A 72089-nucleotide genomic window follows, 5' to 3' on the forward strand; every position below is an offset into this window, starting at 1 on the left:
CCGCCTTTCTTTTTTAACACTAGTACTCCTAGTACGTAGTACTACGTACTTATCCTGTTTGGGCCTAGGCCTTGCATTGCCATACTTCGCCACACATTTTTGCCAAGCTTGCCTAAAGTTTTCAAAATGAAAAGGAGGTACACTTGCGCACGGCTGTCGCGGTCGCACCGCACCCTCACACGGTCGCTCCTGCACGCCGCGGTCGCACCGCACCCTCACATGCACAGTCGCTCCTACACGCCGTAAACCCAACCAAGGGAACGCACCCTCACTGACACGTGCTATCGCATGTGAACAAACCAAACTCAGCCATCCTACCGCTGACACATAATTTTCATTCATAGAGTATGTTTATCCAATCGCATGTTGGGGAGTATCCGTACGGCCCGTGCAGTGGTCTGTTGGGGAAGAAGAAGAGGTGAGGAAGAAGGGTTAGGAGACGTAGGATATTCATCCAACCGCCTGAAATGGTAGACTGACCCAAGTCAGGCGACTTGCATAACAATATATGTTTTTACACAACAAAAGATCCATAAAAACTACAACATAAAGAAAAACTATCACTGCTCGCGGAACGAGACGGCCTCGTCGTCTTTGGCTGCCGGCGCGAACCAGCCGTAGCTACCGACGTGTGTCTCCGCACCATGGTTGTCCTCGGCCTCTAGCTACTCGTTCATGCGGAGCGTGCAGGCGCTCTGCACGGACGAGAGCACCGCCCGGTTCAAGTCGAGGACATCCGGTTCCCCCTGCAGGAGGGCCTCGATGGCAGCGGCATCCGCGCGCTCCGTGTCGAGTCGAGCCTCCACCGCCCAATTCAAGTCCAGGACGTCCGGTTCCGCCTGCAGGAGGGCGTCGACGAGAGCGGCATCCACGCGCTTCACGTCGAGTTGAGCCTCTGCCGCCCAATTCAAGTGCAGAACGTCCGGTTCCACCTGCAGGAGGCCCTCGATGGCAGCGGCTTCCGCGCGCTCTGCCTCAAGTTGAGCCTCCGCTGCCCGGTTCACATCCACGACATCCGGTTCCGCCTGCAGGACAGCCTCGATGGCAGCGGCATGCGCGCGCTCCGTGTCGAGTTGAGCCTCTGCCTCCCGGTCCTCCTTTAGTATTGCCAGGTTGAACCGCTGGTCCGCCTGTACCAGGGCGGACTCGGACGCCGGCACGGAGTCGACGTCCATCGTCTCATACCCATCGGGGGCCTTCTGCGCCGCGACCTCCGCCATGAACATTGGATAGGCTTCCTCCTCGTAGCTTGGCTCCAGAGAACTCGGGGATTGGCCCGCCGCAAAGCGAGCTTGGGAACGGAGGTCTCTGGCGCCGACCGCCGCCGCAATTTCTGCGCGGCGCTCCGGCGTTAGCATCTTGTAGTACGTGATCTTGCGGCGCATCGTGGCTTTCCGGCGAACTAGGGGACGCTTGATGCGGGCTAGGGGATCGAAAAGGTGGGGGAAGGGGCTGGAGATTAGGTGTGGTTTTAGGGCAGTGGCTGGCATAGGCCGAGCAGCGAAGGTTCTGGTGTGAATAGTGGTTCCGGTGATGACCGGTCAATTGGTTTTGACCGTACATCGCTCTTGTCGCCTTCGCGTTGCAGCCCGGCACGCTGGACCCTCCACGTCGCTCACCGAATGGAACGCGCTTCGTCTTGCGTTTTCGCTCGCTTGTGGGACCGCAGTTGAGAGCAAACCAACGTCCTTCCCCCTCCCCCACCCGCGTCATTTTATGCGGAGTAAATAAAAATAGAGGGAGTATACTACGGATGAGGATCCCCTGACGTGGCCGAACCCATTGAGTAACTGACATGCGGGGCCTAGCAAGCATGGGGTCCGCCAGTAAGTGACCGAAAGGGAGGGAAGGCAGGGATACGTATGTGAAAGGAGCTTCCAATGATATAATTTTCACATTATACATCCCATGTACTATTAATCTTGGCAATAGTCAAATGCGGTTTTGAAAAACGCATTAGAGCATGGTTAATAATATAGCCAGTCGATGGCTATAAGGAACTGCCATGTCAATAGCCATCATCTATTATATGCACTCATACAGTAGTGTGGGCTATAAGGTTGGCTATTTCCCGCAAAAAAATTTATAAGGTTGGCTATTGTATTAGTACTTTTTTCCATCTCTTTCTTCATATTTATTGTACGTATTTAACTAGGAATGCGTATATAGCTAGGATCTTGCATGAGAGCTCACTCCCCTTACTTTTTCACATCTCTCTCCTCCACATAGGCCCTATATAAATGGAAGGAGGGGGTACAACTATGAGCACTGCATACTCTAGTACAGATGTTGTCAGTACTCCACTAGTACTATTGGACAGGGAGCTTAAAAAAAGTTACTATTGGACTGGCTATACGTGGCGAAAGCCTAGTAGGAAGAGCATGCGCGAGAACAAGCACATTCACGTGGTTGAAAACAAATTGGAAACCATCTCGAGTACAAATCTAGGAGTACGTACGAATCTAACAATATTGATTGGGCGTTGTTGAATGTTGATACTTTTTTTTATCAAAGTAGAGATACTTTGACTACACATAAAACTTATATCTAAACTAGAAAGGATAGGAGGGAGTATATTGTACGTTCAAAAACGAAATGAACATTGAATACCCTTTATATATGATTTGCGGATGCTATGATGACCGGTTCAAAATTTTGAATCCGCCTTAGGTATCACACATGCCCTCACTCGTTCTCTCTCGATTTCATCTCGGGGTCCGAAGATCGATTGAATGAGGACTAGGGTCGGTACAATACGTTCGTTTCGCTTATGAACGTACAATATACTCCCGCTGATCCACACAGACCCCCCCCCCCCCCCCCCCGCGGGTCATTTCTATCATAGAAACAGACCAAACCTTTATCTCCGTGCACGACACGCAATTGATCTCTAAACATCAATCGATCTCGTCAACATGTGTCGGGGCATGCATGAACCGAATGGGATGCCAAAACTAAGACGCGAAGCGACACGTAGTGGAGGCAAAGTGAAACTTCAAACGAACTATTTGTTTGTATGCATGTGGGACAAATTACAAATAAACATTGGAAATACAAGCATTGTCTAGGCCCACATGTGAATGATACTCAGCAGAATGTTCATATGAGGCATGCGGGAGGATGGACTCGACCGGAGGGCGACATGATCGATGGAGAAGAGGGAGGGAGATGAATGAGAAATAAGCAAATACCACATGATTATACTTGACCGGCTCAAATAAACAATAAGTTGTCTCGCTTGGCCTACATAGTGAAAGGCCTAATGCACAATGCGGAGCACTGACGCTCGAATATGGCCGGGAAAATAGGGAAACCGACATGTGGGGCACACCTGTCGGGACGACGTAGCGCAAACTAGTCCAATGGAGGAGCTGGCCCACGACCTCCTTGCCACCGGCAACCGTTCATCTGGGTCGTGGGGGCCAACAACGTGGCGTAGCTCCAGCACCGCCTCTGGACACGGCGACCGCGGTGAGCGACACGCTCATCGTCGCTAGACACGGTCGGTTTCAGTGTGCCAAGGGTGGCATTAGTGCTGTGGCACGACCAACAGCTAGTATGTTTGGTTTGTGCCCAAGGTTGCCCCATCAAAGCATTGGGTAGCCAAAATTTTGGTTGAGGTTTTGGTTGCCCATGATTTGGCCGGCATTGGCAAGAAAATTGAACTAGAGTTGGCTAGAGTTCATTGGCATGCCAAAAAAATGGCAACCATCCATTTTTGGGTCATGACAAAAACCTCAAAAAAAATGGCAACCATCCAAACAAAGACCAATCTTTGGGTCATGACCAAAATTTTCGTAAGGTGCACTTTGGCCACAATCCAAACACACCCCAACACCCGGCTCGTCGAGGATGCACGGGGCGTCGGGACGCGTCCACGGAGTGGTGTAGCGTGGCCAACTGCATCCTCAGGACCTGAGACCATGCCGGGTCGTCTTGCTTTTTCAATGACATGCGTCGATCGCATGTGAGCAAAAGGCATCTCCAACGTTGCCACGACCGCAGCTGACTACCCTGGCACACCAAAAAACCTCATCCCTCGAGCCGTCGCGCGGTGCGTTCCCAGCCGGCGCCAGCTGCCCGCATTCATGTCGTCTGTCCGTATGCCGTCGTTAGGAGGCTCGGTGCCCGAGGAACCAACTCCGGCGACTTAATGACGCACCAGGACGCTTGGCCTCACCAGAATGCGCTACTTAAAGCGGCAACGCCCAGCTAACCTCCACACCATAGCACATCGTCCTCCTACCTGGCACCACATCTGCTATGACCGCAAGCGCGAACGCTCTGCGGGAGAGCTTGTCTTCGGGGATGGAGCTCGAGGTCGCCGCCCTCGCTCAAGTCGCCGCACAAGCGGTGACCATGCTGTCGGCCGATGACGGGAGCACCATTAGCCACGCGTCCTAGTTGCCGCCATCCAACGTCCAGCAACGCCGAGGTCGGGGACTCCTCCGAGGATGAGTAGGGCATGGGAGGCAGCAGGGCATGGTGTGCCATTTGGCCGGTCCATCTCCCGTGTTCTACTTTTCCTCGCCGGAGACTGCACCTTCACTTCACGGGTCTTGAACCCCGCCCCCGTACATTGAGATCGTAGATGGAGGACGTGGGTTGCCGCCGTAGAATAGGTTTAGGGTCGGGTTTCTTTTATTTTTCTGTCCTATAAAAGTTCGAAATGTAATGAAAATCTGCCGTGTTTGCATTAATCTCGGCCGGTGTATATGAACTTTCACAATAATATAGTATATTGTCGGAGTACTAGCAAGATGCCCGTGCGTTGCACACAAGATCAAGATCTTGTGTTAGAAAAGGATGAACGAGGGAAGGTCTTATCTGCAAATGCACATTCACGCATTTCACATTTTTCTACATCTACGGGAACCTACGAAAGGGTTAACGTAAATTGCCTCTCTCTCTCCTCCCCTGATTTTCATGGTGGTGGGCCCCTCCCTCCCCAATCTACAATCAACAGCTCACACGTTTCACATTATGTTAATTACGTAACTGGGACTACGTAGGTGTAGCATTACTCGTCCTAAAAAACCCAACTAAGCCAACCTCATAGTATATCGTGCGGGAAAAGACCCGGCCGCGCCGTTTTAGTCGGGATTACCGGATTACTAGTAGTAGTATCGCGCATGAAGCAACAAGTTTTTTTTGGGGGGCGAAGCACCTAGTTTAAAAGGAAAAAAGGCGGTACACTCACAGCACCCTTGTCGCGGTCGCATTGCACCCCACACTCGTTCGGTCCTGCACACGGCTCACGCAAACGGAGCGCGCTTCGGCTTGCCTCTTCACTGACACGTGGGACTGCACTTGGAGAAACCGAACACGCGCCAAACTCCCGCGCCCACCGCGTGAAAATCCTCTCCCACCCAAAAATTCCCCCCAAATCCTAGATTCAACCGCCCTTCGGAGCCAACAATATTCCCCAAACCCCCCTCCCCCCATCCCCCTCCACTCCATTCGCTCCGCCAAAGCCGCCCTCCCCGCCACGCCGATACGTCGGCGTCGCGGTTCGTCGAGGGGATGCATGACGGTCCTCTCGCTCCCATAGTATGCTCTCATAGACCGCCGTCCTCTAGTCGCGCCGCCACCGCTGGTGACGTTCTTGTGGAGGCGCACGGCGGTCCGCGCCGCCACCGCTGGCGACGTTCGTGTGGAGAACGCACGGCGGTCAGCTTCTCCCACGGTACGCGTATTCTAGACTGAGGCCCCGTGCATGTCGGTGTAGCGCTGAATGTTAGCTGATAGAAACTATTAATCTCACTGTTTGCCGAAGTAGTTTACAGTCAATATGCTCTGCTTAAGAAGCTTCCTTGCCCTGTTCTGCTCTCAATCTGCTTAGCTGAGATGGCATGCCAAGGCCGATTAGTTGCTAAAATATCCTGCCATATATTTATTGTGACGTAGATTGCCAAGGTCTAGTAGCCAATCTGTTAGGTGAAATAGCTCTACACCATTTTATACTCGATCTTTGTTGCTACGATGGCCTTCGATAGTTTGATGGCTGTGTGCTCGGCCTCATTGACTGCTGAAACAGCCTGCCATAATTTAGCACTCAAATCTGTTTGCTGAATTAGCTTTACATATATCTCGTTACTTAGATCTGCTCGTCCAAATATCTTGCCATAGCTTTAGACATGACCTAGGTATTTTCTTCTGGACTTCATAAAAAAACATATATGTTTTTCCTGTAATATCTAGTAGAAGAACTAATTTGTATGTATAACAAATGGACAGGACGTGGATAACTTCTTCTCGAAGATTGTCCGCTGCATATGTCGAGGGGGTTGAAAACTACATGAACTTTATCAGAGCTGAGTACGGTGGTCCGAAATCAGATGTGCTCTGCCCGTGTAGCAGTTGTATGAATTCGGTTACAAGACCCCAGTCAACTGTGCAAAATCATCTACACTTGTATGGGATGTCGGTCACATATACTAGGTGGGTTCATCATGGTGAAGCTGTGAACGTCAATGTTATTGACTACGTGGAAGCAGCAGATCACCATCTTGATCTGCCTGATGCTCAGGTGGAAGAAGAGGAGGAGGAGGTGGTGGCGGCAGAGCCAGTGAGTTTGACCAACATTGAAACAATGCTGCGAAATGCTCGTGCATTCCGTGAACTTTCACCTGCAGAAGAAAAATGGTGGGCCCGCATGTTGGAACAATGCAACGTGGCTGTCACCCCAGGAAATAAGCTGTCAGTATTCTCAGCTATGGTCACCTTTCTTCAGGTTAAGACATCTGAGCGGATGACCAACAAATCATTCGATGCGATGTTGGCTGCTTTCCGCAAAGCTTTCCCAGATGCGTCTGAGCTGCCACACACCTACAGTAAAATGAAGAATTTCCTTCGTGCAGTTGGAATTGGATATGATATGATCCATGTTTGTAAGAATAATTGTGTTCTGTTCCGGAAGGATTATGCCAACTTAAGTGAATGCCCAAAATGCAAATCATCAAGCTGGAAAGATGGCGTTGCTGTGAAGAGGATTCCTCATAATGTTCTGAGACATTTTCCAATTACACCAAGATTGCAGAAGTTGTTTCATGATGCTGAAACAAGAGAGGATGTACTGTGGCATTCTAGGAACCAGGATTTCAGAGATCAAAATGTAATGAGCCATCCATCTCATGGTAGTGAGTGGAAAAGCTTCAATCAGAAGCACGAAACGTTTGCTGCCGACCCGAGAAACATTAGACTTGGCTTAGCTTCAGATGGATTTAACCCATTTGGCCACCAGAGAGCCACATATAGCATGTGGCCAGTGCTTGTTATCCCTTACAACATGCCTCCAAATGACTGGACCAAAGAATCAAACTACATGATGGCCTTGCTCATCCCAGGTCCAAAAAGTCCTGGAAAGGATTTTGATTTGTTCATGGAGCCTCTTGTGGAGGAACTTCAACAGCTATGGAGGGGTGTTCTCACTCGAGACCTATATAGCAGCCCACCAGCTGATTTCTTTCTGCGTGTTGTTATAATTTGGTGCATCCATGATTATCCGGCTTTGGGCACTATGTCAGGGAGAACGACACATGGTTACAATTGCATGTGTTCGCTGTGACAGGAATCCGCTGTCATACGCAATACTTAGCAAGATCTGTTACATTGGACACCGCCGTTTCCTTGCCAAGGACAAGCCACATCCTAGAAAATACCGAAGACATGTGTTCAATGCAAAGCATGAAAACCGTGATGCGCCAAAGAGGCTCACCGCCAATGAGTTACAAGTGGAATTAGAGAAGGTCAGGCATATTACACCAGGAAACCATCCTGATAATGGTAGCAGGAAAAGGAAGCGTGGCAGGGTAGAAGAGAGATTATTGTTTACCCGCAGGTCCACTTTGTGGGACTTGGAGTATTGGAAAGATTTGGATATGTGGCATAATCTTGATGTGATGCACGTCGAGAAAAATATATGTGACAGCATTATCGGCACACTTCTTAATATTGAAGGCAAGACAAAAGATACCTTAAAATCTAGGATTGATTTGACACACCTGGGTATCAGAAAGGATTTACAGGTGCAAGATGAAGGTAAACCACGGGATATGGCACCAGCTGTGTACGTCTTGGACAAGGTAAAAAGAAAAGAATTCTGCAAGGTCCTGTCACATGTGAGATTCCCACATGGATTTGCTTCCAACCCTGAAAGGAGAGTCAGTGCAGATGGAGACAAGGTACAAGGGTTGAAAACTCATGACTGCCACGTCCTACTTCAAAGGGTTTTAATTGTTATCCTTAGAGGATTGGGCCGCCCTGACTTATACAGAGCAGTTGCAGAGTTGGGACAATTCTTCAGGGAACTCTGCAGTAGAAATATCAGGATAGATGCTTTGGAGCATCTTAGAGACAAGATACCAACTATCCTATGTGACCTTGAGAAGATATATCCTCCAGCCTTCTTTGATGTGATGGTGCATTTGGTTGTTCATCTACCTGATGAGGCACTACTTAGAGGTCCAGTACAGTATGGCTGGATGTACCCTATTGAAATGCGGCTAGGCACTTCCAAGGGCTATGTTAGGAACAGAGCTAGACCCGAGGGTTCCATTGCAGAGGCCTACATTGCTACAGAAGCATTGACATTCTGCTCAAAATACATTGAAACAGCTGATCAGCTTAGCAAAGACGTGGATGAAGACAATCCCGGGCTCAATGTTTTCGATTATTCTGTTCAAGTTACAGGGAAGAGTCGACAAGAGGACAAACCTAAAGATTTGGACAAAATGGTTTGGTATGTGTTGAATAACTGTCCTGAGATACTACCTTATATCAAGTAAGTGCTAAGTACTGCAGCTTATACATCGTAATCTACTAAACTTGCAGCACATTCTTATATATTTAGATGTTTGACGTGATCACTATGTTGTGCAGCATCTACAAAAAGGAGTTACTCCCGCAAAATCCAAGAAACATTGACAAACTGGTTGTGGCAGGATTTGCGAAATGGTTCAAGAGCCATGTAAGCTTTTGAATTGCACTGTCAGTTTTTTTAATATACTGAGTACATAAGATGATCAGCTTGTCTATTTTCTAACCATAGGTTAAGAAGATGTGGGAGGATGGGCAGGCAGTTGATGATGCCCTTTACTCACTAGCAATGGGTCCTGATACTCGGGTAAGACATTATGAATCTTGCGTTGTTGGAGATGTGCGCTACAACACCCTTGCACGAGACGAAGGCAGGAAGACACAAAACAGTGCCATCATGAGCACGGATACGTATGACAAAGAGACAACTGAAATGTATGCTAACATAACAGACATTGTTCAGTTGCAGTATATCTCCAGTTTCGAGGATCATCGGTGTGTGGTTCTGTTGTGCTGTCCTTGGTATAACCTGTTTTCCAGGATCGCAAAACCCAGAGCTGATGATTATTTTAAATCCATCAATGTCAAGGCGGCGTACCAGACCAACGAGCCTTTTATTTTGGCAAATCAAGCAACACAGATATTTTTGTTGGAAGACACATTTGCATGTAGCGATGACTGGAGAGTAGTGCAAAGGTTTGAGCAGAGGAATTCGTTTAATGAAGTTGCACAACAAGATGATGCTTACACTGCTCCTGATGTACAAGATAACACAGATGTTCCTAATATCTTTGAGAACCATCCCGTCAATGACGCCGGCAAAAAGATTGCCTGTCGGGCTGTGGACATACAAGAGTTGATCAAGAAGAAGCCAACGTTCGAGGACGTTGAGGACGAAGAAGAAGATGACACAATGGGAATTACGATTTAGAATGTTAACGCTGCTGCTGCGGATGATGATTACATTGCTTTTGTCGTATTTGCTTGTCAAAAGACGTTTTTTATCTACTATGTGAAATCGTGTTTGCTATGACAACTGAAACCTGATGAACATGTTCTTTAGTATTTTCCTGTGAGAACATCACTTGTTATGTATGATGATTTGTGTTTGGTGATTGTATGACGAATAAAACTTGATGACATTGTTGTTTAGTTGTACTCATATTTGGGTGTGAAACTTGAATTTGATGACATAGTTTGCTGTTGGACTGCAATTTCCTCGACGTCTTCGAATGAGAACAAAGCTGGCCCGACAGGTCCTCTGCTAATTTATTTATTTATTACCAAAAGGGCCTCTGCTATTTATTTTTTTATGAGCAAAAGGGGATACCCCCTGATTTTCCGTTAATAGAAATCATTAGATGTTCTCAACACTACGCCCAGCCTGCTACACAGGTTTCATTCATTACTAGTTTTAGCAAAGTGCTCATGTCATAGCCACTGAATACATCACGAGTGCTATGTACACTGCAATTAAAGAGACAATCATCCTACAGAGCACATCGATTTTGCCCATTATCTTCACAAGCTCTTTCATCTCCTCATTGCTGTCAAGGCCGTTCAGCAGCTGTTGCTTGGCCATGATCAGAGGAACTGCATCTTTAACCTTCTGCTCTGCATCTTCCTCTTCTGCCATTCCTTTAGTTACTTGTCCAACACCCCAACCTGCTGGTATTGGGATTCCTCGGCTAACCAAATAATCAGCGTAGTTGCATTCCCCCACATCAGCAACTTCCCAGAAATACAAATCACACGAATCTTCCCTTTTCTGCATGAATCAAATTGGAAGATCATCAACCAAACTATTAAAAAATCAGCAACTGAAAGCAGCAGAACAACACTTACACATATTATTACCCCATGATTCGGGCATTTGTAGAAGACTCGGCCAGGGTTGAGGATTGTGGTTGAGACGCGACGGATGACTCTGCGTGATTTGCAGCAGTGGCACCACACCAACGGCAGTAGGTTGCGATGAGCAACCGGCTGCGGTGAGCGTGCCGGAGGGGGTGTGATGAGACCCACAGGCGATGGTACGGGTGGCGACTTGGCGCATATTTGATTGTTGCCTGCTGAAGAGCAGGTGGACGAGCAGCCAGCGGACATGGTTGCTGCGGCCAGAGCTTCTGATGCTAGGTAGAGTAAGTAGAGAAGAGGAGAAGCGAACGTTGGATATGTCAGTTTCATTACTTGCAGAGTAGCATAGCACCATATATAGTCATAGTCTAGGTTTGGATTCGAACCAGCTACAGGAGCACGTCTCTCTTTTTTCTAAAACTCAGCAACGTCTCTTTACTGGTACACTAGCTTGTTCTGTACGCCTTCTCAAGTCTTTGATTCCTCCACCTAACATATGGGACCCACCGGAAGGGTCTCTGTATTTCGCGAAAAAAATGTGCCCCCCGCTGACAGGTCGGACCCACCAGCTATCTTCGCACGCAAGGAAGTGCCTCCTTATTACGCACACAAAAATGAATACTCCCCCTGCCAGCTGGAACCCAGCATCGTGGGAGGCTGACTTGTGGGCCTACCAAGTTGACGGGGACGGAGGGCTTTGTCAACTTAGTAAATATGAACGATTCTAGCTCCACTTACCGTACGATGTTCATCCAACAGCAGTAGTGCTTCTTCAACCTCTGGTCTTCTTGCTCCAGCCGCCCAAACCAGCGTCGGTCGTGGCGCGTGCTCCTGCCTCCCGTGGCCAGCTGTGATGCCGCGGAGGCCTCACCGCTCCCTAATACTCCCACCGCTCGCCAGGCCATCCCTCTACTCACCCACAGCCCCTGTTATTCTGCGGCGATGGCAGACTCACACCACAGCCGAACTAGTGAACCCTCGTACTCCTCTCCGCCTGGGTATCCACTGCCGTGTCTTCCCCGGCTCCACGTCGTCCCCTTCCTAGGCCTCGCCGTCGTCCACCGCCTTGGTGCTCTCGGCGCGGCGTGGTCAATGTGGTCAACGATCGACTTCTATCGGAAGAGTACTGTACGTGGAGAGGCTGACAGCTGGGTCCACGGCCACAGCCCAGTCTTTTTGTGATTTGCCAAGTAAGTCGCTTTGTCAGGCCTGTTGGGCTGCAAATCATTCAAGACGAGGAGAGCTTCATTCGGCTGGCCGAGAAAATGGCCTATCAGTAATGAGAAATGGGTTGTACATTTTTAAAACACATCAAATCAGCAATTAGTTTCAAATTTCTTTTTTTTTTCATTTCAAGATTTTAAATTGCATTAATTTTTATGCGTGGACAATTTGTTGGATTTTATATTGATATACATTTATTTTTAAAATCAGTTTGAATGTGACTCGAAATTTCGGGATTAAAAACAGTTCGGACCGCACCGAAATATGCAAAATTTCGTATAATTTTTTAACCGTGGCCACAATATGGGCTGTAATGCTAACAAAAAGAATATGGGCTCCAAAAAAAACCTTAAGAATTAGCAAATGGGCTGTAAATTATTAGAAATAATGGCAGATGGGCTGTATGTTGTTTCCACAGATTTGAGGCTTTCCTAAAAAAAGGTTGATGCACAAGCAGTGACTGTTGGATGTCCATCCAACGGCCGTAGTGCTTCTTCAATCTCTGCTCTTCCTGCTCCAGCCGCACAAACAAGCGCCGGTGGGACTGCCTGCTCCCTCCTCCCTGCGGCCGGTTGTGCTGCCGCGTAGGCCTCACCGCCCCACTGTACTCCCATCACTGGCCTAGCCATCCCTCTACTCACCCACACCTGCTGTTATTCTCCGGCGACGGCAGACGAACCAGTAAACCCTCGTACAGTCGTACTCCCCTACGCGTGGGAAACAATTGCCGAGTCTTCCCTGCCTCCGTGTCGTTCCCTTCCTAGGCCTCACCGTCGTCCACCGCCCTGGTGCTCTCGGCGCGGCCTGGTCAACGTGGTCAACGACCGACATGCATCTGAAGTGGACTATACGTGGAGAGGCTGACAGCTGGGTCCACGGCCGCACGCAAGGAAATGCCTCCTTATTACACGCAAAATAATGATTCCTCCACCTCACATCTGGGACCCACCGAAAGGGCCTCTGTATTTCGCGAAAAAAAACATTACCGCCGCTGACAGCTCGGACCCACCAGCTATATCTTCGCACGCAAGGAAGTGTGTCCTTATTACGCACAAAAAAATTAATACTCCCCCTGCTAGCTGGGACCCAGTATAGTGGCAGGCTGACTTGTGGGCCTACTAAGTTGACGGGGACGGAGCGCTTTGTCAACTTAGTCAATATGCACGATTCTAGCTCAAGTGACTGTACGATGTCCATCCAACGGCCATAGTGCTTCTTGAACCTCTGGTCTTGTTGCTCCAGCCGCCCAAAGCGGCGCCGGTCGTGCCGCATGCTCCTGCCTCCCGTGGCCGGCTGTGCTGCCGCGGAGGCCTCACCGCCCCCTACTATTCCCACCGCTGGCCAGGCCCTGTGGCGACGGCAGCCTCACACCGCGGCCGAACCAGTGAACCCTCGTACGCCTCTCTGCGCGGGCTTCCACTACCGCGTCTTCCCCGGCTCCGCGTCGTCCCCTTCCTAGGCCTCACCGTCGTCCATCGCCCTGGTGCTCTCGACGCGGCGTGGTCAACGTGGTCAAGGAACGGCTTCCATCGGACGTGGACTGTACGTGGAGAGGCTGACAGCTGGGTCCACGACCGCAGCAAGGAAGTGCCTCCTTATTACACGCAAAATAGTTATTCCTCCACCTGACAGCGGGGACCCACCGGACGGGCCACCATATTTTGCGAAAAAAACGTTTCCCCCTGGCTGCTGGGACCCACCAGCTACATCTTCGCACGCAAGGAAGTGCCTGATAGTCGGGACCCACCTGGTCGAAGCATATGTAGCGTTGTCATTCTGGTCGCGAACATGTACGTACATACTGGTCGATGTAGAGGCGCGCACGTGTCGTAGTAGAGGCGCGCACGTAGCATGTACACGTACGTACAGCGGCTAGGGTGCAAGAAAGTAAATACGGCCACGTAGGTACATACGGGCGGGGTCTCAAACGCCTACTCGCGCGTACGTATGGCCAGGGCTCGTGTAGATGGCTAGGTCAGAACGGAGAAACAACGTCGTCGTCGTCGTGTTCATGGGGAGGCAACGGAATGCATCGTATTCATCGGGAGGAAACGGAACGCGTGGGAGCCAACCGGCTTGGACGGAACAGCCGATGGAAATGAGGCCTGGCAAATCACAGAACGGAGGCAACGGCCTTGTGTTCGATCGGCCATGTTCGAAATGGGACCCTGTTCATCAGGAGGGGTCTGGCGTACCGCAAAACGGAGGAAACGGACCTCCTACGGTCGAAACGGGGGTCCTGTTGATCAGGAGGGGTGTGGCGTACCGCAAAACGGAGGAAACGGACTTGTGTTGGAGCGCTACGGTCGAAACGGGGGTCTTGTTCATCGGGCGGGGTGTGGCGTACCGCAAAACAGGACTCCACGGGATACTGTTCATCTCCATCGTCGACCCCCTCCAGCCTCCATGGGCTACTGTTCATCCACCGTCGACCTCCTCCAGCCTCCACCTGCGAGTGTTCATCCACGGGCTCCTGTTCATCCAGCCTCCACCGCGCGCTACTCCACCGACTACTGTTCAACCAGCCCTCACCACGGGCTCCTGTTCAACTACCCCTCCACGTGCTACTGTTCATCCTGCCCTTCACCATCTACTGTTCATCCTGCCCTCCACGGGGTGGTCCTGTTCATCCTGCCCTCCACGATGTCCTGTTCATCCAGCCCCAATCGGCTCGAACGATCGGGGTCCTATTCATCCACCCCCACCAGGAACTGTTCATCCAAACCCCACAGCAATGCTCACTGTTCATCCAGAGGCAACGCCACGGGGTCCTGTTCATCCACCCCCACCGGGAATTGTTCATCCAAACCCCCCAGAAACGCTCACTGTTCATCCAGAGGCAGCATCGATCGGCTTCAGTTAGCAGCAGTAGCGAAGGAATCGCTCGATTGGGTTCAGTTAACAGCCATCGATCGATCGCTCGGGTTCAGTAACGCATAGCCTGCAGTGCAATCGCTCGGGTTCAGTTAGAGCCCAACGCCTCGCTCGGGTTCAGTTAGAGCCCAACGCCTCTCACACATGCGCGTACGTGGAGAGAAACGTGCATCGCTCGGCCCCCGACCACCCATCGTAACCGGGGACTCCCCGATATTTTTCGCGCCCTCGCTTCTACCACGGTTTTTTCCGTCATGGATGGCCCAAAGAATTTCATGCAGCTGCGTCTCCGGCCTGCCCAGGACGACCCCACCACATCTATGATGATACCGGGTTTTGTCACAATTATCGTCATAGAAGTGTCATAAGTATGACAGAAAAGATTTTCGTTCGGCCCAAAATGTCACGGATGTGTCTTTTTTTTGTAGTGAACACACCACCAATTACATCAAACTGATCTTGATCATGTGAGGCAGCTCATGGGAACTTGGTATTTAAGAATGAGAGAGAGAGAGAGAGTCATATAGCTACTGCTATGGACCCAAAGGTCCTAAGGGAACTACTCACACATGGTCATGGAGGCAACAAGGTAATGTAGAAGCCTTCCGTGGTGGATTCCGCCTCCCGCAGAGTGTCATAATAGGCCTCCGATTTGATCTCCTAGGAATAGAAAATTGTGGTGGTGGAAAAACCAGAGAAAAATCTTATGAAGGGTTTCATGAAATATGGAATTTATAGGTGGAATAATGGGCAAAAGGCGGTGCACACGGGTGCGCGCAAGGCCCTGGCCACGCCTCATGCCTATGTGGAGGCCATGTGGGTCCTCTCGTCTACCTCCAGTGCTTTTTGGAACCTTCGTGCCCAAAAAACATATTAAATCCTTAGGCTTTTTTGACCTCTGTAGATATTGATTTTCTGTAAGTAAAAACATGTGGTAAACTACAACTGACACTGGGTACTAGATTAATAGGTTAGTCCAGAAAATTAATATAAAATGCTATAAAAACCATACAACATTGATATTATAATAGCATGTGATAATCAAAAAGTATAGATACATTTGAGACATATCACATGGTCTTTTTATGATCAATATCAAAACAAGGTAGACAAGTCTAACTGAAATATGTCGTTGACTCGATCCTGATTTGTGCATCATTTAAACTAAAAATATACATCTATATCTCCCACATTCCTTCTCTCTACAAAGATTCAAATCTAGCAAGAACTAGACTTCGAAGGAAAACACACCCATTATAGATTTCCATTTTAGGAATTATCCTCTACTTATTGGCGGCTTGGAGCCATTAATAAGTTTCTAAATCTACATGCCTTTCTTTGCTTCGTCGTAGTCTACATAATCAGTTGCCGAGGAGAGGAAGAGGGGAGTGTTTGAGAAAAAAGCCACGAGATCCCTCTCTAACTCCATTATCAAGGTTAGTTTATACTCTTTGCATACACATTATTTGTTCCTTATTTGCTTGGAAAGATACGATCTTGCTTGTTTACATGGTTATTAAGTAGTTTTATCTTTATATTTTTATGCCTGCTAACATCCATTCTGTTTAACGAGATACTTCAGATATAGTGATCTTGTTCAATTTAGCACATTTTTATAGATATAATAAAAACGTGCTCAATAGGTTTATCTCATAAAAACCATGCTCATCATAACAAGGTAGACATATTGACCTTTTTATGAGATATATAAAAACATGCTCAATTGGACGAGATCACTATATCTGAAGTGTCTCCTCAGTTAAAAAAACATATCTCAAGCATCTCGTTAAAAAAAGGATGTTGATGGGCATAAAAAATATAAAGATAAAAACTACTTCATAACCATGTAAACAAATAAGATCATTTCTCTCCAAGCAAGGAAGGAACAACTAACGTGTAAGCAGAGACTGTAAATTGGCCTTGTTAATGGAGGTAGAAACGGATCCCGTGGATTTTTTGTTCAAACACTCCGCTATTCCTCTATTCGGAAATGAAATATGTAGACTACAACGAAATAGAAAGGCATGTGGAATTAGAAAATTATTAATGGCTCCTAGCTGCCACTAGAAGAGGCTAATTTCTAAAAAGAAATTTATTATGGGTGCATTTTTTCTTCAAAGTTTGGTTCTTGGTAGATCTCAATCTTTCTGGAAACAAGGAATTTGGGAGACATAGAGGTATCTTTTTGTTTTAAATGTTGTGCAAACCAGTACCGAGTCAACAACATATTTGAATTAGACTTGTCTATCTTTTTTTGACTAGTACGCAACACACGCGTTAACCTTTGATCAAGTAGTTCATGGTTTGTAAAGTTTAAAATATTTCTTGGAAAAGAACAAATGAAATTAATATATAATAGCATGTCATTCAAATTGTATTTTCAGAAGTGAGACACCATTGTGATCCAGGAACTAAGTAAAGAATCAAGTGTCTAGCCACGATCCGCTTTTTGAACAAACTAATTTCGGAGATGAATTGACACATGATCAATAGAATTTACACATGATAAACAAATCAGTTCTGAGCACATGCAAGAGTCGATGATATATTTACGTAAATTTTCATTATTTATTAGGTCTTGAAATGACGTCTATAACAAATTGACACAAAGAATAAATTTTCGGGGACATAAATAAATACATAAGTGGTGCTAAGGGGCTTTATAATTTACATTCATGTGCCTACACGAATCTTCCCTTACCATGTTATCAGTTTGTGAGAAAATCAGACCCAAACAACAATGGAGACATTAATTTAGACAGGCAAAGGTTTTGATATCATCAGGGAATACCTATTTCACAATTGACTAAAACCTAATTAACAATCATTCAATTATTTCAGCCAGGAGAAGATTGAAAGCCATAAGTCATGAATGATCCAGTAGTAAACTGTGCCATCAAAAAGTGCTAACCTATCTAATGATATCCACAACCCCATGATTATGTCCTACAGTTTCCTCTCTTTCTATCTGAAACGTTGTGGTTCAGGAATAAGAAAGTAGCACATAAAGGACAAGTAAATTCAAAAAAGATACAGGTGTGAAGGTCTGCCCAAAAAATGACACTAGTCCATGTTGAGATTTCAACATGAAACACAACGCTAATTCAAACAAAACAATTATTATCTTAACATAAATACACCTTCTTTTTGAAGGTAATAGAAATACACCCTTCTATTCCCGTATGTCGCTCTCCATAATTGACCTGGTTGTAATCTGCAAATTTAATAACTATGTTATAAACAGACTGATCTCGATAGAGCCGAATCAACTAACCTTCACGCAGGGAAAAAGTGATATCCCGTACAAAATGAAAAGTGTAGGCAAAACTACAAATCCAATTCATTCAGGAAATGCAAAAGTGCCCTTAAATATTTAATGAAAAATTGGCACTAGGCGAATCGAAAATAATAAAACGAAGGGTAAGGTAATAGCATCAAGCGGATGGACACTGCATCGAGGGCGACCATACCAAAGGTAGGACTGGACAGCCGAGAGAGGGACGACGTCCACGAGGAGCGGGGCAGGGCACACCACGTCAAGGGGCAGTGGCAAAGGCACCGTGGAAACCGCGTTGACGAATATGCGGGACTAGTGTTTGGTGGGGGACGAAGGTGCGGGGCGTCTCTCTTTTTTGATCTTAGGTGTGTGGCTTGTGTGCTTGAGGGATATCGTGGTTACTCTCTCCAGATGGGAATATATAGGATCGGAAGGCCTGAAAAGTGAGCGTTAATGGTGTCAATTTTGATCCTTGGAATTATTCAACTTGAGTGTGTAATTCTCTCTCCCTGGCGTAAATACCATCATTATGACTCCCGCATGCACTCCCAAGTCCAACCATCAGATCATATCCTGATCCTGCATCGATGTAGGTAGTTAATGCCTTCTTGGTAGAATTGCTAATGCTGGTTGTAATGGGGAGTATCATATACTAGTATCATGCATAAGATACTACTATATAACGATACCTCCATAATGCATAGTATCATATATTAGTACCATGTAGTACTTTATTTGTTGCCATGCATGACATATAGTAGCATAGCATTTATTATGATACGGTATCATGATATGATACTCGACTCTCTTTCTTCATTCAATTCTATGACACCTCATCGGAATTGCCTAGTTGGCATGCATGATAATAGCTATGATCTCCCATTACGACCAGCCTAAAATTGAGGTTACCCGGAATATTTGGTGGGATAGCATGGTGGGGAGAGATCAATTAGGTTGAATGGCTTCCTATTTTAGGTTGATAATAATAATTATTACTGACAAATATATGTTAATAATTGCTGGAGGTTTGGTGGGAATATTTTCGTCTGCCATAGAGTCGCCCGCCTATGTAATTGCTAATTGTACCCGTGGTATCTCATTAGACTAATCTGATGTATTAGATTTCATGGATTTAGATAATCGGGCGGTGAGAATTAATCAGTGTAAACTTAATGGGGTGTCTGCAAGAGAGAACAAGTTTGCTCTTTTGTTACCCCCTCCATATATCGGGTGTAGTTACACCCATTTCTTATATACTACCATGTGGTAGTATATACTCTACTGTATTATTTTTAGTATGTTTATACACTATATATATCTAAGATACTCCAAAGTGAATTATATGAAAAAATTGCAAGTGAGCCCATAGTTTTATTGTATTTGTGAAATACGTACATATTTGTACGTGAAATGAAGTATGCACAAAATATGTACATACTACCAAAAAAGTAGTATGTATACTACCTAAACATTCTTATATACTACATACTACGTGTACATACTTTTCGATGTGATAGATACTACCTAGAACGTATGAAACAAAAATGGGAGTAACTACACCCGGTAGTAGGAAAAATTTGTCATATATACGAGATGTATATAGGGCCTAATGCATTTTCCGATATAGGGCCTAATGCATTTTCCGAGACTGCCTTTGACTATTGATAAGATTCATAGTATATGAGATGTATAATGTGAAAATTGAATATGGATAAAGGGAGTAGTAATAATATATAGAGCCTTGCTATACAGACGACAAATTTACGGCCGACGTCTGCATGATCGTACGTGGAGGGCCAATAGCCAACCTGCGCCTTCGTTTTCCTTTTTTAAGCTTATGTTACTGCTGTTGGGGACCAAGTATCTTTTGCAGATCGTGCCTGAAGTTGAAGCAATTTCTTAATATATATATATACAAGTAGAGATAGAGATATTGACCATAATAAAAGACCATGATATCCAAAAAGATCCTTTGACAAACTCAGATTTACACAAGCTTGATAAAATTGGAAAATATATAAAAAAAATGTTAGTTGCCTATTCAACGCCTCCCTCTAGTCAATCATACCGATCTCTTCACATAGCTACTCAAATAGTTTCGAATAGTTCTGGTGGCGTAGTATAGCACTTCCAGGAGGTGGCTGGCGTGATCACTCAGGGCTCGGTGCAGCTCCGCACGCTGGGTTGTCCATCTACGCAGGGGCGACCATGGCGGTCTTGTTCCATGAGCAGTTACCCACTATGGAGGTTGTGGCCATCTCCAACCGCCTCCTCTAGAACATGGCCGACCACGTGGCCCTCACTGTCGGTGTCAAAACCGACGGATCTCGGGTAGGGGGTCCCGAACTATGCATCTAAGGTCGATGGTTGCAGGAGACGGGGGACACGATGTTTACCCAGGTTCGGGCCCTCACTATGGAGGTAATACCCTACTTCCTTCTTGATTGATCTTGATGAATATGAGTATTACAAGAGTTGATCTACCACGAGATCGTAATGGCTAAACCCTAGAAGTCTAGCATGTATGACTATGGTAATGAGTATATCCTTTCCGGACTACACCCTCCGGTTTATATAGACACCGGGGGGGTCTAGGTTTACATAGAGTCGGTTACATAAGAAGGAATATTCATAGTTGGTCGCCAAGCTTGCCTTCCATGACAAGGAGAATCCTATCCGAACACAAGTGCAGTCTTTGGCCTTCATGTCTTCACAGCCCACCAGTCCGGCCCATGGATAATAGGTTGGACGCCTGAGGACCCCTTAGTCCAGGACTCCCTCAGTAGCCCCTGAACCTGGCTTCAATGACGAGGAGTTCAGCGCGCAGATTGTCTTCAGCATTGCAAGGCGGGTTCCCTTCTATCCGAACTCCAAGATAGTCTTCGGACATGATGAAAGTATCCGGACCTGTCACACACACACCATACACAACCACAGAGAGAATATAATTTTGCACGAGTCCAATGCGCCGACAAATTTCGGTAGCATGACATCATGTCCGACCGGTCATAATTCCGGACCGTTTTGTGTTAACTGTTCCATGTTTCGAGACGTGGTTGCCATTGGCACGTCTTGTCAAAGCAGAGATCATGTCCCTTTATTGCGGGATTCTCATCAAGACGGACCCAACCGTGCCGTTTACACAGCCCTTGGGAATAGGCGAGTGGGGAGGCGTTCAATATTCACTGCCTTTATAAGGGGATAAGGATTCCCTTATTCCCCCACGCCTTCTTTCTTTCTCCGCCCTTCCAATCTTGAGCTCCAACGCCCAAGTTCTCATCTCCTTTCCACTCGAGCTAGCACTCGACCATTTTCCGGATCCGGAGGTCAGGGCAAGTGGATGGTCTCCTCCATCAAGGAGGAGGACATTACGGAGCTTCGGGCGGCCGGATATTCGGCGAAGGAAATCGCCCACCATCTGCCGGCCGAGGGACAAGTCGTCCCCGCGCCGAAGCCCAACGAGAGGGTGGTATTCATCCCTCATTTCTTCCGCGGGCTAGGGTTTCCACTTCACCCCTTCGTCTGCGGGCTGATGTATTATTACGGGATAGATTTCCATGATCTGTCCCCAAACTCCTTCCTCAACATCTCGGCATTTATCGTCGTGTGTGAGGCCTTCCTCCGTATCCAACCCTACTTCGGACTGTGGCTCAAAGTTTTCAACGTGAAGCCGAAGGTGGTGGATGGCCAGCACACGGAGTGTGGAGGAGCCACGGTGAGTAAATAGTCCAATGTCTCTTGGCCGAAAGGCACCTTTGTGGATACAGTAAAGGAGTGGCAGAAACAGTGGTTATACATCACAAAACCCTGCGGCACCACCTGGGCCGCAGCTGCCGAATTCCGCTCTGGCGCTCCCATGCGACCCACCTCCTGGGTCGATAAGAGTCCGAACTGGTGTTCGTCCGACGAACTGATAGCGCTGCAGACGCGTGTTCAAAGCATGATAGCCAAGAACGTCAAACTTGTTGATGTAATCCAGGTGATGCTAGTTCGCCGGATTCTCCCGTGCCAGCGCTGAAGTCGCCCTCTATGGGAGTTTAACCCGAAGAAGCACCAAACCCTGGTGAGGCTCTTAGAAACCACTCACGATGGTGCCTGGAAGTTGCTCTTTAAGGGCAACGAGAAACCACCGGCCATGGATTCAGACCGTGGGCATGACATTAAACACCTCGCCAGCGAGGTATGGTATTTTTAACGTATCCCCTACTTGTTTGTTCCGGGGATGATGTCTGAGCCTTTATCATTGCTTTCTCGGGACTGGATGGAGAGGGCGAAGCGTATCCAGTGTCCGGCTCCGCAGCCTGAAGAACCGATCATCCCGCATCTAGCGAAGATGTTGGTGCCGGCACCCTATAAGGCTCTGGAGAAGAAGGCCAAGAAGAAGGCCAAGGGGGCCAAAAGTGGCCCCCGAAGCAAGGGTGCTTTGGACGTAACGTCCGAAGACGAAGAAGCCCATTCCTCCGTCCCTGAGGACGACGACGAGGAAGGGGAGGAGGAGGAGGAGAACAACCCTCCTCCTGAGGAGGGGAAGAAAAAGAGGGCGGCTTCCACGAATCTGGAGGCGGGAACACCCAAGAAGGCGAAGGGCGCCCTTGCGGTCAACACCGCGTGGGACGTCGACAGCAGTCCGGAGCGACGCCCCCGCACTAAACCCCAGGCCGCATCGTAAGTACTACGACTCACATCTACCCGTATATCCGGCCTCTCCTCTTTATCATCTTGATATGGTTACTTGTTCTATTGCAGTCCGGCCCGCGACAGCGTCCAGCGAACCTCATCTGGAGGTTCCTTGGATCCGGCGGAAATGGCCAGCGCGTCACCGCCAACCGCTCACTCCCCTGAGGCCCAGGATGACACCGAAGTGTTGTCCCGAAGGACCACTCCGAGCCGGGGAGGAGCCCAGGACGCTGTCCGGGAGGCGCCACAAGGCGAAACCTCCGCTGCCGGACACATGAGGGAGCAAATCCCCATGGAGACTGGCGAGGAGGGTCGTATGCAGTTCGGCCCTCAGCCGCATACGATTCCGGGAACCGATGCGGCCCCGGAATCCGGCACACGCCCTCCTTGAAGGAGGGAGGTGCGCCAATTCCACCGATGGCCCCTGTCCAACCAGGGGCACCGGATAACCTGATGGAGGCGCTACGAGGCGCCTCCATTGTGGATGAGCACCGTGTCCTTATGGGTACGGTGATCGAGAGAATTTAGTCCGCCAAGAGAGGACTAAACGAGGCCTGCAACAATCTGTTGACATGTTTTGAGGTAAGTCACGTAGAAAGAGAACACCCCGTGCTGACAGTAGCCCCTGAGACACTGTCCGGTGTTCGGAAAGAAAGGTCGGGCAGGGGATCAACCCTTTGTCGGAGACTAACTTGATATGTATGAATGAGCAGGCGTCGCTATTGGCCGCGACCTCGCATGCTGCCGAAGTCTCTCAACTAAAGCAGAGGTTGGAGTGGGCCGAGAACGAGCTCGGCGAGGTGAAGATTAAGCTCCGGGAGAAGCAAGGTGAGTGACGACTTGCTGTGTATTCGGAAAGAATAAGTGGTGAGTATTGACCGGAGTGTCATAATGTGTGTAGGGGCGACGACCGAGGTCGAGGCCCTGAAAAACGCCCTGACCGAAGCCGAGGAGAAGGCTGTCCAGCAGCAAGCCGCCCGTAAGAAGCTCAAGGCCCAGGTCGACGAGATCCAGCAGGAGCTCCGGGATGCGGTAAAAAAGTGTGAGGCTTTGGAGCGCGAAGCGTCAGTTCGAGAGACCGAACTTACCAAGGCTTGCCAGAGCGCGGAGGCCGCACAGAATGATGCCCAGGGCGCTCTCCAGGGGATCCAGGAGGCCAAGAAGATCGCAGCGGGTAAGGCTTTTAACATGCAAAGTAAGTATGCGGAGAAGAAGTACCTTTTACTAACCCGGATTCGGAGTTGCCCAGGGGCTTTTGCGGATCTGCCATGCAACATGTCCGATGCTGCGGAGTTCTTCCGAGCCGGAGAAGGGAACTCCACGGAGAAGCTGTTCTGGTCGCAGTATGCTGTGCCAGAACATCCGGTGCCCTTTGTCGATCAACTGAAACTGTTGGTCGACCTGCACAGGGTGGCCGAACTGGCCATGAAGGATTTAATAATCCGACTGTGGCCAGCCGAAGCTATACCTAGCAGTTATTTTGGCCTCGTGAAGCGGGTGATGGAGGCCTCTCCGCGGCTAGACATTGTCAAGCGATCAGTCTGCATCGAAGGTGCCCACATGGCCTTCGCTCGTTGCAAGATGTGGTGGGCGAAGATGGACGTCGTCGAGGTGGCCAGGGGGCCACTGGAGGGCAAGGAGCACCGCACACCCGAGCGATATTTCGCGGATGTCCGGGAGGGATCTCGACTTGCAGCAGCGTAGTGGGGGCATGACATTATTTTCGAATGAAGACATTCGTTTTTTGGTCTTTGCCTTTCTATGATGAAAACAAATCCGGTTTGTAATATAATGTTTGTTATGTGTTGATTGTTTCCTCCTATGCGACCGTGTTATATGGAATCTGAGGGTTGGCCAGTCGGCGGCTTCTGCCCTCACGTAGGTAGTACGGAGGTGTTCGGGATGGAATCTGAACAATCTTTATCCAATTATATGATCCTTGAAGGAGTTGTTTAGCGCAACGAACCAGGCAATCAGACTATGCGGCTTAAACACCCTCACTTACCCATAGGAGTTTTATAATAAACATAGGCGCATCCCCTGGTATACAAATCAGAGTGCCGTCAGCATTTGATCGGGAAGTGCCGATCCTTCGCGGAATGCGGAAAAAAACTCCAATGATTTGTGACCTCCGAACAGCTGACCGGCTCTCGCCGCATCATGACAGTCAGTTTTCGGCTTTCTCTACTGAGGTGCTCATCCAGTTTAGACCAGGGCACAATCGTAGTATTTCTCTCTTTACTACCTTAACCGATGTAGCGGAACGTAGGGTAGCAAGCACAGGAGCCGGGCAACCCAACTATTGACCAAAGACATGATTCGGAGCCAATGCATATAATGCTAAATTCGGGGTGCCGAACTTATCTATGATAAGTGTTCGGACTTTGTTGCCGTATTATGGGGCAATGGGGAGCCCCTGGCGAATATGAAACGTACCAAAGTGCACGGGTGCGAGAATATAAATAATTAATAGCAAAGGAAAACAGGAAAAGAGCAGAGGTAATATCTGGGGCCCCTTAACTTGGGCCATGAACTGTTTCCATTATAGTTGGGTTAATGCGTCAAAGCGCATTTATACGAATAGTGCGAGAAGAAACCGACTATTTAACATGCCATAACCAAAGGGGAGCTGCATTTGGGTACTGAAAAGCAGGTAGAGTGATCATTGGATCGTCCTCTAGGGCTTCCCATGTATGTCTGTGCTTTGTGCCCATCTGGTGTACTTGTCCTTGGACAAGACCAGCACTCAGGCCCTCAAAGGAGGCCTGTGTAAAACCTGAAAAGGGAAAAGGAAATAGTGAAGGTATATGTGAGTCCGGGATCGGTCTAGCCGAACTATGGATCACAAGCTAGCTGTGCCTCCGTCATGCCCATGGAATTTTGAGTGTGTACTTGTGTACACGTGGTACGAATGCCACTTCCTCATCGGGACTGGGACGCCTGACGAGCCGAGCTGTCCTGTTGCAGTGTGGTCTAGACTCTCTTAGTGATGTCGAGGGCCTCGGCAGCCGGATTACGGTGCTGCTTGAGAAGGCCACTCTGTACCTCTGCTACTAGGGCGGCTGTGTTGCCATTGACTGTTATGACGCCGTGTGGACCGGGTATCTTGAGCTTGAGATAAGCATAGTGTGGTACTGCGTTGAATCTAGCAAACGCGGTTCGTCCGAGCAGTGCGTGCTAGCCGCTGCGGAAGGGGACGATATCAAAGATTAACTCTTTGCTTTGGAAGTTGTCCGGAGAACCGAAGACCACCTCCAGCGTGATTGAGCCCGTACAACGTCCTCGACGCCTGGTATGACTCCTTCAAAGGTAGTCTTTGTGGGTTTGATTCGTGAGGGATTAATGCCCATCTTCCGCACTGTATCCTGGTAGAGCAGGTTGAGGCTGCTACCACCGTCCATTAGGACTCGTGTTAGGTGGAATCCGTCGATGATTGGGTCGAGGACCAGTGCGGCCGGACCACCATGGCGGATACTAGTTGGATGATCTCGACGACCGAAGGTGATCAGGAATGACGACCTCGGATTGAATTTTGGGGCGACTAGCTCTACCGCGTAGACGTCCCTAAGTGCGCGCTTGCGTTCCCTTTTGGGGATGTGCATAGCATATATCATGTTCACCGTTTTGACTTGAGGGGGAAATTTCTTCTGCCCCCTCCCCCCAGTGTTCGGCTACCGGGGGTCTTTGTCCTCGTCCTCACTTTGTGATCCCTTTTCCTTGTTCTCGGCATTTAACTTGCCAGCCTGTTTGAAAACCCAACAATCTCTGTTGGTATGATTGGCTTGTTTGTCTGGGGTGCCATGTATCTGGCACGGACGATCGAGTATGCGGTCCAAGCTGGATGGTCCCTCGCTGTTCCTTTTGTAGGGCTTTTTCTGCTGGCCGGACTTGGAACCACTAAATCCGGCGTAAACCGTAGTGTCATCGATGTTATCATCATTGCTTCGGCGTTTGTGTCTATTGCGCCGGAGCTTGCCGGTGCTGTTTTTGGCCTCGGAGGGGCCTGCCTTGCTGGCTGTAGTTTTGCTGCGAGCCAGCCAGCTATCCTCACCTGCGCAAAAGCGGGTCATGAGTGCCATGAGGGCTGCCATGGATTTCCGCTTTTCTTGGCCAAGGTGGCGGGCGAGCCATTCGTCACGGATATTATGCTTGAAGGCCGCTAGGGCTTCGGCATCCGGACAGTCAATGATCTGGTTCTTTTTGGTTAGGAACCTAGTCCAGAAGTTTCTGGCTGATTCTCCAGGTTGTTGAACTATATGACTTAAGTCATCGGCTAAGTGCCTTGGAAGTTGTCAAGAAAAGCTTCTTCCAAGTCCTTCCAGCTGCCGATGGAATTTTCAGGCAGGCTATTTAACCAGTGTCTAGCTGGCCCTTTGAGCTTTAGTGGGAGGTATTTGATGGCGTGGAGATCGTCTCCTCGGGCCATATGGATGTGTAGAATAAAATCCTCGATCCATACTGTGGGATCGGTTGTTCCGTTGTATGATTCAATATTGACGGGCTTGCACCCCTCGGGGAATTCATGATCCAGTACTTCATCTGTGAAGCAGAGAGGGTGTGCGGCGCCTCTATATCGGGCCGCATCGCGACACACCTTCAATGAAGTCCATCTGTGGTTATCGGCCCGGGCGTGACTAGGTTTGTCGCGTCTGAATAGGTAGCCGTCATCTCGAGTCGGGAAGCGTCCTCGTGATCCGTAGATTGATCTGGTGTGTCCTGCTCTACTGTCCAGGTCCTGCCGAAGGTCGTATGTATGGTCCCGAGCTGTTTTGTCTCTGTTTTTATGATGCGGTGGGGCGGGCTGTTGCTCGGCCTGAGTTGGCGTTTTATCCCGACCGCGGGGTGGTCGGTCCGCCGCACTATCCCGACCATGTGGTGGTCGTTCCGCATTGCGCGAGGGAGGTATGGGATCTGGTGCCTCCTCATCAAACTGAGGTAGCAGTCTGTGCTTCGGGTAACTCTTGGCTGGGCGCTTAAGGCCATATTCTTCGGCTACCAGGACATCGGTCCATCTGTCAATGAGTAGGTCTTGATCGGCTTGGAGCTATTGCTGCTTTTTCTTCAGGCTTCTTGCAGTAGCTATTAGCTGGCGCTTGAAGCGCTCCTGCTCGAGGGGTGCCTCAGGCAGGATGAAATCCTCGCTGCCGAGGCTCTCCTCATCCTCGGAGAGTGGACGATAACTATCATCATCCGGGTCATTGGGCATGGCCTGTTTACCAGGGTTAACTTGCCCGTTGTCTTGTTCCTCCTGTTCGGATGTTGCTCCAACAGGGTCTTCATTGTTTTCGGCGTCGTCTGGAGTACTATTTTCTCCGGTGCCAGTGTTGCCATCTTTTGAGCGACGTGGCTTAGAACGGCGTTTAGGGCGTCGGCGCTTGGACTGTGTCTCAGAAGGTTTATTCGCAACTGGATCTTCTTTGTCACCGTCGCTAGCTTCTTTAGGTGTGTCAACCATGTACACATCGCACAAAGAGGTGGCCGTCCAGCGTCCAGTGAATGGCAGGTCTTGGCCTTGCTCCTTGTCGGCATCGTCGTCCATACCGTCGATGTCTTCGGAGCCATAATCAAGCACGTCGGTTAAGTCATCGACAGTGGCTATGAAGTGGGTGGCGGGTGGGAAGCAAAATTCCCCATCATCAGCCTATAGATCGAACCGAACATAGTTCGGCTGTGAGTCCTCCTCCAAGGACAAATTCTTTAAAGAGTTTAGCACATCACCCAAAGGTGAGTGCTGGAAGATGTCTGCGGCGCTGACTTCGAAGATCGATAACCGATCCAGCTCGGTGTCCGCAGGCGTACATGGTCCGGAACTTATAGCCGGAGACGAGTCTGGAGTTCCGTTGACGCAAATATTGTAGGGTGTCGAGTCCGTGTGCTTCTCCAACGCCGCGGACTCTGTGGCCTCGGATGGCACGATCTGCTCCGGTCCTAAGGCCGTTGCAGCAACGGGAACCATCTCCTGGATGTGATCCGATGATAGATTTAAGTCATGTTCATCGGAGCGAGGGGGAGCGATCGTCGCGGTCTCGAATCCGTCGAAGATCAGGTCTCCGCGGACGTCCGCGACGTAGTTCAATCTTCCGAATCTGACCTGATGGCCAGGGCGTAGCTATCGATCTGCTCCAGATGGCCAAGCGAGTTGGCCCGTAGTACGAAGCCGCCGAACACGAAGATCTGTCCGGGGAGGAAGGTTCTCCTTGGACGGCGTCACTATCGACGATTGAAGGGGCCATCGAACCTTTTGTCGACGGCACAGTGGAACTCTCCATGAAAGCACCAATGTCGGTGTCAAAACCGGCGGATATCGGGTAGGGGGTCCCGAACTGTGCGTCTAAGGTCGATGGTTGCAGGAGACGGGGGACACGATGTTTACCCAGGTTCGGGACCTCACTATGGAGGTAATACCCTACTTCCTGCTTGATTGATCTTGATGAATATGAGTATTACAAGAGTTGATCTACCACGAGATCGTAATGGCTAAACCCTAGAAGTCTAGCCTGTATGACTATGGTAATGAGTATATCCTTTCCGGACTACACCCTCTGGTTTATATAGACACCGGGGGGATCTAGGGTTACATAGAGTCGGTTACATAAGAAGGAATCTTCATAGTTGGTCGCCAAGCTTGCCTTCCACAACAAGGAGAGTCCTATCCGGACACGGGTGCAGTCTTCGGCCTTCCTGTCTTCACAGCCCACCAGTCTGGCGCATGGATAACAGGCCGGACGCCCGAGGACCCCTTAGTCCAGGACTCCCTCAGTCACCATTGGCAACACCTAAAATAATGCCAAGGTAGTGTACTCACCATACTCGCGCATTCGGTCACTCAGTTGTATGTGTTTGTGTGCTAGCAACCTCTAGCGAGTAGTGTTGTGACTTTGTTCATTCATGGGCGATAATAGTTGCTGTAGCAGTTATAGCATACACGACTGATGCCTGCAATAGTAGTACATCCTAGTTCGTGCCTCTACTTCCTTCCGTGATCAGATGATATTCAGGCCATGAAGATGGTGGTTTTTGCTCTCTTTTTAGTGCCTTAGTTTTCTTGCATGTTTGTGAACCAGTTAGCTGAAAGAAAAGGGATTAGGGGTAGAATTCATATCATTTAAATCTCTTATGTTGCATCGAGTCCTCGTGTGTACCATAATGGAATGCGCAATCCATTCCAGTGTGTAGTGTTTTATCTGCCTGCCATTTCCTTTGGGTTGATTTGCATTGGGGTATGCATTCCAAATCAAAGATGAAATGATGGAAATTTGCACATTAATAACAACTTTCTGCAACTAAGTTTAACTGGGCATCACTTAAGTCACAATGGCAGGACGAGGGGGTAACTATTGAACCTTTTGCCATGTCACCAATACAAGTTTTGCCATGCCACCAATACACATTTCGGCCATTGAAAAATCTTAATACTATTTTCATGTCACCACCAGAAGCTTTTATTAATTTTCCATGAATTTTCTAGGAAATTAAGTTGCCATGATTTTCTGATGGCCATCGCACATTAATATTTGCATGCCGGTGGCTTTTTTCCTACTCTTGTCAATTTTTCTTCCATTTTCTTGATATATACGTCCATGCATATGAAAACTTAGGGGAGAAACAATTTCCATGCATATGAATACTTAAGTTGGATGTTACTATTTACAATATTTCCAAATTTTTCCATGGTTACTAGGAAACACATTTATTCTAAAATTGGCATGTGATCATTCAAAACATTTTTTAAATTTGACATGTTCTTGAGGAAAAGTTCTCTATTAACCACATACTTGCTACTGCAAAAGACCTATAGTTGACATCATGTTTATCAAAAAGTTTCAATCATAATTACTAAGAAATTCTTACAATGGCGTAGCATCAACTCATGATGATTTGTCATGGAAAATTGTGTGGTATTTTTTAAGTTTGGTAACTCATGCTTTCAAATCCTTTTTCCAGGCATTTTCAATGTTATTAGTTCTAGTGGGCAACTATTAGGTTTTCTCTATGGCAAATTCCACTATATAGTCATGGTATATCCAGATAACTTAGAATGCAACTTCTCAAAAATCTGATGCTACGTTTTTAGAATAAGAATATGTAAGACCAAAAAAATAGGTCTAGAGGGGGGGTGAATCGACATTAACCAACCAAAGGTGCAATTTTTAGTTTTCTTGAAACTTAGGCAGATTTTGGCACAAGTTAAGATAACACTGAAAGTGCAACTAATTGCTACTTCTTGAGCTTGTGTTGGTTTTTCCCTTGAAGAGGAAAGGGTGATGCATCAAAGTAGAGATAAGTATTTTCCTCAGTTTGAGAACCATGGTATCAATCCAGTAGGAGGTACACGCAAGTCTCCAATCTATGCACCTACACAAACAATCAAACACTTGCACCCAATGCGATAAAGGGATTATTTATCCCTCCACGGTCACTTGCAAGGATGAGATCTGATAGAGATAGATATAAAAGATTACTAAAACGTAAAATAAAGTAAAAGTAAATAAATTGCAGCAAGGTATTTTTGGGTTTTTTTGGTTTATAGATCTGAAAATATATGATGGAAAATAGCCCGGGGCCATTGGTTTCACTAGAGGCTTCTGTCTGGAAGGAAACTAGCACGGTGGGTGAACAAATTACTGTCGAGCAATTGACAGAAAAGCGTAAAGTTCTGACGATATCCAAGGCAATGATTATGAATATAGGCATCACGTCCGTGTCAACTAGACCGACTCCTGCCTGCATGTACTACTATTACTCCACACATCGACCGCTATCCAGGATGCATCTAGAGTATTAAGTTAATAAGAACGGAGTAACGCTCTAAGTAAGATGACATGATGTGAGGGATAAACTCAAGCAATATGATGAAAACCCCATCTTTTTATCCTCGATGGCAACAATACAATACTTGCCTCACTACCCCTACTTTGTCACTGGGTGAGGACACCGCAAGATTGAACCCAAAACTAAGCACCTCACCCATTGGAAGAAATACCAATCTAGTTGGCCAAACCAAACCGATAATTCGAAGAGAAATACAAATATATCAAATCATGCATATAAGAATTCAGTAAAGACTCAAATAATATTCATAGATAATCTGATCATAAATCCATAATTTATCGGATCTCGACAAACACATCGCAAAAGAATATTACATCGGATAGAATTCCAAGAACATCGAGGAGAACATTGTATTGAAGATAAAAGAGAGAAAAGAATCCATCTAGCTACTAGCTATGGACCCGTAGGTCTGTGGTAAACTACTCACGCTCCATCAGAAGGGCAATAGAGTCGATGTAGATGCCCTCTGTGATCCAATCCCCCTCCGGCAGGATGCTGGAAAAGGCCCCAAGATGGGATCTCATGGGAACAGAAGGTTACGGTGGCGGAAAAATATTTTGGTGGACCCTTCTGGTCGTTTGGAAATATTTGGGAATTCATAGAGCAAAAATTAGGGTTGGCGGAGTCCCGTGGGGCCCACAAGACAGGGGCGCCCCCTAGGGTGCACCCTGAGGGCTTGTGGAGTCCTCGGGACTCTTCTGGCCCCTCTCCAGGCTCCATGGATGTCTTCTGGTCCAAGAAAAATCATCGCAAAAGTTTTATTCCGTTTCAACTCCGTTTGGTATTCCTTTCTGTAAAACTCAAAAACAAGGAAAAACATAAACTGGCACTGGGCTCTAGGTTAATAAGTTAGTCCCAAAAATAATATAAAATAGCATATTAATGCATATAAAACATCCAAAACAGATAATATAATAGCATGGAAAAGTTAAAAAATATAGATACGTTGGAGACGTATCAATCATCCCCATGCTTAAATCCTACTCGCCCTCGAGTAGGTAAATGATAAAAAAGATTTTTTGATGTGGAATGCTACCTAACATATTTATCCATGTAATTTTCTTTATGATGGCATGAATATTCAGATCCATCAGATTCAAAACAAAATTTTAATATTGACATAAAACCAATAATACTTCAAGCATACTAATAAAGCAATCATGTCTTCTCCAAATAACATGGCCAAAGAAAGTTATCCCTACAAAATCATATAGTTTGGCTATGCTCCATCTTCATCACAAAAAGTATTTTATCATGCACAACCCCGATGACAAGCCAAGAAATTGTTTCATACTTTTGATGTTCTCAAACCTTTTCAACTTTCACGCAATACATGAGCGTGAGCCATGGATATAGCACTATCGGTGGAATAGAATATGGTGGTTGTGGAGAAGACAAAAAGAAGGAGATAGTCTCACATCAACTAGGCGTATTAATGGACTATGGATATTCCAGTCAATAGATATCAATGTGAGTGAGTAGGGATTGCCCTGCAATGGATGCACTAAAGCTATAAGTGTGTAAAGGCTCAAAAAGAAACTGAGTGGGTGTGCATCCAACTTGCTTGCTCACGAAGACCTAGGGAAAATTGAGGAAGCCCACCATTGGAATATACAAGCCAAGTTCTATAATGAAAAATTCCCACCGGTATATGAAAGTTACAAAATAGGAGACTCTCTATCATGAAGATCATGGTGCTACATTGAAGCATAAGTGTGGGAAAAGGATAGTAACATTGTCCCTTCTCTCTTTTCTCTCATTTTTCCCATTTTTGGGCTCTTTGGCCTCTTTTTTATATTTTGGGCTCTTTGGCCTCTTTTACTTTTTTGTAAGTTCGGAGACTCATCCCAACTTGTGAGGGAATCATAGCTTCCATCATCCTTTCCTCACATGGGACAATGCTCTAATAATGATGATCGTCACACTTTTATTTACTTACAACTCAAGAATTACAACTCGATACTAGAACAAAATATGACTCTATATGAACATCAAACATCACGCTAGCTATCTTACGATCATGAAAAGAAATATGACAATGATGGAACGTGTCATAATAAAGCGGAACGGTGGAATTTGCATGGCAATATATCTCGGAATGACTATGGAAATACCATAATAGGTAGGTATGGTGGCTGTTTTGAGGAAGGTATGTGGTGGGTTTAGTGCACCGGTGAGAATTGTGCGGTACTAGAGAGGCTAGCAAAGGTGGAAGGGTGAGAGTGCGTATAATCCATGGACTCAACATTAGTCATAAAGAACTCACATACTTATCGCAAAAATTTATTAGCTATCGAAACAAAGTACTACATGCATGCTCCTAGGGGGTGGATTGGTAGGAAAAGACCATCGCTCATCCCCGACCGCCACTCATAAGGAAACACTCAAAAAATAAATCATGCTCTGACTTCATCACATAACGGTTCACCATACGTGCATGCTATGGGAATCACAAACTTTAACAGAAGTATTTATACCAATCCACAATTACTCACTAGCATGACTCTAATATCACCATCTTTATATCTCAAAACAATCATAAGGAATCAAACTTCTCATATTATTTAACGCTCTTTATATGGAAGTTTTTATTATATCCCTCTTGGATGCCCATCATATTAGGACTAAACTCATAACGTAAGCAAATTATGATACTGTTTAGAGACTCTCAAAATAATATAAGTGAAGCATGAGAGTTCAACAATTTCTATAAAATAAATCCAACGCCGTGCTCTAAAAAGATATAAGTGAAGCACTAGAGCAAATTTCCTAGCTCAAAAAGTATAAGTGAAGCACTTAGAGTATTCTAATAAATTCACGATTCATTCGTGTCCCTCTCAAAAGGTGTGTACAGCAAGGATGATTGTGTCAAACTAAAAATCAAAGACTCATATCATACAAGAGGCTCCAAGAAAAACACATATCATGTGGTGAGTAAAAATATAGCCTCAACTAAATTTACCGATAGACGCAGACGAAAGAGGGGATGCCATCCGGGGCATTCCCAAGCTTAGATGCTTGGTTGTCCTTGAATATTACCTTGGGGTGCCTTGGGCATCCCCAAGCTTACGCTCTTACCACTCCTTATTTCTTTGTCCATCAAATCTTCACCCAAAACTTGAAAACTTCACAACAAAAAACTCAACAAAAAAACTCATGAGATCCGTTAGTATAAGAAAATAAAACACCAGTTTTTGGTAGTGTTGTGAACTCATTATTTATTTATAGTGGTGTAATATCTACTGTATTCCAACTTCTCCATGGTTCATACCCCCCGATACTACCCATAGATTCATTAAAATAAGCAAACAACACATAGAAAACAGAATCTGTCAAAAATAGAACAGTCTGTAGCAATCTGAAAACTTTGTATACTTATGTAACTCTGAAAATTTTGAAGAATTAGGAAAATCTGGGAAATTTGTATATCAATCTTTTGTAAAAAAAACATATCAAAAGCACGCTTCTGTGATTTTCGAAAATTGTTTTACTTGGGGCCAAAGTTTCTATTTTTCAGCAAGATCAAATCAACTATCACCGTAGACCATCCCAAAGGTCTTACTTGGCTCAAACACTAACTAAAACACAAAAACACAATTACTACAGAGGTAATAATATTTATTTATTGAAAAAACAGAACCAAAAACATAAAAATAAAATTGGGTTGCCTCCCAACAAGCGCTATTGTTTAACGCCCCTAGCTAGGCATAAAACATAGATCTAAGTATGATCATCTTTGGTATGCAATCCATAAGTAGCCCTCATAATATATTTGTATTGCAACTTAATTTTCTTTTTTGGAAAATGTTCCATGCCCTTCCTTAACGGAAATTGAAATCTATTGTTTCCTTCTTTCATATCAATAATTTAACCAATCGTTCTAAGGAAAGGTCTACCAAGAATAATAGGACATGTAGGATTGCAATCTATATCAACCACAATAAAATCTACGGGGACATAATTCCTATTTGCAACAATAAGAACATAATTAATTCTTCCCACAGGTTTCTTAATAGTGGAATCCGCTAGATGCAAGTTCAAAGAACAATCATCAAATTCACGGAAACCTAGCACATCACATAAAGTTTTTGGAATCGTGGAAACGCTAGCACCCAAATCACACAAAGCATGGCACTCATAATCTTTAATTTTAACCTTAATAGTAGGTTCCCACTCATCATAAAGCTTTCTAGGGATATAAACTCCCAACTCAAGTTTTCCTTCAAACGATTTCATCATAGCAATCAACGATATGTTTAGTAAAAGCTTCATTTTGATATATGCATGAGGAGAATTCAACAAGGATTCCAACAAGGAAATAAAATCTATCAATGAGCAATTATCATAATTAAAATCCTTGAAATCCAAAAGAGTGGGTTCATCGCTACTTAAAGTTTTGACCTCTCCAACCCCAGTTTTATTAGTTTTTGCATTAAGATCTATTAAGTCCGAATCATTGGGATGCCTTCTAGCTAAAGTTGACTCATCTCCAGTCCCATCTTTATCAAGATTTATATTAGAAAACAAAGATTCAATAGGAGTCACACCAATCACTTTAATATCCTCATCATTATTCTCACAAAAACTAGAAGAACACGCTTTTACAAACCAATCTCGCTTAGCATGAATCCTAGCGGTTCTTTCTTTACACTCATCAATAGAAATTTTAATAGCTTTCAGAGATTCATTAATATCATACTTGGGTGGCATAGATCTAATTTTCAAAGAATCAATCTCAGGAGAAATTCTATCAACATGCTACAGCCCCAGCTGGTTCATTTTGGTGGAGAGATATCCTCAAGCTTTCTGATGCATATACTGCTATTTCCTCAGTACACATCAATATGGGAGACTCTGCCCTTTTTTGGTCTGATGCTTGGCTAATTGGTGGCTCTTCCAGACCTCTGTGCTGGAGATTACCGAGGCTTTTCTCCTTTATTAATGACAAACTCTCTGTGCATGAATTCCTAATCTCTCAGGATTTCTATTCAATGTTCTTCTTCCCACTATCACATGAGGCTGCTTTGGAGTTGCAAGTTCTGGAAGCTTGGATCCTGGACTTACACAGGGACATCACACTGCTAGATATTTGGATATGGCCTGGGAAATCTAGTGGCTACTCTGCCAAGAGCTTTTACACTCTCATGCACTCTTATTTGCCAACTATCTTGCCATGCAAGTGGTTGTGGGATAGCAAGTGCACCATGAAGATCAAAGTCTTTGGTTGGTTGTTATTCTTTGATAGACTCAACACCAAGGACTTGTTAATTCGTAGGCATTGGAGATCACCTTTGGATGATAATCTATGTGTTATCTGCAATGAACTTGTCTATGAGGATAGGTTGCACTTGTTCTTCAACTGTAACTTCAGTCGCAGAGTGTGGAATTATATTTCCATTGATTGGACCAGGGGCTCGGAGATTTGGCAATGTATCCAGCATGCAAGATCAAGATTTAAGCATCCTTTCTTCTTTGAAGTTGTGCTCACTGCAGCTTGGAATATATGGATCCTCAGGAATGGAAGGACTTTCAGAGGAGAAAATGCAACCTTTGCTGCTTGGCGATGTAATTTTGTACATGACCTTACTCTTCTAGCTCATAGAATGAGAGTAGATAATAGGGCCAAGTTGTCTGCTTGGATTAACTCTCTCACTTAGCTACAGGTAGGTAGGTTCTGCTTTTTTTCCTTTTAACCCTTGTAATTTCCTCCAGCTTGTACAGTTGATACCTTGTTCTTTTATTAATAAAGGGCTGTGGAGCTTAGCTCCACAGTAAATATTCAAAAAAAACATTCCTAGCCAAATCATCAATCTTGAGCAATTTTTCTTCAACCATAGCATTGAAAACTTTTTGAGAATTAATAAAATCTTTAATATTGCTCTCAAGATCAGAGGGTATTTTATTATAATTTCCATAAGAATTGTTTTAGGAACTACCCCAATTATTAGAGGAATTACTAGGAAGCGGCCTAGGGTTGAAATTACCTCTATATGCGTTATTACCAAAATTGTTCCTACCAAAATTCACATCCATAGATTCATTATGATTCTCAATCAAAGTGTACAAAGGCATATAATTAGGATCAATAGAAGCACTCTTGCTAGCAAACAATTTCATAAGTGCGTCCATCTTTCCACTCAAAGTATTAATTTCTTCAATCGCATGCACTTTTTTACTAGTGCAAGATCTTTCAGTATGCCATTGAGAGTAATTAGCCATAATATTATATAGGAGTTTAGTAGCTTCTCCTAATGTATTTTCCATAAAAGTACCTCCCGCGGCGGAATCTAAAAGATTTCTAGATGCAAAATTCAGTCTGGCACAAAAATTTTTGTATGATCATCCATAAACTTAAATCATGAGTAGGGCAATTTCTTGTTATCAATTTCATCCTCTCCTAAGATTGTGCAACATGTTCATGATCAAGTTGCTTAAAATTCATTATATCGTTCCTAAGGGAGATAATCTTAGCGGGAGGAAAATACTTGGAAATAAAAGCATATTTACACTTATTCCATGAATCAATACTATTTTTAGCCAAAGATGAAAACCAAGTTTTAGCACGATCTCGTAGTGAGAACAGAAATAGCTTTAATTTAACAATATCATTATCCACATATTTTTTCTTTTGCATATCACACAACTCAACGAAATTATTTAGATGGGATGCGGCATCTTCACTCGGAAGGCCGGAAAATTGATCTTTCATAACAAGATTCAGCAAAGCGGCATTAATTTCATAAGATTCCGCACTAGTGGCGGGAGCAATCGGAGTACTAATAAAATCATTATTATTAGTATTGGAGAAGTCATACAACTTGTTATTTTCTTGAGACATCGTGACAAAGCAAGCAATCTAACACATGAGCAACCAAAAAGCAAACTAAAAGACGAACGAAAGAAGGGCGAATAAAAAGGCAAATCTTTTTGTGTTTTTTTGAAAATGTTTTAGAAGTGGGGGAGAGGAAAACGAGAGGCAAATGGCAAATAATGTTATGCAAGAGATGAGAGTTCATGGTGGGTGAGGGAGTCCTGGACTAAGGGGTCCTCGGGCATCCGGCCTGTTAGCCATGGGCCGGACTGATGGGCTGTGAAGATACGAAGACCGAAGACTGCACCCGAGTCTGGATGGGACTCTCCTTGGCGTGGAAGGCAAGCTCGGCGACTAGATATGTAGATTCCTTTCTTTGTAACCGAACCTATGTAACCCTAGATCCTCCCGGTGTCTATATAAACCGGAGGACTTAGTTCGGAGGGAGAGACACATTACCATAGTCATACAAGCTGGAGCTCTAGGGTTTAGCCATTACGATCTCATGGTAGATCAACTCTTTTAATACTCATATTCATCAAGATCAATCAAGCAGGAAGTAGGGTATTACCTCCATAGAGAGGGCCCGAACCTAGGTAAACATCGTCTCCCCTGTCTCCTGTTACCATCGACCTTAGACGCACAGTTCGGGACTGTCGGATTTCGGGTTCCGGCAAAACCCTTAAGGTTCGAACACTGGGGTGCGCGTGAAGATCTCTCCCTCACCGATCACGCCCTCACGCACTTTGCAATCTCTAGACTAGGCAAGACCAACTCTCAACACGCGAGACACGAGATTTATACTGGTTCGGGCCACCGTTGTGGTGTAATACCCTACTCCAGTGTGGTGGTGGTGGATTGCCTCTTGGGCTATGGATGAATAGTACAAGGGGAAGAACAGCCTCGTGAGGAGAGGTGTTCTTGTGCTTTGTGTGGGTGAGGATTGCTGAAGGTCAGCTCGAGCTGCTTCCTACTGTGGTGGCTAGTCCTATTTATAGAGGCCTTGGTCCTCTTCCCAAATATGGAGCGGGAAGGGATCCCACAACGGCCGAGTTTGAAGGAGGACAGCTAGTACAACTTATCCTGACAAAAGTAATCTTCGCCTGCCAAAAGCTCTGGTGGTGACACTGTCTTGGGCTCCACGGTGACCTCCGTCTTGCCGTCCTGCTGGTCTTGGTCTCATTGCACCGATATGGAAACCTTTGCCTGATGCCTTGGAACTCCTCGCCTGTGCTTGCCTCCTTAGCACCAAAGTGGAAACAAGGACACTATGCGCGCTGGCGCCCGCCTAGCGCCCGCCTGGCTTTGGTCGTGATGGCTCACGTCATGAGAACCTTGCGAGGTTTGCCATGACTTGATCTCTCTGCCCCTCGCGAGCCAGCTTGGTGAGGCCGCTCCCGAGGAGGTCTTGGGTCGTCCGCCTCGCGAGGCTTGGCCCCTCGCGAGGGTTGTCGGTGTCAAAACCGGCGGATCTCGGGTAGGGGGTCCCGAACCGTGCTTCTAAGGCGGATGGTAACAGGAGGCGGGGGACACGATGTTTACCCAGGTTCGGGCCCTCTCGATGGAGGTAATACCCTACTTCCTGCTTGATTGATCTTGATGATATGAGTATTACAAGAGTTGATCTACCATGAGATCATAGAGGCTAAACCCTAGAAGCTAGCCTGTGGTATGATTGTTGTTGTCCTACGGACTAAAACCCTCCGGTTTATATAGACACCGGAGGGGGCTAGGGTTACACAGAGTCGGTTACAAGGGAGGAGATCTTCATATCCGTACTGCCAAGCTTGCCTTCCACGCCAAGGAGAGTCCCATTCGGACACGGGACGAAGTCTTCAATCTTGTATCTTCATAGTCCAACAGTCCGGCCAAAGGATATAGTCCGGCTGTCCGAGGACCCCCTAATCCAGGACTCCCTCAGTAGCCCCTGAACCAGGCTTCAATGACGATGAGTCCGGCGCGCAGATTGTCTTCAGCATTGCAAGGCGGGTTCCTTCTCCGAATACTCCATAGAAGATTTTGAACACAAAGATAGTGTCCGGCTCTGCAAAACAAATTCCACATACCACCGTAGAGAGAATAATATTTCCACAAATCTAATCTGCTGACGCATTTTGCAGCATGACATCACACCACGGCCCGGTCATTATTCGAACCGTTTTTTCACAACCAGCCACTACACATATCGCGAGGCGGTTTCCTTGGCACGTCTTGTCAAAGCAGAGATCGTGTCCCCTTATCACGGGATTCTCATCAATACGGGTGTGGGTAACCCAACAGCGCCATCAATTACAGCGCTTGGGGAATAAGCGAGTTTACCAGGTAGGTGGGGGGGCGCATAGCTTCTTCCGCCCTTAAAAAGGGACAAGGATTCACCCTTTTCACCCACGTCTTCTTCCTCCTTGCTCTTCCATTCTTGCGCACTCGAGCTCCAGCGCCCAAGTTCGTGTTTTTTCTCCTCAAACCACTCCAAGCATGTCCAGAGCGGGAAGCAAGTGGATGGTCTCCTCCGTTACGGAGGAGAACATCACAAAGCTGCGGGTTGTCGGATATGTGGCTGCGGATATCGCGCACCGGCTGCCAGATGCGGGGCAGATCATCCCTACTCCAGAACCCCATGAGAGGGTGGTTTTCCTTACCCACTTCATCCGTGGACTGGGATTTCCCCTCCACCCATTTGTCCGCGGGCTCATGTTCTACTACAGGCTGGACTTTCACGATCTGGCCCCCAATTTCATCCTCAACATCTCGGCGTTCATCGTCGTGTGCGAGGCCTTCCTCCGCATCATGCCCCTCTTTGGCCTGTGGCTGAAGACCTTCAATGTTGAACCGAAGGTGGTGGTCGGCCAGCAAGCGGAGTGCAGAGGTGCCATGGTGGGCAAAATGCCCAACGTCACCTGGCTCGAAGGCTCCTATGTGGAGACCATAAAGGGGTGGCAATCGGGATGGTTCTACATCACCGAGCCGCGCGACACCAACTGGGTGGCGGCCCCTAAATTTTGATCCGGAATCCCCATGCGGCTCACCTCTTGGAAAGAGAAGGGCCTGTCCTGGGGTTCCCCAGTAGAGCTGATTGGACTCCAGACATGCATCAAGAACATGATGAGCAAGAAAATCAAGCTCGTCATCGTGGTCCAAGTCATGCTCTTCCGCCGGATCCTCACGTGTCAAAGGCGGGCGTTCAATTTGTGGGAGTTCGACCCGGCCAAGCACCAGACGCTGCGAGAGCTCTTCGACACGACGCACAAGGATGTCTGGAAGGTGCTGTTCAAGGGCGCCGAGGTAGCTCCTCCCCTTACCGAGGACCGCGGACTCAGCGCAAAGCGCCCTGCCAATCCGGTAAGTCATTGATATCTCATAAGATGTTCATTTTCCCCAGCTTAACCATGTGTGGGATATAAGCTTCCACACTATTTAACAGGACTGGGTAGAGACAGTGGAGCAGATCGGTTGTCCAGCCCCCCTGCCCGAAGATCCAGCAGACGCTCTCCTAACGGAGATGCTGGTTCCGGCGCCTTATGAGGGGCCGGCGAAGAAGGCCAAGAAGAAGGCCACGGGGACCAGGAAGGGTCTCCGGCGCAAGGTTATATCGGACTCATCGTCCGAAAACACCGAGACGCACACCTCCCACGAAAACGAGGAGGGGGGAGAGGAAAGTTCTCCCCCTGCCCGGGGAGACAAGAAAAGGAAGGCCGCCCCATCTGGGGAGGCCGAAGGGTCCAAGAAGGGAAGGACTCTCCTTTCGGACTGCTCCACGATGGCCGCCTATAGCGACGACGAGTGGTTGCCCAGGGACAAGCCCCTGGCGAAGTCATAAGTATCTGGATACCATAATAATTCTTGGTATGTTTTATCGAACTGCTTCTCATCACGCCGGACATGATTATGCAGTCCGTCCCGAGCCCATATCGACGTATCTTCATCGGATGGTTCTTTGGACCCGTCAGATCTGAACAGCGATTCACTTCCGACTGCCTCCTCCCCTCGCCCTACGGACAACGTCGAAGTGTTGTCTCAAAGGGCACCGAGCTGAGGGGAGGTAGTCCTCGAGGCGCCTCAAGGCGACATTTCGGATGCTGGGCGCAAGGGGAGCAAGACACCCATGGGCTCTGATGATGGGGGCAGCAAATTCGGCCCCCGGCCGAATACTGCGCCAGAACCTGCAGTAGTTCCGGACTCTGTCAGGCGACCCCTCGCTAAGAGGGGCAAGCCGCCTGTGCCGATGGCCTCTGTCCATCCAGAGGCATCGGACAACTTGCTGGAAGCGCTTCGCGGCGCTTCCATCGATGAAGAACACCGCACTATCATGAGTGCGGTGGTCAAGAAAGTCCAGTCCGCCAAGAGCGGACTGACTGAAGCCTGTGCCAGCCTCCTAACAGGCTTTGAGGTAAGTAACCAGATTATAAGAGAATGTTACCGCATAGACACTAGCCCCTGATGCTCTGTTTGGCGTTTGCGAAGAAAGGCCGAATAGAGGATCAAATAATAACCGCAGGAGTCTAATCGAAATATGTCTATGTGCATATGCAGGCTTCACTGCTAGCCACTGCCGCACGTACTGCGGAGGTCGCCGCACTGAAGCGGGACCTTGAGCGGTCCAAGGAAGAGCTCGGCCTTGCCAAGAGGCGGCTCGAAGAGAACAAAGGTAAGTTATACCCCGTCTGTATATTATAAAAAATTTGGTTTTAGAATAATAGGATCGTCATGACTTTTGCTAGGGGCCACGACCAAAGTGGCGACCCTGCAGAAGGCGCTATCCGAGGCCGAAGACAAAGCGGCCAAGGAGCGCATCGAGCGAGAAAAGCAAGAGGCCCGGGTGGGCGAGGTGCAGCAAGAGCTCCACGCTCTCGTCAAAAAACACGAGTCCTTGGAGCTTGACTCTAAGACGCGAGAGTCCGAGCTTGTGAAGGCCCTCGAAAGCGCATGCCAAGGCCGAAGCCCAAAAGGCCCTCCGGGAAATTGAGGTCGTTAAGAAGATAGCGGCGGGTAAGGCATTCATTATGCAAAGCAAGCATGTGAAGGAAACTTTCTTTTTACTTACCCGAGTTTGGAGCTCTCCAGGAGCGTTCGAAGATCTACCCCGCAGTATGTCAGATGCCGCGGAGTTCTACCGGGCCGAGGAGGGGAGCTCGACGGAGAAGTTGTTCTGGTCTCAGTATACTGGCCATGAAGGGTCTTATAGTCCGGATGTGGCCTGGCGATCCCCTGCCTGATAGCTACTTCGGCCTGGTGAGGCGGCTTGTGAATGCCTGCCCACGGCTTGAAGTCATAAAGCGGTTCGTCTGCATCGAGGGTGCGCGCAGGGCTTTTGCCCGGGCAAAGGTGCACTGGGCGAAGCTGGACGCCGAGAAGCTGGTGAAGGAGGGGCCGCCGGAAGGCAAGGAGCATCGCCACCCCGAAATGTATTATAACAGTGTCCTGAAGGGTTCTCGCCTTGTGGCGCGGGAATGCGCTAAGGATGTAATATTCAAATGAATGTACTCATGTGATCCTGTAATATGAAACGAGTTCATGTGCGCTATGCAATGCTTGTTAATTTAAAATATTACCTTCTGTGCGGCCGTTTATGAAATCTGAGGGTTGGCCAGTCGTCGGCTTCTGCCCCCATGTAACTAGTACTGGGGTGTTCGGGATAAACCTGAGCACTCTTTATCCCAATTTTGGGTCCTTCGAAGGAGGTGTTGAGCACAACGAACCAGGCAATCGGACTGTAAGGCTTTATCACTCTCACTTAGCCATAGAAGTCTACAATTTTAAATTTTGGCGAAGCCCCTAGTATTCGGAAGGCCGAATTTGGGGCGCTATATACGCCTAAGTCGGGCAAGGCCGACTCTTCGCCCGAAGCGGAAAAAGTCTTTAAGGACTTGAGACCTCTCGAACAGCGACTGACTCTCGCCTTATCATGACAGACAGTTTTCGGCTTTCTCTACTGAGGTGCTCGTCTGAAAGAACTGGGACACAATCGCAGTAGTTCTCCCAGCGCTACCTTAGCCGATATTGCGGAACGTAAGGTACCAAAACATGGGAGCCGGGCAAACCCAACTATTGACCCAAGACATGATTCGGAGCTGATGCATATAATGCTATAAGTTCGGGGTGCCGCACTGTCGAAAGTGTTCGGACTTCTCACACCATATTATGGGGTATACTAAAGCCCCTGGCGCGCTGGTCGTACCAGAGTGTACGGGTGCAATTTGTCGTAAATAAGCAAACAAAGAAAAAAAGGTAATGCGATAATAGACTAACTCTATGCATTGTTATTAAATAATGCGTCTAAGCGTACGGGTACAAGTAGTGCAATAAGCAAAGAATAGGACTATTTGACATGTCCTATCCAAGGGCAAGTTGCGTATGGGTATTTAAAACGGGTACTTAGATCGTTATTAGAGACCACCTGGGGATTCCCTTGTACGCCTTAGCTTCTTGCCTCCTTGGTTTTTCCCTCCTGTAATGTGTCCAGCAATCAGACTGCCGAAGAGGGGCTTCCAGAGAGTAAGGTCCTGAAAGAGAAAAAATGATAAAGATATACAGCCCCTGGGGCGGTTGAGCCGCATTGTGGGACGTGCCCTGGTCGTGCCCCCACCTATGCCCATGGTATTTTTAGTGCGTAATTATGTACGCGCGGCACAGATTTCGTCGCTTGACTGGGACTAGGACGGGGGCCGAATTGCTAGGCGAGCTATGAACGTGCCAGGCGATCATGTTGCAGGTTACTCCAGACTCGCTTGAAGGTATTCGGGGGCTTTATCGCCGAATTGGCAGTTTGCCTTAAAAGGCTGCTTTGTGCCTCAGCTGCGAGGGCCGCAATGTGCTCCTCCGTGCGGAGCGAGCGTTCTGTGTTTCCATTGACTGTTATAACCCCACGAGGTCCTGGCATTTTGAGCTTGAGGTATGCATAATGTGGTACCGCATTGAATCTGGCAAATGCGGTTCGCCCGAGCAGTGCATGATAGCCACTGCAGAACGGGACGATATCGAAGATTAACTCCTCGCTTCGGAAGTTGTCCGGAGATCCGAAGACCACTTCCAGTGTGATTGAGCCCATGCAATGGGCCTCTACACCTGGGATGACACCTTTAAAGGTGGGTTTAGTGGGTTTGATCCTCGAGGGGTCTATACCCATTTTGCGCACTGTATCCTGATAGAGCAGGTTCAGGCTGCTGCCGCCGTCCATAAGGACTCGAGTGAGGTGAAATCCGTCGATGATGGGGTCAAGGACCAATGCGGCAGATCCGCCATGATGGATACTAGTGGGGTGGTCCCTGCGATCGAAGGTGATCGGGCAAGAGGACCATGGGTTGAATTTTGGGGCGACTGGCTCCATAGCATAGACGTCCCTTAGTGCACGCTTCCGTTCCCTCTTGGGAATGTGGGTTGTGTATATCATGTTCACCGTTTTCACTTGTGGAGGGAACCTCTTCTGTCCTCCTATGTTCGGCGGCCGAGGCTCCTCCTCGTCGTCTCTATGTAGCCCCTTGTCCCTGTTTTCGGCATTCAACTTGCCGGCCTGCTTGAACACCCAGCATTCTCTGTTGGTGTGATTGGCTGGCTTATCGGGGGTGCCGTGAATTTGACACGAGCGGTCGAGTATGCGGTCCAAACTGGACGGGCCCGGATTGCTTCTTTTGAACGGCTTCTTACGCTGACCGGATTTAGAGCCGCTGAATCCGGCATTGACTGTCGTGTCTTCGGCGTTGTCACCGTTGTGGCGGCGCTTGTGTCTGTTACGACGTGGTCTGCCGTTAGTATCCTTTGTATCTGAAGTGCCATGACTTCTTGATGTGTTGTTGCTGCGAGCCAGCCAGCTGTCTTCGCCCGCGCAAAAGCGGGTCCTGAGCATCGTGAGGGCTGCCATAGACTTCGGCTTCTCCTGGTCGAGGTGCCGGGCGAGCCACTCGTCACGGATGTTATGCTTAAATGCCGCTAAGGCCTCTACATTCGGACAATCGACAATTTGGTTTTTCTTAGTTAGGAACTAGGTCCAGAATTGCCTGGCCGATTCCCCTGGCTGCTGAGTTATATGGCTCAAGTCATCACCATCCGGTGGTCGCACATAAGTGCCCTGGAAGTTGTCAAGGAATGCATCTTCCAATCCTCCCAACTGCCAATGGAGTCTGCTGGCAAGCTATTCAGCCAATGCCGAGCTGGTCCTTTGAGTTTTAGTGGGAGGTACTTGATGGCATGTAGATCATCACCGCGAGCCATGTGGATGTGGAGGAGGAAATCCTCGATCCATACCGCGGGATCTATTGTACCATCATATGATTCAATGTTTACGGGTTTAAAACCCTCTGGGAATTCGTGATCCATTACTTCATCAGTGAAGCATAGGGGGTGTGCGGCGCCTCTGTGCCGGGCTATATCACGACGCAGTTCATACGAGTCTTGTCTGCTGTATTCGGCCCGACCGGATTTGCTTTTAGTGTCTCCGGCGTGACGATCATCATCACGCGTTGGGGCGCGACCCCGTGATCCGTAGATCAATCTTGCATGTTTTGCTTTGTTTTCCAATACGTCCCTCAGGTCCCGCGTGTTGCCCCGGGCCTTGGTATTTTTGTTTGAATGGCGGCGGGGTGCGGGCTGGACTTCGGGCTAATATGCCTCTCTGTCTCGGCCACGAGGTGGCCGATCAGCCGCATCATATGCTGGTGATGTAGGTTTCAATGCTTCCTCCTCGAGTTGGGCTAGCAACCTGCGCTTTGGGTAACTCTTGGTTGGTCGCTCGAGTTCGTATTCCTCGGCTGCCAGGACTTCAGTCCATCTATCCGCTAGCAGATTTTGATCAGCTCGAAGCTGTTGTTGCTTTTTCTTCTGGCTGTTTGCTATGGCTATAAGCCGGCGCTTGAAGCGCTCCTGCTCGACGGGATCCTCAGGCACGATAAATTCTTCGTCGCCGAGGCTCACCTCGTCTTCAGAGAGAGGCATGTAATTGTCATCCTCTGATTCTCCATTTGCTGCCTGTTCCGGAGGGTTAGCTTGTTCATCCTCCCGCTCGAAGTCTGGCTGGAGGGGATTATCGTCGTCTTCGGCACTATCCGAACTGTTATTGTCTCTTGTGCCGGTATCGCTGCTTTTGCTGTGGTGAGACTTAGAGCGGCGCCGCTGACGTCGATGCTTGGATTGCTTCTTGGAGGGATTATCCTCCGTTGTCTTATCGCCATCCCCCTCTTTGGGGGTGTCCACCATGTATATGTCATACGATGATGTGGCAGTCCAGCGCCCTGTGGGCGGTGGTTCCTGTTCGTCTCCTGCATCGTCGTCCATAGCGTCGATGTCTTCGGAGTCAAAATCGAGCATGTCGGTTAAATCGTCGACAGTGGCTACTAAGTGGGTGGTGGGTGGGGCGCAAATTTTTTCGTCGTCCGCATCCCATTCTAGCCGGACATAGTTTGGCCAAGGGTCTCCTGACAGGGAGAGAGACTTCAACGAGTTTAGTACGTCGCCAAAAGGCGAGTGCTGAAAGATATCCGTGGAGGTAAACTCCATGATCGGTGCCCAATCGGATTTGATGGGCACGGACGCAGGCGGCTCGGAGTCCGTGGCCGGGGACGAATCCAACGGTTCGGCAACACGGGTCTCGTAGGAGGTGAAGTCAGTATTCGGCTCTATTGCCACTGAGCGTGCGGCCTCCGTGGCGGGGTCCATCCACCCGTCCTCAGATGGCGCAATTTGTTCCGGATTGAGGGCCGGAGTGGTTGCGGGTGTGATCTCCCGAACACTGTCCGACGGCAGAGCTAAATCATGCTCGTCGTGATTGTGCGGCGCACCTGACATGGGCTCGAATCCGTCGAAGATCATGTCTCCGCAGATGTCGGCAGTATAGTTCAAGTTTCCAAACCTGACCTGATGGCCAGGGGCGTAGCTATCGATCTGCTCCAGATGGCCAAGCGAGTTGGCCCGCAGTACGAAGCCGCCGAATACGAAGATCTGTCCGGGGAGGAAAACCTCACCCTGGATCGCATCGTTGCCGACGATCGAAGGAGCCATCTAGCCTTACTGTGACGGCACAGCGGAACTCTCAATGAAAGCACCAATGTCAGTGTCAAAACTGGCGGATCTCGGGTAGGGGGTCCCGAACTGTGCGTCTAAGGCGGATGGTAACAGGAGGCGGGGAACACGATGTTTACCCAGGTTCGGGCCCTCTCGATGGAGGTAATACCCTACTTCCTGCTTGATTGATCTTGATGATATGAGTATTACAAGAGTTGATGTACCACGAGATGGTAGAGGCTAAACCCTAGAAGCTAGCCTGTGGTATGATTGTTGTTGTCCTACGGACTAAAACCCTCCGGTTTATATAGACACCGGAGGGGGCTAGGGTTACACAAAGTCGGTTACAAGGGAGGAGATCTTCATATCCGTACTTCCATGCTTGCCTTCCACGCCAAGGAGTGTCCCATCCGGACACGGGACGAAGTCTTCAATCTTGTATCTTCATAGTCCAACAGTCCGGCCAAAGGATATAGTCCGGCTGTCCGAGGACCCCCTAATCCAGGACTTCCTCAAGGGTCTTGAGTGCTTGTTGGTGAAGATGGCCATACGGGCCCGCCCGCGGAGCCACGCCGTGGGCCGCAGGCTGGCAAGTCTGGGGAACCCCGTTCCCAGAACGCCAACAGTAGCCCCCGGGCCCAAGGCGCGCTCGGACTTGGCTTCGAGGCGAAGCCAAAGGGCAAGTGCGGAGCACCGCGGGCCCCAACAGCCTGCGGCCCTGGTCGACGCGTGACGGTTGATTAGACGTGGGCGTCTCCGCTTCCCCACGCTGCCTCGGCAACTGTCCGACTTGACGAGTCTCTGCTGCATGCAAGGAGAAACCATCATTACATGTGACCATGGGGGCGCTGGTTGGCCTTCTCCTGCTATAAATGGGGAGGGGGCAGAGCCCCCGTCGCCCATCTCTTCCCATTCCGCTCGCTTCTCCCCCTCTGCTCCATTGCCAGTAGCGACTCCAATGGCGCCGTCGAAAAGGTTCTCTGCCGCGGAGAAGGGGAAGGCCCCTCGTGAGGGGCCCGGCTCTCCGGCGCCCAAGCGTGGACGCAGCTGTCCCCGCAAGCACACCGCGACCCCAGCCGTGGCCCCTCGCGGCCGCAGCGGTGCCGCTTCGCGTGGTGGGGGTCGCCCGGTCGCGGCAGCCCTGTCGATGAAGGGAGACGTGACGTGGCCACGCGGCCTCCCCGGCTGCGCTTCCACTCGGCGGAGGTGTTGATGGAGTTCGTCGTCTGGTCGGAGGACCCGGCCGGCAATTGGCTTCAGCTCCCGCGCTTCTTCGTTGACGAGCTGCCGGCCGCAGGTCCAGGCGGGCTCTGGCTGTAGGCGGAAAGCTGCTGCAGCAGGGCTTCCTGGGTCACGGTTGAGGTCTCCGTCGCGGGCAACATAGCCTTGGCCCGCGGCTGGCAGATGTTTGCCCGCGCACGCGGCCTGGGCAGGCGGTGCACCCTTCATTTCAAGTACGATGGAGATGCGACCCTCTACGTGAGGGTGCTTGGGGAAGATGGTCGCCGCGATGGATGCTGCCCCGAGGTCAACGATGGCGACGAGGTGCTCGGCCTTGGTGATGGTCGTGACGAGGATGAGGGCGAGCCCGCCTTGGCGTCGACCGTGCCTCGTCCAGCTACGACGGCTCTTCCCCTGGCGACAGCTCCAGCAGCAGTGGTTACGACCAGCCGCCGCGCCCGCTTCGAAGGTGGCAGCGGGTCGTCTCGTCGTCGCACCACTGTGAAGCGCGAGGAGGGTTCTGGCTGAGCTCGGGTCAGCGCCAAGAGCTCGCCTTCGCGGTCCACCACGGGGGCACGCGCCGCTTTTATCTTGTTCTTCCTTTCCTTCCTGTATTAAGAAAGAAACCAGTATGGGGCCCCGGAGGGGCGTGCAACGAACTATGATTTCCCAGATATTATGATATGTTCATCGTCCCTGTGATGTGTTGCAACATCGTTGTTTTATGTAAGGATAACTTAGCTTGACGTGCTTGGAGTAGTCTCCTCTCCACAACGTGCTCGCTTCCTGGTGCCTGTCGAGGCCCCCTTGGCCTGGTAGGCGCTTAGAAACTGCAAAAAACTCATTAGGAGGCTTTACGTTTTCCCGAGCCTTGGTCGCAAGCGTCGCTGGCCTTGACCCAATGCTTTGTATCGCGGTACCCGTGGGGCACGGATTGGAAGAGGTGCGCCAGCTTGTGGGCTCGAACGAGGGTGCCTCACGAAAAGCAGAAAAAAGGAGGAAAACGCTCATGAGGGCACAACAAAAACACTCACGAGGGCACCTGTCCAGTCCCCTCGCGAGGAATGCGAGAGAGTATACAGAAAACAGAAACCAAGGCAGAAGTCGACGGAACTATCAAGGGGCGAACCAGCAAAGAACTCCAGAAGCAAACTTCAATTAAAGAGGGGCGAGCCAACTATGGAAAGAAAATGAAAAGCCGCGTCCGGCACCTAGTCTAGTCTTCATGTCTTCTCACCAGCGCGGAGCTAAGTGCTGCCACTAGGACGTGGGAGGGAGCCCCCGAGGCCCGAGGGCGGCACCCCTGAGACTCCGGGGGGTGTACAGCCCCACTCATTATTACGTGATAGCACTACAAAAAAAGACACATCCGTGACATTTTGGGCCGAACGAAAAATTTTCTGTCATACATATGACACTTCTATGACGATAATTGTGACAAAACCCGGCATCATCATAGATGTGGTGGGCTCCTACTTCTATGACAAAAAATCATGACAGAAAATGGCCTTTTCGTCCTGGGCGGGCCGGAGACGCAGCTGCATGACATTCTTTGGGCCGTCCATGACAGGAAAAACTGTGGTAGAAACGAGGGCGAGGAAAATTTTGGGGAGTTCCCGGTTACGGGGGAGGTCGGGGGCCGAGCGATGCACGTTTCTCTTGTACATGTATGCGCATGTGTGCGAGGCATTGGCTCTAACTGAACCCGAGCGAGGCGTTGGGCTCTAACTGAACCCGAGCTATTGCACTGCAGGCTACGCGTTACTGAACCCGAGCGATCGATCGATGGCTGTTAACTGAACCCGATCGAGCGATTCCTTCACTACTGTTGCTAACTGAAGCCGATCGATTGGATGAACAGTGAGTGTTGCAGGGGGGGGGGGGACATTGAGCGGTGGCGTTGCCTCTGGATGAACAGGACCCCGTGGTGTGGAGGGCTGGATGAACAGTAGACGGTGGAGGGGTGCCCGTGGAGGGGTGGTTGAACAGGACCCCGTGGTGTGGAGGGCTGGATGAACAGTAGACGGTGGAGGGGTGCCCGTGGAGGGGTGGTTGAACAGTAGCCGGTGGAGTAGCGCGCGGTGGAGGCTGGATGAACAGGAGCCCGTGGAGGCTGGAGGAGGTCGACGGTGGAGATGAACAATATCCCGTGGAGTCCCGTTTTGCTGTACGCCACACCCCTCCCGATGAACAGGACCCCCGTTTCGACCGTAGGAGGTCCGTTTCGTCCGTTTTGCGGTACGCCACACCCCTCCCAATCAACAGGACCCCTGTTTCGACCGTAGGAGGTCCGTTTCATCCGTTTTGCGGTACGCCACACCCCTCTCGATCAACAGGACCCCTGTTTCGACCGTAGGAGGTCCGTTTCCTCCGTTTTGTGGTACGCCACACCCCTCTCGATCAACAGGACCCCCGTTTCGACCGTAGGAGGTCTGTTTCCTCCGTTTTGTGGTACGCCACACTCCTCCCGATCAACAGGACACCCGTTTCGACCGTAGGAGGTCCGTTTCCTCCGTTTTGCGGTACGCCACACCCCTCCCCATGAACACGACGCGTTCCGTTGGCTCCCCATGAACACGACGCATTCTGTTGCCTCCCCATGAACATGACGACGACGCTGTTTCTCTGTTCCGACCCAGCCATGTACACGAGCCCTCGCCGTACGTATGCGCGAGTAGGCGTTCGAGACCCTGCCCGTATGTACGTACGTGGCCGTATTTTCTTTCTTGCACCCTGGCCGCTGTACGTACGTGTACATGCTACGTGCGCGCCTCTACTACGACACGTACGCGCCTCTACTACGACACGTGTGCGCCTCTACATCGACCAGTATATATGTACGTACATGTTCGCGACCAAAATGACAACGCTACGTACGCTTCGACCAGGTGGGTCCCGACTGTCAGGCACTTCCTTGCCTGCGAAGATGTAGCTGGTGGGTCCCAGCAGTCAGAGGGGCGAATCGTTTTGGCTTTTTTTCCCGGACGCACTTCCTTGTGTGCGAAGATGTAGCTGGTGGGTCCCAGCAGTCAGGGGGTGAATCGTTTTTTTGCCCGAACGCACTTCCTTGCGTGTGAAGGTGTAGCTGGTGGGTCCCAGCAGTCAGGGGGGAAACGTTTTTTTTTTGCGAAATACGGTGACATGTCCGGTGGGTCCCTGCTGTCAGGTGGAGGAATCATTATTTTCCGCGTAATAAGGAGGCACTTCCTTGCTACCGCCGTGGACCCAGCTGTCACCCTCTCCACGTACAGTCCACGTCCGATGGAAGTCGTTCCTTGACCACGTTGACCACGCCGCGCCGAGAGCACCAGGGCGGTGGACGACGGCGAGGCCTAGGAAGGGGACGACGCGGAGCTGGTGAAGACGCGGTAGTGGTGATGCATAGCAACGAGAGAGGAGAGTGTTGTCCACGTACCCTCGTAGACCGAAAGCGGAAGCGTTAACACAACACGGTTGATGTAGTCGTACGTCTTCACGATCCGACCGATCAAGTACCGAACGCACGACACCTCCGAGTTCAGCACACGTTCAGCTCGATGACGTCCCTCGAACTCCGATCCAGCCGAGTGTTGAGGGAGAGTTTCGTCAGCACGACGGCGTGGTGACGATGATGATGTTCTACCGACGCAGGGCTTCGCCTAAGCACCGCTACGATATTATCGAGGTGTAATATGGTGGAGGGGGGCACCGCACACGGCTAAAAGATCGTAGATCAATTGTGTGTTCAGAGAGGTGCCCCCTGCCCCTGTATATAAAGGAGCAAGGGGAGGCCGCCGGCCAAGGAGGAGATGTGCGCCTAGGAGGAGTCCTACTCCTACCGGGAGTAGGACTCCCCCCCTTTTCCATGTTGGACTAGGAGAGAGGGGGAAGAGGTGGAGGGGAGGAAGGAAGGGGGGCACCGCCCCCTTCTCCTTGTCCTATTCGGACTGGGGGGGGGGGGGAAGGGGGGTGTGGCCCTGCCCTGGCCTCCTCTCCTCTCTTCCACCTAGGCCCAATAAGGCCCATTAAGTTACCGGGGGGTTCCGGTAACCTCCCGGTACTCCGGAAAAATCCCGATTTCACCCGGAACACTTCCGATGTCCAAACATAGGCTTCCAATATATCAATCTTTATGTCTCGACCATTTCGAGACTCCTCATCATGTCCGTGATCACATCCGGGTCTCCGAACAACCTTCGGTACATCAAAACATATAAACTCATAATATAACTGTCATCGTAACGTTAAGCGTGCGGACCCTACGGGTTCGAGAACTATGTAGACATGACCGAGACACCTCTCCAGTCAATAACCAATAGCGGAACCTGGATGCTCATATTAGTTCCCACATATTCTACGAAGATCTTTATCGGTCAGACCGCATAACAACATACGTAGTTCCCTTTGTCATCGGTATGTTACTTGCCCGAGATTCGATCATCGGTATCTCAATACCTAGTTCAATCTCGTTACCAGCAAGTCTCTTTACTCGTTCCGTAATACATCATCCCGCAACTAACTCATTAGTTACAATGCTTGCAAGGCTTATAGTGATGTGCATTACTGAGTGGGCCCAGAGATACCTCTCCGACAATCGGAGTGACAAATCCTAATCTCGAAATACGCCAACCCAACAAGTAACTTTGGAGACACCTGTAGAGCACCTTTATAATCACCCAGTTACGTTGTGACGTTTGGTAGCACACAAAGTGTTCCTCCGGCAAACGGGAGTTGCATAATCTCATAGTCATAGGAACATGTATAAGTCATGAAGAAAGCAATAGCAACATACTAAACAATCGAGTGCTAAGCTAACGGAATGGGTCAAGTCAATCAGATCATTCTCCTAATGATGTGATCCCGTTAATCAAATGACAACTCATGTCTATGGCTAGGAAACATAACCATCTTTGATCAACGAGCTAGTCAAGTAGAGGCATACTAGTGACACTCTGTTTGTCTATGTATTCACACATGTATTATGTTTCCGGTTAATACAATTCTAGCATGAATAATAAACATTTATCATGATATAAGGAAATAAATAATAACTTTATTATTGCCTCTAGGGCATATTTCCTTCAGTCTCCCACTTGCACTAGAGTCAATAATCTAGTTCACATCGCCATGTGATTTAACATCAATAGTTCACATCACCATGTGATTAACACCCATAGTTCACATCGTCATGTGACCAACACCCAAAGGGTTTACTAGGATCAATAATCTAGTTCACATCGCTATGTGATTAACACCCAAAGAGTACTAAGGTGTGATTATGTTTTGCTTGTAAGATAATTTTAGTCAACGGGTCTGTCACATTCAGATCCGTAAGTATTTTGCAAATTTCTATGTCTACAATGCTCTGCACGGAGCTACTCTAGGTAATTGCTCCCACTTTCAATATGTATCTAGATCGAGACTTAGAGTCATCTAGATTAGTGTCAAAACTTGCATCGACGTAACCCTTTACGACGAACCTTTTGTCACTTCCATAATCGAGAAATATATCCTTATTCCACTAAGGATAATTTTTTTTTGACCGCTGTCCAGTGATCTACTCCTAGATCACTATTGTACTCCCTTGCCAAAATCAGTGTAGGGTATACAATAGATCTGGTACACAGCATGGCATACTTTATAGAACCTATGGCTGAGGCATAGGGAATGACTTTCATTCTCTTTCTATCTTCTGCCGTGGTCGGCTTTTGAGTCTTACTCAATTTCACACCTTGTAACACATGCAAGAAACTCTTTCTTTGACTGTTCCATTTTGAACCACTTCAAAATCTTGTTAAGGTATGTACTCATTGAAAAAACTTATCAAGCGTCTTGATCTATCTCTATAGATCTTGATGCTTAATATGTAAGCAGCTTTACCGAGGTCTTTCTTTGAAAAACTCCTTTCAAACACTCCTTTATGCTTTGCAGAATAATTCTAAAATATTTCCGATCAACAATATGTCATTCACATATACTTATCAGAAATGTTGTAGTGCTCCCACTCACTTTCTTGTAAATACAGGCTTCACCGCAAGTCTGTATAAAACTATATCCTTTGATCAACTTATCAAAGCGTATATTCAAACTCCGAGATGCTTGCACCAGTCCATAAATGGATCGCTGGAGCTTGCATATTTTGTTAGCACCTTTAGGATTGACAAAACCTTCTGGTTGCATCATATACAACTCTTTTTTAATAAATCCATTAAGGGATGCAGTTTTGTTTATCCATTTGCCAGATTTCATAAAATGCGGCAATTACTAACATGATTCAGACAGACTTAAGCATAGATACGAGTGAGAAACTCTCATCAGAGTCAACACCTTAAACTTGTCGAAAACCTTTTGCGACAATTCTAGCTTTGTAGATAGTAACACTACTATCAGTGTCCGTCTGCCTCTTGAAGATCCATTTAATCTCAATGGCTCGCCGATCATTGGGCAAGTCAATCAAAGTCCATACTTTGTTCTCATACATGGATCTCATCTCAGATTTCATGGCCTCAAGCCATTTTGCGGAATCTGGGCTCACCATCGCTTCTTCATAGTTCGTAGGTTCGTCATGGTCTAGTAACATAACCTCCAGAACAGGATTACCGTACCACTCTGGTGCGGATCTTACTCTGGTTGACCTACGAGGTTCAGTAATAACTTGATCTGAAGTTCCATGATCATCATCATTAACTTCCTCACTAATTGGTATAGGCGTCATAGAAACTGGTTTCAGCGATGAACTATTTTCCAATAAGGGAGCAGGTACAATTACCTCATCAAGTTCTAATTTCCTCCTACTCACTTCTTTCGAGAGAAACTCCTTCTCTAGAAAGGATCAATTCTTAGCAACGAATGTCTTGCCTTCGGATCTGTGATAGAAGGTGTACCCAACTGTCTCCTTTGGGTTTCCTATGAAGACACATTTCTCCGATTTGGGTTTGAGCTTATCAAGATAAAAGTTTTTCACAAAAGCATCGCAACCCCAAACTTTAAGAAACGACAACTTTGGTTTCTTGCCAAACCACAGTTCATACGGTGTCGTCTCAAACGGATTTAGATGGTGCCCTTTTTTTCGTGAATGCAGCTGTCTTTAATGCATAACCCCAAAATTACAGTGGTAAATCGGTAAGAAACATCATAGATTGCACTATATCCAATAAAGTACGGTTATGACGTTCGGACACACCATTATGCTGTGGTGTTCCAGGTGGCATGAATTTGTGAAACTATTCCACATTGTTTTAATTGAAGACCAAACTCGTAACTCAAATATTTGTCTCCGCGATCAGATCGTAGAAATCTTATTTTCTTGTCATGATGATTTTCCACTTCACTCTGAAATTATATGAACTTTTCAAATGTTTCAGACTTCTGTTTCATTAAGTAGATATACCCATATCTGCTCAAATCATCTATGAAGGTCAGAAAATAATGATACCTGCTACGGGCCTCAATATTCATCGGACCACATACATCTGTATGTATGATTTCCAACAAATCTGTTGCTCTCTCCATAGTTCCGGAGAACGGCGTTTTAGTCATCTTGCCCATGAGGCACGGTTCGCAAGCATCAAGTGATTCCAAAATCCCACCAGTATGGAGTTTCTTCATGCGCTTTACACCAATATGACCTAAACGGCAGTGCCACAAATAAGTTGCACTATCATTATTAACTTTGCATCTTTTGGCTTCATTATTATGAATATGTGTATCACTACGATCGAGATCCAACAAACCACATTTTATTGGGTGTATGACCATAGAAGGTTTTATTCATGTAAACAGAACAACAATCATTCTCTAATTTAAATGAATAACCGTATTGCAACAAACATGATCAAATCATATTCATGCTCAACGCAAACACCAAATAACACTTATTTAGTTTCAACACTAATCCCAAAAGTATAGGGAGTGTGCGATGATGATCATATCAATCTTGGAACTACTTCCAACACACATTGTCACCTCGCCTTTTACTAGTCTCTGTTTATTCCACAACTCCCGTTTCGAGTCACTACTATTAGCAACTGAACCAGTATCAAATACCGAGGGGTTGCTATAAACACTAGTAAAGTACACATCAATAACATGTATATCCAATATACCTTCGTTCACTTTGCCATCCTTCTTATCCACCAAATAGTTGGGGTAGTTCCGCTTCCAGTGACCAGTCCCTTTGTAGTAGAAGCACTTAGTCTCAGGCTTAGGACCAGACTTAGGCTTCTTCACTTGAGCAGCAACTTGCTTGCCGTTCTTCTTGAAGTTTCCCTTCTTCCCTTTGCCCTTTTCTTGAAACTAGTGGTCTCGTCAACCATCAACACTTGATGTTTTTTCTTGATTTCTACCTTCGTCGATTTCAGCATCACGAAGAGCTCGGGAATTACTTTCGTCATCCCTTGCATACTATAGTTCATCACGAAGTTCTACTAACTTGGTGATGGTGACTAGAGAATTCTGTCAATCACTATTTTATCTGGAAGATTAACTCCCACTTGATTCAAGCGATTGTAGTACCCAGACAATCTGAGCACATGCTCACTGCTTGAGCTATTCTCCTCCATCTTTTAGCTATAGAACTTGTTGGAGACTTCATATCTCTCAACTCGGGTATTTGCTTGAAATATTAACTTCAACTCCTGGAACATCTCATATGGTCCATGATGTTCAAAACGTCTTTGAAGTCCCGATTCTAAGCCGTTAAGCATGGTGCACTAAACTATCAAGTAGTCATCATATTGAGCTAGCCAAACGTTCATAACGTCTGCATCTGCTCCTCCAATAGGTCTGTCACCTAGCGGTGCATCAAGGACATAATTCTTCTGTGCAGCAATGAGGATAATCCTCAGATCATGGATCCAATCCACATCATTGCTACTAACATCTTTCAACATAATTTTTCTCTAGGAACATATCAAAATAAACATAGGGAAGCAACAACGCGAGCTATTGATCTACAACATAATTTGCAAAATACTATCAGGACTAAGTTCATGATAAATTTAAGTTCAATTAATCAAATTACTTAAGAACTCCCACTTAGATAGACATCCCTCTAATCCTCTAAGTGATCACGTGATCCATATTAACTAAACCATGTCCGATCATCACGTGAGATGGAGTAGTTTCAACGGTGAACATCACTATGTTGATCATATCTACTATATGATTCACGCTCGACCTTTCGATCTCCGTGTTCCGAGGCCATATCTGCATATGCTAGGCTCGTCAAGTTTAACCTGAGTATTCCGCGTGTGCAACTATTTTGCACCCGTTGTATTTGAACGTAGAGCCTATTACACCCGATCATCACGTGGTGTCTCAGCACGAAGAACTTTCGCAACGGTGCATACTCAGGGAGAACACTTTTATCTTGAAATTTTAGTGAGAGATCATCTTATACTGCTACCGTCAATCAAAGCAAGATAAGATGCATAAAAGATTAACATCACATGCAATCAATATAAGTGATATGATATGGCCATCATCATCTTGTGCTTGTGATCTCCATCTCCGAAGCATCGTCATGATCACCATCGTCACCGGCGCGACACCTTGATCTCCATCGTAGTATCGTTGTCGTCTCGCCAACTATTGCTTTCACGACTATCGCTACCGTTTAGTGATAAAGTAAAACAATTACATGGCGATTGCATTGCATACAATAAAGCGACAACCATATGGCTCCTGCCAGTTTCCGCTAACTCGGTTACAAAACATGATCATCTCATACAATAAAATATAGCATCATGTCTTGACCATATCACATCACAACATGCCCTGCAAAACAAGTTAGACGTCCTCTACTTTGTTGTTGCAAGTTTTACGTGGCTGCTACGGGCTTTAGGAAGAACCGTTCTTACCTACGCATCAAAACCACAATGATAGTTTGTCAAGTTGGTGTTGTTTTAACCTTCGCAAGGACCGGGCGTAGCCACACTCGGTTCAACTAAAGTGAGAGAGACAGACACCCGCCAGTCACCTTTAAGCAACGAGTGCTCGCAACGGTGAAACCAGCCACGCGTAAGCGTACGCGTAATGTCGGTCCGGGCCGCTTCATCTCACAATACCGCCGAACCAAAGTATGACATGCTGGTAAGCAGTATGACTTATATTTCCCACAACTCACTTGTGTTCTACTCGTGCATAACATCAACGCATACAACCAGGCTCGGATGCCACTGTTGGGGAACGTAGTAATTTCAAAAAAATTCCTACGCACACGCAAGATCATGGTGATGCATAGCAACGAGAGGGGAGAGTGCTGTCCACGTACCCTCGTAGACCGAAAGCGGAAGCGTTAACACAACGCGGTTGATGTATTCGTACGTCTTCATGATCCGACCGATCAAGTACCGAATGCACGGCACCTCCGAGTTCAGCACACGTTCAGCTCGATGACGTCCCTCGAACTCCGATCCAGCCGAGTGTTGAGGGAGAGTTTCGTCAGCACGACGGCGTGGTGACGATGATGATGTTCTACCGACGCAGGGCTTCGCCTAAGAACCGCTACGATAATATCGAGGTGTAATATGGTGGAGGGGGCACCGCACACGGCTAAAAGATCGTAGATCAATTGTGTGTTCAGAGAGGTGCCCCCCTGCCCCCGTATATAAAGGAGCAAGGGGGAGGCCGCCGGCCAAGGAGCAGAGGCGCGCCTAGGAGGAGTCCTACTCCTACCGGGAGTAGGACTCCCCCCTTTCCATGTTGGACTAGGAGAGAGGGGGAAGAGGTGGAGGGGAGGAAGGAAGGGGGGCGCCGCCCCCTTCTCCTTGTCCTATTCGGACTGGGGGGAAGGGGGGTGCGGCCCTGCCCTGGCCTCCTCTCCTCTCTTCCACCTAGGCCCAATAAGGCCCATTAAGTTACCGGGGGGTTCCGGTAACCTCCCGGTACTCTGGAAAAATCCCGATTTCACCCGGAACACTTCCGATGTCCAAACATAGGCTTCCAATGTATCAATCTTTATGTCTCGACCATTTTGAGACTCCTCGTCATGTCCGTGATCACATCCGGGACTCCAAACAACCTTCGGTACATCAAAACATATAAACTCATAATATAACTGTCATCGTAACGTTAAGCGTGCGGACCCTACGGGTTCGAGAACTATGTAGACATGACCGAGACACCTCTCCGGTCAATAACCAATAGCGGAACCTGGATGCTCATATTGGTTCCCACATATTCTACGAAGATCTTTATCGGTCAGACCGCATAACAACATACGTAGTTCCCTTTGTCATCGGTATGTTACTTGCCCGAGATTCGATCGTCGGTATCTCAATACCTAGTTCAATCTCGTTACCGACAAGTCTCTTTACTTGTTCCGTAATACATCATCCCGCAACTAACTCATTAGTTACAATGCTTGCAAGGCTTATAGTGATGTGCATTACCGAGTGGGCCCAGAGATACCTCTCCGACAATCGGAGTGACAAATCCTAATCTCGAAATACGCCAACCCAACAAGTACCTTTGGAGACACCTGTAGAACACCTTTATAATCACCCAGTTACGTTGTGATGTTTGGTAGCACACAAAGTGTTCCTCCGGTAAACGGGAGTTGCATAATCTCATAGTCATAGGAACATGTATAAGTCATGAAGAAAGCAATAGAAACATACTAAACAATCGAGTGCTAAGCTAACGGAATGGGTCAAGTCAATCAGATCATTCTCCTAATGATGTGATCCCGTTAATCAAATGACAACTCATGTCTATGGCTAGGAAACATAACCATCTTTGATCAACGAGCTAGTCAAGTAGAGGCATACTAGTGACACTCTGTTTGTCTATGTATTCACACATGTATTATGTTTCCGGTTAATACAATTCTAGCATGAATAATAAACATTTATCATGATATAAGGAAATAAATAATAACTTTATTATTGCCTCTAGGGCATATTTCCTTCAGGTGAGGCCTCCGCGGCAGCACAGCCGGCCACGGGAGGCAGGAGCAGGCGGCACGACCGGCGCTGCTTTGGGCGGCTGGAGCAAGAAGACCAGATGTTGAAGAAGCACTACGACCGTTGGATGGACATCGTACGGTCACTGGAGCTAGAATCGTTCATATTGACTAAGTTGACAAAGCCCTCCGTCCCCGTCAACTTAGTAGGCCCACAAGTCAGCCTCCCACCAAGGTGGGTCCCAGCTAGCAGGGGGGTATTCATTTTTTTGTGCGTAATAAGGAGGCACTTCCGGTGGGTCCGAGTAGACAGCGGGGGGGACGTTTTTTCGCGAAATACGGTGGCCCGTCCGGTGGGTCCCAGCAGTCAGGGGGGAAACGGTTTTTTTCACGAAATAAGGTGGCCCGTCCGGTGGGTCCCCGCTGTCAGGTGGAGGAACAATTATTTTGCGCGTAATAAGGAGGCACTTCCTTGCGGCCGCCGTGGACCCAGCTGTCAGGCTCTCCACGTACAGTACTTTTCCGATGGAAGTCGGTCGTTGACCACGCCGCGCCGAGAGCACCAGGGCGGTGGACGACGGTGAGGCCTAGGAAGTGGACGACGCGGAGCCGGGGAAGACGGAGCAGTGGAAGCCCGTGCGGAGAGGATTACGAGGGTTCACTGGTTCGGCTGCGGTGTGAGGCTGCCGTCGCCGCAGAATAACATGGGGTGTGGGTGAGTGGAGGGATGGCCTGGCCAGCGGTGGGAGTAGTATGGGGGCGGTCAGGCCTCCGCGGCAGCACAGCCGGCCACGGGAGGCAGGAGCAGGCGGCACGACCGACGCTGCTTTCGGCGGCTGGACCAAGAAGACCAGAGGTTGAAGAAGCACTACGGCTGTTGGATGGACATCGTACGGTCACTGAAGCTAGAATCATTTATATTGACTAAGTTGACAAAGCCCTTGGTACGCTCCAACTTAGTAGGCCCATAGGTCAGCCTCCGAAACGGTGCGCCCCAGATGTCTGGGGGAGGAATCATTTTTTGGGCGGCCGAAGCTAAGAATATCCGAGATTGAAGAAGAAACACGACATCTGTTGGATAGACATCCAACGGCCACTGCTGCTTGAACCGTGTGTTGACTATAATAAGTTGACAAAGCCTTGCATACGCGTCAACTTATTTTTTTAGGGGACGCGTCACTTAGTAGGCCCACAAGTGTGTGGCAGAGAACTTATAGCCCATTTGCGTTTTGTAAGAATGTACAGCCCATTTTTGAATTCTAATGGAATTTACAACAGCCCATTTACAGTTTGTTAAAAGTACAGCCCATTTTCTAGCTAGGACAACGATTCATAATTTCAACCAACCGTTGAAGACAGAATTCAATAAAATTTCCCACATTTTGATGGGATCCGAAATATTTTTATCCCGAAATTTCTAGTCAGATTAAATATAAATTTGTATTACGTAAAAATCCAACGAAACATTGCGCGCGCAACATTGAAAATTTCAGATTTTCAAAATCCATAAATAATATTTTATAAACTAATTTCGTGTTTGGTGCATTTTTTATAGTTACTGCCCAGTTTTTATAATTACATCCCATTTATTATTTTTTAAAGCCCATTTTCCTGTTAAGCCTAATGCATCCCTCCTAGGAAAGATTTGCAGCCCAGCGGGGCGGAGAATAACAAGTTGACCTTGCCTGGGTATTCTTCAAAAAGACGTATTGATGGGCTAGCCATTTTCATCTTGAAAAAATTAGTATCTGGGCTGGATATGTGGCCTGGGCTAGACGGGCCACAGCCCGCCCAGTTAATACCCTGCTCTCCTCTGAACAACAACGAAATCATCGCCAAGAAAAACTCTGCAGTGCTCACGCCTCAAAAACACAAATACTGCTCGAGCTGCTTGGTCCCAGCTGTCGACCACACCTTGTGCAATTCTCTCGTTTATATTGACTACATAGGTTGACAATGGTGTGGGACCATGATGTCAGGAAACCAGGAGAAAGCAAAAAATAGAGTTGTACATAATAAGGAGGCACTTGCGTACGTAGGGCTATGGCCCTAGTGGGTCCCTAGTGTCATCCAGTCAAAATAAAGTCATCTCCTGAATCCTCATGTTCGTTGACGATGTTAACAATGCTCGGCACCACGGCGAGCGCAACAGCTCGAAGGACAACGGAGAGGGCCTCGCGGGCCCTACGGATGGTCTGATATAGCGCCCGCTGCTCATTCAGGAACCCAGGATCATCGGACACCTATGAGCACCTTCGAGAAACTGAGACGACATGAAACGGTAAGGCCGCGCTTGGGAGCTCTGGTTTATTTCAAACATGTATTAACATACAAGTGTAATTTACTTGTCATCGGAAACAACGCGTAAAATACAGGCGTAATGAAATCGAGGGTCCGAGGTCTGTAAGTAAAACCGGCGGGTTACGCGTGTAATTTGAGAGACCAGTATATATTTTACGAGCACTGCTATATGGACGACATTACCAGACGATACATGCACGACGTGCGTATCATGCCATCCATGGGCAAGGCTGAAACAGCAGCTAATGGCTGGATTAGCAATCGTCCGAGTGTCATTCAACGTTTTTATCGTGTGTGAAGTACTTCCGATATTTTACTAGTCGAAATCGACCAACCAAGCGCCTTCGCCTGAGACCATCTGCTTTAATTTACAAGCGTCAATTTTACAAGCGGTTTTGGTTGGAAAACGACGATCCAATCACGGCCTAACATCATGAGTTGGTCGGAAGATCATATGATTTCACGTCTAACCTACCCGACTTGTCGTATAGGCTATGAATGAAACATCAGACGATGAACTTCTTAAGCACGGAAACAACAGAAGAGGATAATCTTCTTAACAAGCAAATCACTGGCATTAGATCGACATGCAAAACAATACGAAGCATTATTCTCAGGAGGCATGGTGAACAGCTTGTGATGCCGCATGCCACAACATTCCAAGCTCAACTTTGCAATCAAACACAAGGCCTGGCATTACATAGACAATATTCAGAAAAAACTCTTAACACAGGAATATCTCAGTAGAGTAACTATTTACTTCTAAACTGAACACAGGAATAGGAAAAAACACTCGACGCTGCTCACAGCAAGGGCGTCCCACTAAAAAAATATCAAATGCATGTCTTCTGGCTAACATCAATGAGCAAATTTTGACAAGGTTTTCCAATTCCAATATATTAAACTAACGTCTTCTTGCTAACATCAATGATCAAACTTTGACAAGCTTTTCCCATTCAAAATATGTAATGCCTATGATCGTGGAGTCCTGTCGTAGCTTGTTGTACTTGTTTGGGCACTTTTTGCCCAGGGCACTCCACGTGTTGTTAAATTGCCAATGGTCTCTGCAGACTAGTCATGTCACCGGTGTCTAATAATACTCTGTAAAGCTTCTCGGTCATTCCTTCTGTAATGTAGCGCAAACAGTGACTGCTTCTTTCTGCAAAGTGGAACGACCAACTGGACCCAGTAATGCAGCAGTTTGCCTTGGACACATTGGCTCCTTTTGTGCAGTTCAACTAAAATCGAAGTCGGAATAAAACTGAGCTTTAATTTTGATATACATGTAAGCAACAATAGGTATAAGGGAAACAATTACTGAGAAATAACGGTTGATGACTTGTACTCCCAGAAGAAAAGCATCTACTGATCTACTTTATCTTAATGGGAAACAAAGCAGGAGAGTAGAAATTCTCCATCAGTGTGATTCATTCATATTGACTGAGACATTATCTTAACAATGCCTTGTTTCAACATGTATAAAGAACGACAAAGCAGAAAAGGAGGATGAAACATGCGGCCACAAAAATGGTAATCCCGCCAATCCCTAACAAGTGTTGAAGTTTTGAAATAAGATTCAGTAGTTAATTCTGAGAGTGGCATCAATTACTGGCTTATAAAGGGGGTGATGCTGAATTTGTTGTAACAAAGCAACAAGCATCATGTCTGGGTTGGTCCCATTTTTGTTCACTACTTAATGGGAAAAGGCAGCAATACAATAGCTTCAATTCAACATTTATTTAAAACAGTACCAAAACAAGTAGCACAACATCTCAAAGCACACTGCACATCATGTGGTTGAGACCAAGATTTGAAACAACTCGCCACGAAGACTGGAAAGAAATCTCGATCTCCTTTTGTGCAGTTCCACCAAAATTAAGCAAAGTCACCGGTGTGACATTCAAGTTGAACTGCACAAAACACTCTTAAAACATAAGTGTTTCGAGTAGCGAAGCAAAATGTCGCAATAGCAACAAGTTGAATCGATAGCCCTGTTTTAACAAAGGCAAAAAAGGAAACAATTACTTACCGATAAAGGAGGATGAAACAAACGGTGACAGAAAGAAGCATCTAACTTATCTTGGATGGAAAACAAAGTAGGACAGTAGCATTTCTAAAACGGTTGCATTGATTCATATTAACAGAGACATTCTCTTGAAACAACATTTATTAAAAAATGTAATTTACTTTTAACAGTGGCATTGCTTCAATTTTTCGGCGGCATTCTTAGATTAACAACAGCAAAATAGCTGTATGGGACATGCCAGCACCATGTGCGTCCACACGTATAAATGGGTGATGCAGAGTATGTAGCCAAGCAGCATATATGCGCTGGTCCCATATTTGTTCTCTTTGAACCTTCTTCCTATGTGAGGGCAGCAAATCTAGTCCTGCACAAACTACCCGACCCCCCAGTTTCTTTCCCTTTTCAACAAAGAGATCGGTTCCTTACAGATGTGTGTACTGGGTTACCCCCTTTTTCCCTTTTCGACCTACAAAGCGGCTGGATAGCCAGTCTATAGTACTTTCCGCCCCTCCTTTCCTCATTGAACCACGTCCTAGATTATTGCTCCAGCCCACCGCACCCTTCTTTCCTCTTTGAACCAAGACCTAGATTCTACTACAGATCAAAAAAGATCCACATGCAGCTAGAGCAACGACGGTTTCAAAGAAACTTATACCTTAAGGTCGTCGGGATGTGGCAAGGCGTGCGGCGGGAGGCCGGATCTGCCCACACTGTGTACGACAGCGAGGAAGAAGGGGTCGGTGGCCCCTGCACAGGCGCTGGGTGAAAGAGAACAGCGCAGCCGGCAGTGGATTGCCTCCCTCGCCAAAGGCGATAGAGTGAACGCTGCACCTCCTCCCCTTCCCGGTGCGATGGGATACGGACGCCTCCTTCACCAGCTATGAGGGGGGAGAGAGAGACAAGAGGCCAACGCGGTCTTGTTTAGATCTGGTGTAGAGAGGGTGAGAGACTGCGAATATAGCAAACCCTAGCAAATGAACGATGAGCCTCCAGCGTGTAACATATATGTAGTGCGGAGAGCGTGTGGAGAGTGCAAACCCTAGCGAACAAGCGCTGAGGCTCCCGCTTATATATATACTACTGTAGTACGGACTGAGCTCCGGTGCCTTCACTGCACCTGCTTTTGGCTGTATGACAGGTGAGCCAACCACATTTTGGGCCTACCTGTCATAAATCCAAAGGCAGGTGCACTAAGTCAATGAAGCTGCGTCCATATAGTACTCTCGTGTATACAACTAATATATAGTGGAGTGGTTTTCTTATTCTCTCCATAACAATCGTTTTAAATTGTGTAAGTATGAAACGAAACTCTTTATTTAATGTATAGTGAAGAAAACTAGTACTACTTCCGATGAACTAACTATCCACGCCCACGCGTCCTGGTCGCACTTCCTGTCCTTCACGTGTGGTACACTACCCTCCCTTAAGTGAACAACCACACATGCGCCAAATTATCGGAAACGTGTGAGAGTGTGTACAAATAAAGAATTTTAATTTCAATTATCGGAAAGGTTTGAGAGTATTACAAAGTTTGACTTCAGTCAAATCTAATATGCGGAGTAAATAAAAATGGAGGGCTACTACGTCCATCCGGGTTTTTTTAGTCCACACCATTTTTTAAATCAAAGTTAATAGTTGGACAAATAAAATTACTGGGGAGCTAGAGACAAAGTTGTGAGAAGGCTTAGAAATCAATACAAAACTTATGCTCTTAGTACCAACGTCGATCCTTCTTCGAGAAAACATTTGGTTCATAGACAATTGTGTGATAAAATTGCACCAACGTGAAAGACGACTGCGTCTCCAACGCAACCAAGGTGAACTGACGAAGGATATCATCTTTGTGCCTAACAAGCAAAGAGCACTGATGGACGACAGCTTGTTTTTCATTGAAAATCGATCAGCTTCACCAGCCGACGCAACCATGGGGCGCAACCATGAGCATCGATAGGTCATCGTGGTGATGCATCATCCATTTGCAATCAAGTTTGGGTGAGGCACCTATGAAGTTCGACAAATCCTCACTGTGGTCTGTTTCTTCTTAGTAAATAACATCTAGATGTGAATTAGACAAACTGATTTTCTAACATACCAAGAAAGAAAACTCGATCAAAAACACGCCCCCGCTTCCAGGTCGCGAGAGTTATCGCGCACACACACATAGACATAGACATGCATATCCGTGTTTACGTAAAATTCCAGTTCCATCTCCATCTCCAATCATATTTGTCCAACTGGCACATTATTTACGTTGTTAATTATATACGCAGCAATATTAACGTACATCATCTCTTGTTTGCGCACGTCCGGACCGCTGCCACGGTCGGTCCTGACCAACGCGAACCCTCTTCATCACCCGCGCGTGCTTCCCGCCCGAAACGGTCAGTGCCGCATTCATGCCCGGCCAGAGCGGACGCGACCTCTCAATGGCGCTGGCATTGAAGCGGCGTGCCGGCCGAGAGAGCGTCGCCCGCGCCGCTTCCGGGTGCACGCGGCTGCTCCGCGTTCAAAGGTCGCAATAGCCGGCTACAACATGCACGTAAAAAGTTCTTGGGAGTCCGTGCTACAGCTAGCTGTCCTCCCCCAACTCGTCAATCTCTTCCAGTAGTGCTAGTACTCCATGGCGCGATCCATCGACAAGCAAGCTGGAAAGTTATCGTATACTCGGTTTGCGGTGAGTGGCATGCCGAGCGACCGTGTGGGGTCGAGCCATGGAGGAGGGTGAGACACGAACACGACAGACGTGATTTAAACGTTGGTTTTGCTCGATGGCGCGATCCAACGAAACGAAACGTTGGTTTCTCTCCGTTTCCATTTTTTCTCCGGAAAAACGAAAACTTTCCACTCCATTTTCATTCCTATTCCAAGGTTGCCCCGTTACAACATTCCATCAAATAGAAAGGAAAACTAACACGCATGCTGATGCATCTCAATGATTCACAGATCATAGCCAATATTTACTTCACAACTAAAGAAAAAAGTTGTGAGAGCGTGTACGAAAGAAAAAGTACTGATGGGGTCACTACGACTTAAACCCTAAACCCTAAACATGATTAAATTTCCTGGCCAGGTAGAACCTGTCGAAGGAAAGACGGCTGGCACCCTCGAATCATACGATGCTTTTGTGTAGTTCCACTAAAATCGACCTGAGCATCCCTGATGGCAAAGATATTGAAGAAGTGTGATTAGAATAATAGTACTGGCACTAGTTCATGAGACATAAACTCATCACAAGTAGAAGCCGGTAGAAGTAGAGAAAGATCGACATGGAGATGGAGCTACGGCAGTGGAGCAAGCCGGCTCCAAAAGGAAGATGGACTACCTGGGATGTCGGGCTGTAGCTAGAAGGGCGGATGGGACGTGGCATCGGCCCATACTGCGGTGACCCCCGATTGGGACGCACCGACTATGGGTTTTCTCCCTCGTCGATGTTGACCGCGTCTACGCAGAACATTGTTCCCTTCCCCCAGCTGCGGGATCAGGCCCGTCGTTCTATGCTTGTGAAGAGAGCAACCTAAGCAAGCAGGCTTGTAGCTTAGGCTCCTGCTAGTGTATATATAGTGGTTTTCTTTTTCTCTCCATATCAACCATTTTATATTGCGTACGTGTCATTCAAGAGGGAAATGATGGTTGCTTCTTCCGACTAACTTACTATGCGACTTGACTGCTCCTTAGTGGCCCCTACACGTACTCCCCCTACGTGTATGCAACAGTCACACGTACACATGGATGCAAAAACGCGTGTGACGCCCTAATGCATGCATGTCCGAGCACACGACGGAACACACACGGTCACGCTCAAGTGCTCAACCTACACGTGCATGCACACACATACTCAATCAGGGTGAGCTAGTGACCGTATAAACACCGGAAAATATATATATTGAGCGCAATGAGCGTATTATGAAGTCCACTGACCGTATTTTTACAAATATACAGTGATAGACAGTGTATTTATCTCGTTTGAAATTAAGCCATATTAACCGGAGAGGAGGCAGTATGGACTAGCATTACTTTGTTGTGTCTCGTCAACTTGCCGAACGAGGAGAAGGTTGCAGGACGGGAGAAGCTTGCGCGCGGTGGCTCGCAGGACAAGGAGAAACTTTTGACTAATGCAAGCTCTCCCTCGCTCAGGCGGTGGACGTGCAACAGTTAATTCGGTGTCAGATTGCCAGAAGCATACACTATACTAGTAGTGCTATTATCGTTCGACTTCCCGAATAGGCGAACAGCCAAGCGCAAAGTTTACTAGTACTACTACTATAGTCTATAAAGGTACGTACTATACTAGTACTAGGAACCGGATGGAGGAGCGTCTGCACTCTTATTATAATTTTAAAATGTGATAAAGCAATCTTCAACACATTTGGTTCTCTTCGAGGGTTCTCGCATGTGATAATGGAAGTTGATTGCATGGAACACTTGCCACAATTCTCGCTTAATTCTGGCTCATATCCTGTTACAAATAGTAGCGCTCGGTAATATTTCCTTTTTTTGTTATTCAGCATGTAAACAGGTCAGCAAACCTTGCGGCGCATCTTCGTGCGAACCGTGCTTGCTGCACTTTGAATGTGGCCGAGAGCTGGCTTGATGAAACACCTCGCTTCCTACTTCTTTTTCTGCGGGGTACCTCGCTTCCTAGTGACCAGTGTCTTGGATGGTCGTCCTAAGAATGCTTATATATGAATAAAGCTCTCTCATTTACCCGCAAAAAAGATTAAGCCATATTAACAGGAAAGGAGGGAGTATGGACTAGCACTACTTTTTGGTGTGTCCCGTCAACTTGCGGAATGAGGAGAAGCTTGCAGGACAAGGTGAAGCTCGCTTACGCCTTTTGACTAATGCAACCTACCCTCGGTGGACATGCATCAGTCCATTCGGTGTCAGATTGTCAGAGGCATACACTGTAGTACCCAACATGCGGAGTACCATTATTGTTCGACTTCACGAAGAAGCGAAGAGCCAAGCACAATATTACGAGTAGTACTACTACTAGAACCGCATGGTGGAGCGTCTGTACTCTTATTTTTTTATCTCTGATAAAGTACACGTTTATTCCGGAGAAGGGCGGAAAACGGCAGCCCAACATGTAATGAATGATATCGATCAACCAACCATGCTTGAATATATCTTGGCCTCCGTGCGAGCCCGTCTGTGTGTTCTCGCTCCTCGTCTCTCTCAAGGAACGGCGGGTTGGCTCTTTGCCGTCAATTGAGATCGGTTTGCTCACACTCATGTCCCACATGTCAGTGATATGCCAAGAGGAGGTGCGTTGACCGACTGGCCATACGCATACTTCGTTTTGCACCTTCATACTACTCCTCCCTCCGTCACAGTTTACAGGGCGCGCTTCATTATGATGCATTTCTCTCAATGCATTTCCACCACCAGAGAGACTTTAGACGCGTTTGGTTTAATGCTCAATTAATTAGGGCGTGGTTACCGCAATCAAGTCCACAATTTTCTCTCCGTGTACTGTACTACTACGGAGTGGAGTAAGTGCATGCATGTGTGTACCCGGGGTGGAAGCACTGCATGCATGTGTGTACGCATTATTCCCTCCAGTAATAGACGCCGTGTTATAACTACCAATGCTATTTTTCAGGCCGATCGCTAGTCGCCTTGGTCCCACAGATTTTTTTTCTTTTTTCTGAAGCGCGCTGTATAAACAGTGACGGATGGAGTAGTATGAGCGGATTCAAAGAAGAGCGTATTGATGGTTGCTTCTTCAGAGCAACTTACAGTGGGAAAGGTGGGGCTTATGATTTGACTGCTCATTACTCACTATTAATGCGGCGCAACGACCGGGCTGAGTCTCCCATGCGGTTGTGCACTACCCCCTCGGTTCTGAAATATACTCCGGAGTATTTGTCTTTCTAGATATTTCAATGAGTGACTACTCAAATATTTGTCTTTTTAGAGATTTCAAATGGACTGGCACATACGGATGTATATAGACATATTTTAGAGTGTAGATTCACTCATTTTGCTCCGTATGTAGTCACTTGTTGAAATCTCTAGAAAGACGAATAGAATATTTAGGAACGGAGGGAGTACACATACGAAGCAAAATGAGTGAATCTACACTCTAAACTATGCCCGTTTGAAATTTGTAAAAAGACAAATATTTAGGAACGAAGGAGTATAATTTTGTGCATGGCACATGGACCCGGATGATGAAGAGGCTTCTGGCAATGCTATCAAGCTTCCATCATTTGTTTACATAATTGACGTATTATACAAATAATTTTCCAGCGACATGAAATTGTACAATGGTGTGAGCTTTCAGCTTTTGTTT

Source organism: Aegilops tauschii, chromosome 3 (genome assembly GCF_002575655.3).
Source record: "Aegilops tauschii subsp. strangulata cultivar AL8/78 chromosome 3, Aet v6.0, whole genome shotgun sequence".
Lineage (NCBI taxonomy): Eukaryota > Viridiplantae > Streptophyta > Magnoliopsida > Poales > Poaceae > Aegilops > Aegilops tauschii.